Consider the following 72,089-nt stretch of genomic DNA (forward strand, 5'->3'; position numbering starts at 1 on the left):
ATTCCTTCATCTTCTTCCTTGCTCCAATTTTGCTCTCCCTCTCCTCTCTTGGCCGAACCATCCAAAGGTGCTAGCACACCTTGTTTTGGTCATCTCCACCTAGTGTGTTCGTGTGGATACATATAGAGAAGTATCTATCCTTGATACTTTCGAGATCCGACGAATCTTGGACGAGCGGGATACGAAAAAGGGCACGCATCGAAGGTAAAGTTCTTAACATGTAGATCTAGGAGTAGATCTAAAAGGTTTTTAAACTTGTACTCGTATTTATCGTTCGGTTTTCCTTGCACGGATCCGTTGGCCTTGGGTGATTCGGGGTTTCCGCGACGCGAAAAGCGATTTTCGCGGCCCGAAAAACCCAACAGTGGTATCAGAGCCATGTGCAAGGCTTGTACGAGTTTGAATTTTGGTTTTATGAAAACTAAAGTTTCTGTAATTTTCTGTAAAATTATGATTTTATAGTTTTTATGGGTAATTTTTCTGTAGAAGCGAAGCACAAGTGTCTCGGCACTTGTAGGCTTCGGCTACCGGAAAGATTTTTCCAAAACGGCTTCGTTTTGCCCGAAATCCGTTTGGGACAGCGGGCTTGGGTGCCATTAGATCGCAAAGGATCAACTCACGATGGTTAGATCGTGGGTAGGGGTACTGCCCCTAACCCCGCAAGGGGATTTGCTCCGCGATTGCACCCGAAATCGCTAAAAACGAACCCGCCGGGAAGATTTTTCCGAAACGGCAATGTCTCGGCCCAAATCGTTTTGGGACAGCGGGTTTAGGCGCTGTTGGATTGCAAAGGAACCCTCGAGATGGTTAGATCGCGGGTAGGGGCGCTGGCCCTGGGCCCCGCAAGGGGATCCGTTCCGCGATTGCGCCCGAAACTGCTAAACGGGACCGCCGGGAAATTTTACTCGTAAAAAATTGCAAAAATTAATTTTAAAATTATAGAAAATTATGAAAATATATAATTTTGAATTATATATAAATTTTGTGATAGTCATGGCCCAAAAACCCAATATGATTGGATTGTGTTGTAATTCATAATACGGCCTGCGTGCCGTTATGTGTTTGCGAGTGTTGTATTATATTCGCGACCTGCGCGTCGTGCCTCCTCTTATATTCTTGTTGTAAATTAGATTTAAACTCAAATGTAACTTGAGTTTCAAATTGTAATGTACAAATTGGATCGGTGGAGGGTCCACACGAGACGGAGTTCCGAGGCGGGCACGAGCAACACAAGGTGGTCAAAGGGAGGAGCTTGGAGAAGCTGTTGACCCTAGGTTGACCAATCGATCTTCTCATTGGCTTGAGAAGATCGTAGTAGGGCCATTACTAAATCACAAATAGATTAATTAATTGCTTGTGTATGTGATGCATATTTAATAAGTAGTTAATTAATTAGTGTCTTACGATTAGATTAGATCTAAGTCGTGCACATGATGCACCCTTGCGATTAGATTAGATCTAAGTCGTGCATAAGATGCATCCTTTTTGATTAGATTAGATCTTGATCGAACCAACTCTAAATGCCTAACCGTGCCGTGATACCTATCACTACCTCGATCACATGTATTGTTGAATCTGCCAAAGCAGAGCAATACATATTATCTTGGTAGGGTACGGAGGGACAATCTTGGTCCCGCCTATCAACGCATGGGTGAATACAAACTCAATTAGATTGAGTATTCCTAGTTACTCGGTTGGATCGAGTCAACTATAGGCATTATTCCAACGATTGAAAAAGATAGGTCAAAATCACATCTATATTAACTCTCGGGCGTATTAGCCAAAGCTAACTCGAGTTTTAATATAAATGCGGATATTGATTGTATAAACAAGAGTTGCATAGAGATGTAATTGGTAATCGTTACCTACCGATCATACTAAGACTTGGGCGTATTAGCCAAAGCTAACTCAAGGGTTAGTATGATGTGGATCTTGTCCCACAAGAATTATAGTATTCAGTGGGAGCATCATTTAATTAAAGGCCTAATTAAATGATTTTAAGAATATGATATTTATTTCTGCAAATTTTCTGTTGTAGATAACCATGACGTCGAACACGAATTCCTTCTCCCTGCGATCTGTCCTTGAGAAGGACAAGCTCAACGGAGCAAATTTCCTGGACTGGTACAGGAACTTGAGAATAGTTCTCACCCAGGAACGTAAACTGTACGTTCTGGAGCAGCCCATTCCGGAGGCTCCTCCTACCAATGCCCCACGAGCAGATAAAGATGCTTACAAGAAGCATCAAGACGACGCATTAGATGTGTCCTGTCTAATGCTCACGACCATGAACTCTGAGCTTCAGAAGCAACACGAGTTGATGGGCGCTTACGATATGGTTGAGCATCTTCGCCAACTATATCAGGGACAAGCGAGGCATGAGAGATTTGAGATCTCTAAGGCACTGTTTCAGTGCAAGATGTCAGACGGGGCTCCTGTAGGTCCTTATGTACTCAAGATGATTGGATACATAGAGAACCTACAAAGACTGGGGTTCCCACTTGGCCAAGAGCTGGCCACTGACTTGATTTTGCAGTCCTTGCCGGATAGCTATAGTCAATTCGTTCTCAACTATAACATGAACGAGATTGACAAGCCACTGCCCGAGCTACTTAGTATGTTACGAATTACTGAGATTAACCTTAAGAAGGTTAAGCCCATTCTGATGGTCCAGAAGCACAAGGGCAAGGGCAAGCCCAAAGGTAAGGGAAAGTCCCAAACCAAGGGCAAAGGCAAGGCACCGAAGCCTAAAGGAGGGGTCGCCAAGGATGCTACCTGCTGTCGACCGGGCACCGGAAGAGGAACTGCAAGGTATACTTGGAGGATCTTAAGAAGAAGCGAAGTGAGACTTCCACTTGGTATATATGTTATAGAAGTCAATCTATCTATTTCTACATCATGGGTATTAGATATCGGATATGCTTCTCACATTTGTACTGATGTGCAGGCGCTGAGAAATAGCGAGCATTGGCAAAGGGCGAGGTGGACCTACGAGTAGGCAATGGAGCACGGGTTGTTGCTGTTGTCAGCTATCTCTGCCCTCTGGGCTTGTACTAAATTTAGATGATTGTTGTTATGTGCCTGCTCTTACTAAGAACATAATTTCAGTTTCTTGTTTAGACAAGAAAGGATACTCTTTTATAATAAAAGACAAATGTTGTTCTGTTTATTTAAAAGATATGTTCTATTGTAGTGCACCACTAATAAACGGACTCTATATTCTAGACCTTGAGAGACCTATCTATAACATTAGTACCAAGAGGTTCAAGTCAAATGACATGAACCAAACTTATCTCTGGCACTATCGCTTAGGTCATATAAATGACAAGCGCTTATCCCAGCTCCATAAGGATGGTTTGCTGGACTCATTTGATTTTGAATCATATGAGATATGCGAGTCATGCCTACGAGGCAAAATGACCAAGACTCCTTTTAGTGGGCACAGCGAGAGAACGACTGATTTGTTAGGACTCATACATAGTGATGTATGTGGCCCTTTCAATGTCGCTGCTAGAGGCGGTTATAGATACTTCATCACATTTACTGATGACTTCAGTAGATATGGTTATGTGTACTTGATGACACATAAGTCCGAATCCTTTGAAAAGTTCAAAGAATTCAAGAATGAAGTACAGAACCAGCTTGGCAAGAGTATTAAAATACTTCGATCAGATCGAGGTGGTGAATACTTAAGCCATGAGTTCCGTGACTACTTAGCTAAGTGTGGGATTTTATCTCAACTCACTCCTCCTGGAACACCATAGTGGAATGGTGTATCCTTAAGGAGGAATCGTACCTTATTAGATATGGTACGATCTATGATGAGTCACACAGATCTTCCGACATATCTATGGGGATATGCTCTAGACACGGCAGCTTTCATTCTCAACCAAGTTCCATCCAAGGCCGTGATAAAGACACCATATAAGATATGGACTGGGAGAGATGCCCAGGTGTCTTTCATGAGGATTTGGGGCTGTGAGGCTTACGTACGAAGTCAAGTCTCAGACAAATTAGGACCCAAATCTGACAAGTGCTATTTCATCGGATATCCTAAGGAAACTAAGGGATATTACTTCTACATTCCCAGTCAGCACAAGGTAGTTGTGGAAAAGACTGGGGTCTTTCTAGAAAGGGACTTTGTTTCTAGAAAGACTAGTGGGAGCACATTCGATCTTAAAGAAGTTCAAGATGCGAATACTAGCACAGAAGCCTCGATGGAAGTTGAACTGCAACCACAAAGTATTGTGGATAATGTTCCACAAGGAGTTGAGGAACAACAACCAGTTCAAGTAGACATACCTCTTCGCAGGTCTGATAGGGTACGTCGTCAGCCTGAGAGATACTCATTTCTCTTGTCTGACCATGATGACATTGTGCTCATAGAGGATGAGCCTACCACCTATCAGGAAGCTGTGATGAGACCAGATTCCGAGAAATGGCTAGAGGCCATGAGATCCGAGATGGAATCCATGTACACCAACCAAGTATGGACTTTGGTTGATCCACCTGAAGGGGTAAAACCCATTGGGTGCAAGTGGGTCTTTAAGAGAAAGACTGACATGGATGGACTTATCTATAAGGGTCGCTTGGTAGCTAAAGGTTTCAAGCAGATTCATGGTATTGACTATGATGAAACCTTTTCTCCAGTAGCGATGTTTAAGTCCATTCGGATCATGCTTGCTATTGCAGCCTACCATGACTATGAGATATGGCAGATGGATGTCAAAATCGCGTTTCTGAATGGAAACCTACTCGAGGATGTGTACATGACACAACCTGAGGGTTTTGTCAATCCACAGCATACTAGCAGAGTATGCAAGCTGCATAGGTCCATTTATGGACTAAAGCAAGCTTCTCGGAGCTGGAATCTTCGATTCTATGATGCAATCAAACAGTTTGATTTCATCAAGAACGATGATGAACCTTGTGTCTACAAGAAGGTTGTAGGAGACATAGTTGTCTTCCTCATATTGTATGTGGATGACATACTACTCATTGGGAAGGACATCCCTATGCTTCAGTCTGTCAAGACCTGGCTAGGGAGTTGCTTCTCAATGAAGGACTTAGGTGAGGCATCCCGCATTCTAGGGATACAGATCTATAGAGATAGATCTAAGAGATTGCTTGGCCTAAGTCAGAGTACATACATTGACAAGGTACTCCTACGGTTTGCCATGCAGAACTCCAAGAAGGGATTTCTGCCAATGTCACATGGCGTGAGTCTTTCGAAGACTCAAAGTCCCTCTTCTAGAGAGGAGAGAGACCGCATGGATCAGATCCCTTATGCCTCAGCCATAGGATCGATCATGTACGCCATGCTATGTACTCGACATGTCTCGTATGCTTTGAGCATGACGAGCAGATACCATCGGATCCAATTGAAAGTCATCGGATAGCGGTCAAGAATATTCTTAAGTACTTAAGAAGGACTAAAGAATATTTCTTGATATATGGAGGCAATGATGAGCTAGGTAAAGGGTTACAGTGATGCTAGCTTCCGACCAGGATGACTATAGATCGCGATCGGGGTTAGTATTTTGCATTAATGGTGGCGTCTAGAAGAGTTCGAGCGGATACGATGGCTGATTCTACAAGAGTACATTCATCGGGCAAAGGAGGCGCTTTGGATCCGCAAGTTCATTCTTGAACTTGGGGTGGTTCCCATTATCGCCCAATGCGCTCTATTGTGACAACAATGGAGCTATAGCAAAGGCGAAGGAACCTCGCTCACACCGGACCAAGCATATACTACGGCGCTTCTCATTCGAGAGATTATCGATAGAGGAGATGTGAAGATTTGCAGAGTACCTACAGAGGCTAACATCGCAGATCCCTTGACCAAGGCTTTGGCACAGAGGAAGCATGATGGTCACACTAGGTCATTAGGCCTTAGAGCCTATACTGATTGGCACTAGTGCTAGTGGGAGATTGTTAGTTAGAGCCCTAGAGCCAATCATTTGATGATTGTATGGACTCATTGTATCATATTCTTGTATATTAATAAAGGCATTTGTTTGGTTATTATACTTATTTGTATTAGGGCCAAATAGACTAAGTATAATAGCGTCCTTGAGTAGAAGGTTCATACCTATATCAATAGATTAGTTGAATCGATAGTGAGATGATATAGGGAACACTACTCTAAATCATTCCTAGTTGAGTATTAACATTCAGGGACAATGTTAATACAATAAGACTAGCATGTAGGTCAGCTCGATGACTTGATCTCACAAGTCATGGATATAGAGATATCAAGCTGACACATGGGTATGCATTAGAGAATGTATACTGAATGACCCACCATGAGAAAGTATCATGGATCGTTATATGAGTGTCATATACTTTATCATGTGGCTATTAGTATGACTATTAGTCCTTTGACCTGAAGTCACCATGGATCCCTACTTAAGGAGTTATGTACTTTGGTTTCGTCAAACGTCACCCGTAACAGGGTAGACTATAAAGGCGATTACTGGGTATGTAACAAATTATGCAGAGGGATGTGAGTGATGTAGATGGGATCTATCCCTCCCATATGACGGGAGCGACATCAATATTATTGATAGAGTTAGACCACGAAGTGCATGGCCATGCCCAAATGAGTCAACATAAGATGTTGAGCTCATTTGATCGAGTGAGTCTACTTGGAGTTCAAGATTTAGATTGATTAGAGGATGACACGGTCTATGCCTCACATTGATCAATCTAGGTGTCTAGGATAGAAGGACAATACCACATATTGTGAGGAGTCACAATTAGTAGTCACAAGGTGATGTTGGATCTCAACATTCTTGTAACATTGGGTAGTAATGATGTGTTGCTAGATACCGCTCATTACTCATGCCTCTAAATGGGTTTAGGGGCATTGCTAACGTTACAAGAACCTATAGGGTCACACACTAAGGAAATTTAGATGGAGATTAGGTTCATATGATGAACCAAAAGGATTAGATTCATTTGATGAATCAAATTGGATTAAGAGTAATCCTAATTGGGCTAATTGAGTTAGACTCAAGTTGATTCATGTGTTTAATGAGTCTAATTTGGATTATGACTCATTAAATCAATTTAATTAAATGAATTAGATTCATTATATTAAATTGGCTTGAATTAAATGGTTGGATTAGATCAACCATGAGAGAGATTAAGTCAAGTTTGACTTGACTTGAGAGGAAGATGAAGAGTCAAGTTTGACTTGACTTTATGCCACCTCATTGGTGAGTGGGCAAGATGTGGACCAATGATAATGCTCCACATCATCATGGTTGCTTATGTGGAATGCCACCTCTTGGGAGTTACCAAGAGTTGTGACTCTTGGCATTCCATGGGAGTTACTCATGCTCTTCATGTGGCCGACCACATGAATGGGAGAGATAAGTTTCATTTTGGAATTAATCTCATTCATTCCTTCATCTTCTTCCTTGCTCCAATTTTGCTCTCCCTCTCCTCTCTTGGCCGAACCATCCAAAGGTGCTAGCACACTTTGTTTTGGTCATCTCCACCTAGTGTGTTCGTGTGGATACATATAGAGAAGTATCTATCCTTGATACTTTCGAGATCCGACGAATCTTGGACGAGCGGGATACGAAAAAGGGCACGCATCGAAGGTAAAGTTCTTAACATGTAGATCTAGGAGTAGATCTAAAAGGTTTTTAAACTCGTACTCGTATTTATCGTTCGGTTTTCCTTGCACGGATCCGTTGGCCTTGGGTGATTCGGGGTTTCCGCGACGCGAAAAGCGGTTTTCGCGGCCCGAAAAACCCAACACTACTGTCCTGATCTGATTGGAAATCTGAATCCGTGTAACCCACAGGGAGTAAATCGTCTGCTTGGTAAACTAGCATATAATCTCTAGTCCTTCTCAGGTACTTTAATATATGCTTTACCGCAGTCCAATGTCCTTGTCCAGGGTTACTCTGATATCTACTGACCATGCCAACGGCAAAGAAGATATCAGGTCTCGTACATAGCATTGTATACATAAGGCTTCCTACAGTCGAAGCATAAGGAACTGCTTTCATGTCTTCTATCTCCTTTGATGTCTTTGGAGACATCTCTTTAGATAGAGCTATTCCATGCCTAAAAGGTAAGAAACCTTTCTTGGAATCCTGCATGCTAAAACGAGCAAGGATTGTATCTATATATGAAGTTTGGGACAGACACAACATTCTTTTCTTGCGATCCCTTATAACTTTGATCCCAAGAATGTGTGCACATTCTCCTAAGTTCTTCATATCAAATTGTTTGGACAACCATACCCTTACGTCTGATAATACCTTGACATTGTTGCCAATTAAGAAAATATCATCTACGTATAGTACAAGAAATACCACCACGTTTCCGTTACACTTATTATATACACAAGACTCATCCGGACTTTGAATAAATCTATATGACTGGATTACTTCATTAAACCGGATGTTCCAAGATCTTGAAGCTTGCTTCAGTCCATAAATGGATCGATTGAGCTTGCACACTAGATGCTCTTTGCTTTTTTCAATGAACCCTTCTGGTTGCTTCATATGGATGTTTTCTTCAAGATTTCCATTAAGGAAAGCTGTCTTGACATCCATTTGCCAAATCTCATAATCCATATGAGCAGCAATGGATAAGAGTATCCGGATAGACTTAAGCATGGCTACCGGTGAAAAAGTTTCCTCATAATCGATTACCTCTTTCTGAGTATACCCTTTCGCAACAAGCCTAGCTTTGAAGGTTTCTACCTTCCCGTATGTCCCTCTTTCCCTTTTGTAGATCCACTTACATCCAACGGCTTTTACACCATCAGATGGTTCTACAAGCTCCCAGACCTTATTAGAGTACATAGACTCTATTTCAGAATTCATCGCCTTTTGCCAAGATGCTGCATCTATATCTTGGAGTGCTTCGTCATATGTTCGGGGATCAGGTTCATGTTTACCTGGGATCAAGTCCGAAGACTCTCCCAAAAACATGAATCTCTCAGGCTGCCTCACAACCCTCCCACTACGACGAGGTACTGTCTGTGGTTGTGTATCATGTGAGACACGTGTTGCAGTCTCTTGTGGTACTTCATCTTGTACTGTTGGTACTAAAGTAGACGTGCCCTCTCTTAGTTCTTATAAAACAACTTTACTACTGGCTTGTGATCCATTATATAGTCTTCTTCTAAAAATTGGGCATTGGTGCTAACAATGACCTTCTGGTCTTTAGGACTATAAAATAAACCACCTTTCGTTCCTTTGGGATATCCTACAAACACGCGAACTTCTGTACGAGATTCTAACTTATCAGCATCTGGTTTCAGCACATGTGCTGGACTACCCCAAATCCGAATATGTCTTAGATTGGGTTTTCGCCCATTCCACAATCCTATGGGAGTAGAAGAAACTGATTTAGAAGGTACTAAGTTCAAAACGTATACTGCTGTTTCCAGAGCATATCCCCAAAACGAATTTGGTAATTCTGAAAAACTCATCATCGATCTAACCATCTCCATAAGAGTCCTATTCCTTCGTTCTGCCACACCATTCTGTTGGGGTGTTCCAGGTGCAGACAATTGGGATTGGATCCCGGTCTCTGATAAGTAATTCCTAAACTCTCCTAAGAGGTATTCGCCACCACGATCAGATCGTAGTGTCTTGATACTTTTACCTAATCGTTTCTCCATATCAGCCTTGTATTCTTTGAACTTATCAAAGCACTCGGACTTGCGGCGCATTAGGTAAATATATCCGTATCTTGAATAATCATCTATAAAAGAGACAAAATATTCAAAACCACCTCTTGCTTGGACAGACATAGGACCACACAAATCAGAATGAACCAATTCTAACACTTCTTTGGCTCTATACCCCTTGGCCTTGAACGGCCTCTTGGTCATTTTTCCTTCCAAGCAAGATTCACAAGTTGGAAAATTTTCCAACTCTAAAGAACTCAAAAGTCCATCGGCTATAAGCTTCTGAATACTACTTAAGTTAATATGACCAAGCCTTAGATGCCAAAGATATGCTTGGTTGATTTCCGAAGGTTCTTTTCTCTTATTAGAGTTAGGAGATGAGTTATAAATTTCCATGTTTTGCTTTGTGGAAGAAATTGGATTTAAAGTATACAAATTGCCAACTAATGCACCAGAACAGATAATCACTTTATTTCTCTTAATAACTACATCGTTACTGAAAGAAACTAAATATCCATCTAAAAACAGTTTAGAAACTGAAATTAACTTCTTTCTAAAACTGGGTACATAAAGACAATTTCTTAAAACCAAATTTCTATTTCTACTAAAATATAAATAGACATCTCCCACTGCAATAGCTGCCAACTTAGTAGCATTGCCCATGTAGACGGTAATCTCTCCTTCAGATAGTCGTCGGGTTTCCTGGAACCCCTGCAAGGAGTTGCAGACATGATCAGTGGCTCCCGTATCTACACACCAGGTGCTGGTAGATAACACCGCTAAACATGTTTCAATAACTAGAGCATGAGATATACCTTTGTTTTGGTTCCTACGAGGACAGTCCGCCTTCCAATGTCCTGCCTGCTTGCAGATGAAGCATTTGCCCTTTGGCTTCTTCACTCCAGCTTTAAATCCCGTACTCTGAGATTTATTCACTTTCTTTGCTGAACCAGTTTGTTTCTTCTTCTTCTTTCCTCTCGGTTTAGAAGTAGAACCATTTTCAGCATAGTGAATTTGAGCATTGTGACGAAATAATCCTTCTGCTGCTTGAAGTTCTGTCAGTAGTTCCGCTAATGAATAAATCCTTTTATTCATATTATAGTTCAGGCGGAACTGCTCAAAACTTCTAGGTAGCATCTGGAGGATCATATCGATCTGGGTTTCCCCATCAATTTCTCCTCCAAGGATCTGTATTTCGTTCAGATAAGCCATCATCTTTAGGATATGATCCCTCACAGGAGTACCCTCTTGCATGGTGGCTGTCATTATCTTTCTCATGGCTTCTTGCCTAGAAGCCCTATCCTGATGACCAAAGAGTTCCTTGAGATTGTTCATAATATCATAAGCTGTTGGTAAATCTTGATGCTGATGTTGCAATACATTTGACATTGAAGCCAAAATGTAACACCGCGCCATCTCATCAGCTTTTACCCATTTCCTATGATATTCAATCTCCTCTTGAGTAGATTCACCAGTAGGTGCTTCAGGGCAAGGCTCAGTCAGTACAAATTTATAGCTTTCAGCAGTAAGAACAATGTCCAGGTTTCTTTTCCAATCTATGTAGTTTGGTCCAGTAAGTCTATTCTGTTGAAGTATGATGGACAGTGGGTTGAAAGTCATCCTAAGAATCACAAATAACTTTTGGTCAGAACTCTAAATTTAGAATAATATTGATTCCTCAAACAATACTATTTTAAATTAACCAACACCTCAAAACACCGTGAATTTTGTATGCCACGTTAGTGTGGACGTATACAAATTCAACATTTGTAAAAGGAGGGTTTTAACCCATTAATTTTATTATCTTGTCAACCTAACTTTTTGACAAATAAAATTAATAGTTGGTGTCTTTTGGTCACACAAATAATAGCAGTGACTCCGATGGGGAGGATACTATTAGATGTGTCTAAGTGTATACCATTACTTGACACTAAGTCCATTAATAAGATTATGCCCCTTCCGTTGGGGAAGATCACACGCTCTTAATTAACTTCCTATAGTCATCCAAAAATGGAAGTATGTTCTAGTGATCCGCAAACAAGCTCATCCGTTATAGAGGAAGGCACTCAGAGCCAACGCGCAAGCTTGTTTACATCACTTACAAACCAGTAATGGAGACCATGAGATTTACTTAAAAATCTCTCTCCCACTTAGTTATTTATAAATGAGGAATTTTAACTATGCTAGCCTACTAAACATGTAAACTAACATGCACACACAGCACAATATAAAAGCAATAAATAGAAAATATAATTTTCAACTATTATGGCTTTTATCTCTAGTTGTCCTCCGTGTGTTGTCATCCCAAGCTGCTGCCATATTTGGCCAACGCCACCGGGTCTAGCTGTCGCATCCATCTTGCTCCTAGTTCCGCTGCGCCTCTGGTCCTTAGAAAGTTCCACGCTTTGCAAGATTTGATCCGCGACATAAATAGAATTTTACATTTTTGATCCTATATTCCATAAAAGGAATGTACATGTATCTAGATCAAAAAATAAAATCCTAATAAAACTAAATACAGCTCCTGCTGTATTTTAATACAATCATGCACACACATATAAATGCCCTTGACATGTCCAAGGGTCCAATCACACACATAGTAACTAAAAGCCATAATAGTTGGATCTTGCATCCACAAAGTTAGCACATCCAACTATTATCCTGCCTAAATTATGTATGACATGTGCATAATTAAACTAATACCAAATACACAGAGGCAAAACCCTAGCTCTGATACCAATTGTTGGTTGCTAAGAAAAGGTTCAGACCTTTGTACAAAAATTTTGTACAAAGGTCTGAACCTTTTCCTAGCTACCATGTGTTCTTTTAAATTAAATTTTGGATCGCCTGCGGAACTTAACACGTTTGATCGAAAACTTAATCTATTCGTTCTTTTAGGTTTTGACTTGGGTCTCCTGCGGAACTTAACACGTTCGACCCAAATCACCTTAAGTTATTAATTCCATTAAATATTAATTTCCATAAATGGTTCCCAGTACTGATATGGCGAGGCACATGGCCTTCTTGGATATGGGAGCAACCACCACCGACTAGACAAAACCTTTTATAGAAAGCTAATATTTAATTTCCTAAAATAACTTTAGGTTAACCGAAAAGAACAATCAAATCACAAGGAAAAAATAAAACAAAAGAACACAATATCGAAAAACATATTCGAAATACTAGAATCGTAAACCTCTTGTATTTGGTATTATTTCCATAAATAACTAGCATGATGCGGAATAGGAAAAACTACTAGTTATACCTTCTAGAAAGACCTCTTGATCTTCTACCGTATTCCTCTTCTAACCTCGGACGTTGTGTGGGCAACGATCTTCCGAGATGAGAAATCACCAACCACCTTCTTCTCCTCCTAGCTAGGTTCGGCCACAAAAAGCTTTACCAAGGATGAAGAACAAAACACCAACCAAGCTCCAAGAGATGCTAGCTTTCTCTCCTTCTTCTTCTTCTTCTTCTCCAAATAGTATCCGGCCGCCACAAGAGCTCCAAGCCTTTGAGAGTTTCGGCCACCACAAAGAGGGAGAGAGGAAGAGGATGGTCGGCCACTCCAAGGAATAAAAGAGGGAGAGAAATAATAGAGGTTGTGTCTCATGAAGGCACCCTCACCCCTTCTTTTAAATTCCTTGGCCTAGGCAAATTAGGAAATTTATTTACAATAAAATTTTCTTAATTCCCTTGACATGATTTAATTGAGAAAAATAAAATAAAATTTCCCCAATTAATCTCTAATGGCCGGCCACATCAAAAGAGATAAATTAGACAAGTTTTAATCAACAAATTAAAACTTCCTAATTTGTTTCCAGAAATTTTAAAAATAAAATTTCTCTTCAAAAATCTCTTCATGGTTGATAAAAAGAAATTTCTATAATTTTAATTTTATCAACATGTGGATAATTTTTAAAGAGAAAATAAAATATCTCACCAATCTACAAATAAGGAAAGAGATCTAATCTCTTTCTTTAATCTTTTGTAGATCTTTTACAAGAGAGATATTTTAATTTTAATTCTCTTTAATAAATTATTTTTCCATATAATAAAAATAAAAATAATTTTTTTTTAATTTTATTTAGCCGACCCCCACTAGCTTGGGTTCAAGCTAGGGCCGGCCACCCCAATTTATACCTAGGCTGGCCCTAGCTTGGTTCCCAAGCTAGCTTGGCCGGCCCCCTATTGGTGGGTATAGAAGGTGGGCATAGGTGGGTATAGTACTCTATAAATAAGAGGCTACGATAGGGACCAAGAGGAGGAATTGGTTTTGGTCTCTCGATAAAATTAAGCATCCCGTGTTCGCCCCGAACACACAACTTAATTTTATCAATAATAATTCCTTCCACTAGAGAACTATTATTGAACTACCGCACCAATCCCAAATTACATTTTTGGGCTCCTTCTTATTATGAGTGTGTTAATCTCCCTGTATTTAAGATATCGAATGTCCACTAATTAAGTGAGTTACTGACAACTCATTTAATTAATATCTTAGTCCAAGAGTAGTACCACTCAACCTCATCATCATGTCGAACTAGGCCCACCTGCAGGGTTTAACATGACAATCCTTATGAGCTCCTCTTGAGGACATTATCAACCTAGTATCTCTGGGACACAGTTTCCTTCTATAATCAACAACACACACTATAAGTGATACCATTTCTCAACTTATCGGGCTTATTAATTTATCGAACTAAATCTCATCCATTGATAAATTAAAAAAATAAATATCAAATATATGTGCTTGTTATTATATTAGGATTAAGAGCACACACTTCTATAATAACCGAGGTCTTTGTTACTTTATAAAGTCAGTTTAAAAGAAACAACCTCAAATGGTTCTACTCAATACACTCTAAGTGTACTAGTGTAATTATACAGTCAAAATAAACTGATACCTAATTACACTACGACCTTCTAATGGTTTGTTCCTTTCCATTTTGGTCGTGAGCTACTGTTTATAATTTATAAGGTACTGATAACATTATCTTCTGCATGTGGCACCACATACTATGTTATCTACAGTATAAATTAATTGAACAACGACAACTAAATGTAGACAATTTGACCAAATGTGATTTTTTATTCATAATGAATGTTTACAAAGCTTAGGCTTTCAGTATACACTCCAACACCTGAAGGGGTAAAACCCATTGGGTGTAAGTGGGTCTTTAAGAGAAAGACTGACATGGATGGACTTATTTATAATGGTCGCTTGTTAGCTAAAGGTTTCAAGCAAATTCATGGTATTGACTATGATGAAAGCTTTTCTCCAGTAGCGATGTTTAAGTCCATTCGGATCATGCTTGCTATTGCAGCGTACCACGATTAATAGATCTGGAAGATGGATGTCAAAACCATGTTTCTGAATGGAAACCTGCTCGAGGATGTGTACATGACATAACCTGAGGGTTTTGTAGATCCACAATATACTAGCAGAGTATGCAAGCTGTATAGGTCCATTTATGGACTAAAGCAATCTTCTCGGAGCTGGAATCTTCGATTCAATGATGTAATCAAACAGTTTGGTTTCATCAAGAATGAAGATGAATCTTGTGTCTACAAGAAGGTTGTTGGAAGCACAGTTGTCTTCCTTATATTGTATGTGGATGACATACTACTCATTGGGAAAGACATCCCTTTGCTGCAGTCTGTCAAGACTTGGCTAGGGACTTGTTTCTCAATGAAGGACTTAGGTGAAGCATCCCACATTCTTGGCATACAGATCTATAGAGATAGATCTAAGAGATTGCTTGGCCTATGTCAGAGTACATACATTGATAAGGTACTACTTCGGTTTGCCATACAGAACTCCAAGAAGGGATTTCTGTTGATGTCACATGGTGTGAGTCTTTCTAAGACTCAAAGTCCTTCTTCTAGAGAGGAGAGAGACCGCATGGATCAGATCCCTTATACTTTAGCCATAGAATCTATCATGTACGCCATGCTATGTACTTGTCCTGATATCTCGTATGCTTTGAGCATGACGAGCAGATACCAGTCAGATCCAGGTAAAAGTCACTAGATAGCGGTCAAGAATATTCTAAAGTACTTGAGAAGGACTAAAGAATATTTCTTGATATATGGAGGTGATGACTCGCTAGCTATAAAGGGTTACAGTGATGCCAGATTCCAAACCGACCAGGATGATTATCAATCACAGTCAGGGTTCGTGTTTTGCATAAATGGTGGTGCTGTGAGCTGGAAGAGTTTGAAGCAGGACATAGTAGCTGATTCTACAACAGAGACCGAGTATATTGTTGCATCAGAAGCAGCAAAGGAGGCAGTTTGGATCCGCAAGTTCATCACTGAACTTGGGGTGGTTCCTAGCATCGCTGACCCTATTGAACTCTATTGTGACAACATTGGAGCAATTACGCAGGCTACGGAACCTCGCTCACACCAGCGGAACAAACACATACAACAACGCTTCCATCTCATTCTAGAGATTATCGAGAGAGAAGATGTGAAGATTTGCAAAGTATCCACTGAGGCTAACATCGCAGATACCTTGACCAAGGCTTTGGCACAAATAAAGCATGATGGTCACACTAGGTCATTAGGCCTTAGGGCCTATACTAATTAGCACTAGTGCTAGTGGGAGATTGTTAGTTAGAGCCCTAGAGCTAATCATTTGATGATTGTTGTATGGACTCATTGTATCATTTTCTTATATATATAAAAGGCATTTGTTTTTGGATATTATATTTACTTGTATTAGTGCCAAATAACTAAGTATAATAGTGTCCTTGAGTAGAAGGTTCTTACCTATATTAATCGATTAGTTGAATCGATAGTGAGATGATATAGGGAACACTACTCTTAATCATCCCTAGTCGAGTATTAACATTCAGGGACAATGTTAATGCGATGAGACTAGCATGTAGGTCAACTCGATGACTTGATCTCACAAGTCATGGATATAGGGATATCAAGTTGACACATGGGTATGCATTAGAGAATGTAAACTGAATGACCCGCCATGAGAAAGTATCATGGATCGTTATATGAGTGTTATATACTTTCTCATGTGGCTATTAGTATGACTACTAGTCCTTGGACCTAAAGTCACCATGGTTCCCTACATAAGGAGTTACGTACTTTGGCTTCGTCAAACATCACCCGTAACTGGGTGGACTATAAAGGCGATTACTGGGTATGTAACAAATTATGCGGAGGGATGTGAGTGATGTAGATGGGATCTATTCCTCCTATATGACGGGAGTGACATCGATATTCTTGATAGAGTGAGACCACTAAGTGGATGACCATGCCCAAATGTATCAATATGAGATATTGAGCTCATTTGATTGAGTGAGTCTACTTGGAGTTCAAGATTTAGATTGATTAGAGGATGACATGGTCTATGCCTCATATTGATCAATCTAGATGTCTAGGATAGAAGGACAATGCCATATATTGTGAGGAGTCACAATTAGTAGTCACAAGGTGATGTTGGATCTCAACATTCTTATAACTTGGGTAGTAATGATGTGTTGCTAGATACCGCTCATTACTTATGCTTCTAAATGGGTTTAGGAGCATTGCCAACATTATAAGAACCTATAGGGTCACACACAAAGGGCAATTAGATGGAGATTAGGTTCATTTGATGAACCTAAAGGATTAGATCCATGTGATGAACCAAATTGGATTAAGAGTAATCCAAATTAGGCTAATTGAGTTGGACTCAATTTGGTTCATGTGTTAGATGAGTCTAATTTGGACTTAGACTCATTGAATCAATTTAATTCAATGAATAGAGATTCATTAAATTATAATTGACTTGAACCAATGGTTAGATTAGATCAACCAAGGGAGAGAAGTGGTCAAGTTTGACTTGACTTGAAAGGAAGATGAAGAGTAAAGTTTGACTTGACCATTTGCCACCTCATTGGTGAGTTGACATTAAGTGGCTAATGGTGATGTGCCACATCATCAAGGCTAGCACATGTGTGTGCCACCTCATGAGGGAGATCAAGAGTTGTGACTCTTGAAATCCCATGGAGTATATAAACTCCCATGTATAGTGGCCGACCACTTAATGGGGTAAAAAGAAGTTTCATTTTGTATGGTAACTCCATCTTCTTCTTCCTCTCTAGGTTTCTTCTCTCCCTCTCTTCCTCCTTGCCGTGACCATCAATGGTGCTAGCACACCTTTTGTGTGGTTTTCTCCATCTCTTGCTTGTGTGGATACACATAGAGGAGTATCTACTTTGATACTCTCGAGATCCGACGTACCTTTGACGAGCAGGATTACGCGAAGGGCTTCGCATCAAGGGTAACCTCTTTATCTTGTAGATCTAAAGTAGATCTAGGCTTATAAAACTCGTACGTGTAAGTTTTACGAAATTTTATTTCTTCGCACGGATCCATGGCATGGGAATTTCGAGGTTTCCGCAACGCAAAAAGTGGTTTTTGTGGCCCGAAAAACCCAACAAGCCCTAGGACAGGTTGGCGGGGGTGCTGGGGGCGAGTGTATTCACCTTTTGCCACCGTGAACCAATTCAGTGCCAACCCCACGAGGTTATCCGACATGGTAAGTGGTTGATACATTTGCAGCTGAGAACGCGAGATCGAATCACAGGGATGTCGGGGCGTAAATATCCGGATCATGTGTACCTCACCCCACCCATCACTTACTCTCTCGATTACCGTGATTTACCTCCCTCATGATGACCTTGGGTTGGGTGTGGCGGAGGCACTGGGGGCGTGCGATTTTGCCTTTTAAAGCAGGTGAACCGGTTCGGTTCCTGGCCTCGTGGTGCCAATGGGAGGAGGCTTGATGAGATCACCCTAGAGGGAGGCCTTCTTCTCAGAGTGCTTGATGAGATCGCTGCACCCAGATTGGACCGGAGAGGGGAGAGAATTGGAGATCGGGAGACGAATCATAATTCGTCCCTGATTTAGCAAGAGTCACGACTAAATTAGCGAACAAAGATGAGCATTCATTAATTCGATAATAATTCTGCTTTTTACCACAAACAAAGAGCGGCCCACGTTTTTTTATTTACCCAAATAAACACCTTAATTTTAAAAATACTAAAAAGAGCACTAAAAATAATATTATGCTCTTCCTACCCCTCTCGCCAATCTCCTAAATCTCCTCCCTCCCTATGTCATTTTTCCAATGCATCCAAGCCACATTTGTTTATTTTTACATTTAAAATTAATAAAATGGTTTGGATGCATGCGGGACTCATTCACATCTTTCTTACCTTGTGAAAACGAGAGAAACCTTAGCTTGGTATGTCTCAGTGTCCAGGGTTTCCAACAAAAATCACACATCTAAGGCGACAGACGTTAAGGGTCTCCGATGAAATCCACACAGAGGTCTGTCCATTCAAGTATTTATTATTTTGTTCACCTTAAATACTCTTCTTTCATAATGAAACAAGAAGCTACGGCAGCAAAGGTAAGTATCATGATCTTGTTCACCTTAGAAACTCATAGGATATATCCATAAACCATAGGAAATATCCAGAAAGCGCCTAATATGGGATCATAACATTGGGTCTGATATGGTAAAATATCAGGCCTAACGTGGACTTGATATGGTAAAATATCAGGCTCAACGTGGGTCTGATATGATCTCATATCAAGCCCAACATGGACCTGATATGTTCCTATATTAGACCCTCCAGAACATTCCACCAATTTTAATTTTGTTGTTAATAAATTAAATTTGTAAAAATTATAGGTTGTAGTTGACTTTGGATAGAAATTACATTGGAATAGTATGTTAGGTCACGTTAACAGTTTTTTTCGACCATGCATAATTAAAGGAAGACATCATGGATCTATTATTTTATATGATCGACACATAACAATGATCAAACAATCTCCCTTTTGAGTTTTCTTGGACATAAAAGAAATTCAGCATATTCATGGTATACTAGACAATATATTTCAAAATTAGGATTTAACATCTCAAACATTTAGATTCTCAGGTACAATTCTCAATTTTTAATCTTACGCACCAAATAATTTTAGAAATTTAATATTTTATTTTTTTTTCATCTTGGTATGTAAAAATAAATCTTACAATATAACTATTAATTTATGATTTTCAGGTGTACCTGTTGCATTTACATGAAGAGGTGTATCTTTATTGCTTGGTATTGCAGACTGAGGTGCTTCGATTCCTATGAATTCAAATTAAGCATCGGGTGACCTCTTTCTTGCTCACTTCACAAATAACAAACTCATAAACAAATCAAGAATTCAGGAGTTGATGAAATTTTATTCTAATAGAGTTAAAGCACATACTGATGTTTTATTATTTTACAAATTCTACATTTTATATATATTTGTTTGTGTCTTATTTTCTTCTAGTATGTATAAACTTCCTTTAGATCATATAGATATATTAGATGCTTTTGAGAATCTTGGTAGATTCAATTGGAATGAAGCTGTCCATCAATTTATAGCTCCACAATAAGCTACGATTGGGGATTTATTTTTATCAACTCAAACATATGACCCTAAGACACCACACTCCCTTACCTAAAGGGATTTGCTAGTCTTTTGCCTGTGAGTATATTTTTTATGTTAAATTTGATAATATTTTGTAGACATTTATGATTATGTAACACTTATTATGATGAATCATGTATGATTTTTGGAGCATGTTCCAATCCAAAAACCATACAATATTGAATGAGTATGAATAAACAAGTGGAGGAATATTCCTTCACATATTAGTAAGGTGAGGATCTTGTTATACCAAGTATCACCTAAAGATGTAAATATTGAAAACTGTCATGTTAGAGTTTGAGGGATGTCTTAAGATAAATCGCCTTGTCACGCCCCCAAAGGAGTCCCTACCGAAAAATTTTGGCAGCATCTCCCTTGTACCAGTGACAATCTGAGGCATACATGCATACAAAATACATCAGCCACATACGGCTGGAATACACACACAACCACGCAGTTAATAATGCAGCCCACACGGCTAAAACATAGCATAACCACGCAGTAATAATACAATCCAATCGGCTGAAACATAGCACAACAAAAATCACAAAATAACGGACATGAAATGAACAAAACAACTAACTGCGAGCCAACTCGGCTTGACACAACATCACCAAACCAAATACAAGACACCGCAAGACAAAACTCCAAGTCCATATCAAACTATTACAATGCCAAGATCACAAATCCAAAACAAAATAGCGAAAGAAACCGAAACCAGAAGATCGTCCTCGAATATGACGTGGGACTGGCGAACAGGACCTCCAAGCTACTCCATAAATCCTTTACCTGCTACCTGACAAAATAAACCAGTTTATGGGGTGGTGAGTATTAAGACTCAGCAGATAATAGACAGACAGTGCATGAGTATAGAAAAGAACTAGAGATACAAAGGTATACAGTCTCGTAGGGAAAATAACATATACAACAGTGATATAATAATAAGTGTCCATACCCGAAACCATATCCTAGGCTAGTAATAGAAGGTCAAGTGTAGCAAAGACCTGCTACAGTAGTGCTCATAACTAAATTGGTAACATGTGAGGTATATACATATTACCAATAAGCAAACCAGTGTCTAAACCCATACTTCAGGTATATATCTCAACCTATGTGAGCATATCAGCATAAGTAAGCAACAGCAGTATAAGAAAGCAATAACAGCATAAGTAAGCAATAACATCATAAGTAAGCAATAACAGCATAAGTAAGCAACATCATCAAAAGATATAATAATAACAGTGTATGCACAGATGGTCACTCCCGCCCACCCCCTTGTACCATGACCCTTGTATGGTCGAGAGGTCTGGATAATGACAGATTGTACATCACTCCAGCTATCACTACTCTCGAGTAGCCGAGGGGACAGTTGCATAGTAGCTAACTAGCTACATCTACGACGGGGGGTCCCTACTGCTCGCAACTCCAGCAATGACCACCCATGAGTGAGTGAGTGGAACCACGTCAGGACAAGCGACACGCTCCAGCTACCACTACCCATGAGTGGCCGAGCGTGTGGCCCTGGCCAACGACCCTCTCAACAACAAGGGAGATATGATCGTCGACATTAATGCAATGACATGATGCGTAAAATGGAGCAGTCATCATATATATAAATAGAAATCAGATATGCTACATGAAGCCAGCATGCTCAATAAGAAATGTGAATAAATAGCAGTTAAAACAAGTAAGCATGGTATCTGATATCTATATATATCCAATATCTAATATCTAGTATCAGGTGTCTGGTATCTGCTAAATATCATATAGACAGCAACGTGAGACTGTATAGATATAGAAACGAATATCTCAAAGATTGAGTGGAAGTATCAAGCGCAGGAAAAATAAGAGTGGAGTCAAGGTAAAAACAGTTTCTATCCAAAGATAGCTCATGCACTAAGATTGATATATACTAAAGAGATTAACAAAGAAGTACCAGCCTTAATCAGTAATTCATATCGAAAACAAATCCCAGGTCGAGATGCTCGTCTCGAATCAACGTCCTGCAAATCACATGATATACAGTTTAGCTAATCACATATACGACAACTAGCTAAACCCAAAACTCAATCCTAGTTCGATTAGGTAATCTCATTTAATTTCACCTAATGATCCAAGTCCAATTAATAACGATCTATTCAAATACTCACCAAATTTATCCATTAATCAATCCAATGCTATTTAATCAACACAAAACAACTGAATTCACAACTTCTAATCAACTATCAAGCTAAGCATCATAAATCCAATACAACTTAAATCAATTTCTATTCCATAAATAAAATCCATCCCTTGCATTGATCTACATGTAACAATAAACCAATCTATCGAGATCGTTAACCAATCCAACAATTGATTTAATCACTGCATGAAGACTATCTACTCAACCTATCTCTTAACGATAGATTAACTAACTCCAAACCAATACACATCACACTAATCACATCCAATCTTAACAATTAAGCACAATTCATTATTTGTTCAGATTTAGTTTTATTACCTCAATTCCAGATCTACAGCAACTTCTCAGTGACGGAGCCAAATGCAACCAATGGCTGGTGGAGACTGCAACAGTGGCATGATCAGCATGGGCACAATCGTGTGCGTTGTTTGTCAAGTAAAGGGTGACATAACCTTGATCCGTGCGACCTTAGGCAGTGGCTGACGACTTGGTAGTAGAGGGGAGCCTACTGAGATCGGTTTCTCATGAGTACCACTGATCCAAGGTGGCGACGTCAGGTGGAGATACCCAGAGATGAGGCTACCTTGACATCAAGCCACTAAATCCATGATATCTTTCTTCATATCGTTCGACCTATCAGAACGTTTCAAGTCTCTATACATCGGGTGCCACCCGAATGTATCACAAATCCATATCAAGGTGTTTCCTGCAATAATTCCTCCCGGATAAGAAGTGACTCAGGAAGACACATAACCTTCCACAGAAATAAAGAATCTTATTCCCGTTACACGAGAATTCTATCTACTGGCATAAGGCTACTGTGCTTCATGCTACATCGGAACTACACCAAACCCCAGATACGATACATCTGTGTAGAGTACAAATCCATCTACACTAGAAAGTACAACTAAAACAGATGCAGTTATCAGCTTTTCGTTTCAACTCCTGTAACTGATCTCGTGAGCATCTATATAAATAAATTCCACTCTTGCCAGACAGTCCGGTCAACTGCATAATACTGGAGAAACCCTCAATCAGTCTCCATTAATATCCAGCCAGAACAAGGAAGCTACGAGTTTCCTGTATAGACTACGACTACTCCCAACTGGTAATAACCTATATCTTCTGTGGATCCACTGATATGCTCCCATTGGAAATAATGTGTTCCCAAAAATACCACAAAAGATAGCCCATCATACTTATTTGTTAAACTACGGTTAGAGATGTTCTCGAAGCATCTCTAGAACTATGTGAAGATAGCGTTTGTGATCCACCTCGGATCGGGCATAAATCACAATATTGTCACTAAAGATCATATCACCTGATCCAAATGCCCTAAGAATACCAATTCATCGAGTCCATGGAAATATCTAGGGTATTATATGCCTAAATGGTAAAACCAAGGACTCACAATATCCATACAACAGGCACACTCAAACCTAAGATCACTGGTAACAAGTCTACAATCTGATCACCAACTACAAATCACCAAATCTATAAATATCACATGTGACACTCCCTATGTCACCATCAACAACAAACACCAAATAATAGATCATCAATCAAATATCTACCAATAGATCATCAAAAGACAACATATCACCACATCTAATCCCACAATATCCACTAATCTCAAATCATCCTCAACATCAATCAAACTTGATAATTTTCCAGTAACCAATTCTCATTATGGTGTACTATCAAGATGTAGACATATATCATCATCCTACCTATGATGTATGACTACTGAAGTCCAAGAGATATCCCTTGACTTCCTGATCGGTAATCAACAACTCTCCAAGTGGCAGAGACACGATCAATCCAAAGGATATGAGTATAAAAACTCTACTAATCCTATCTAAAAATGGCCAAAGAGTATGTCAAATTCCATCCTTCAAATACTCAAATATCCACAGTAAAAGAAATAACAATGCAAAGTCCAAAGAATCACTCAACCTCCTACTGAAAATCTACCCATAAGAGAATATCATCTCAAATCTCATAATCATACTCGTAAATGTCTTTCGACAAATGTCGATAAAATATCGAACATCCTGTTCTAACATATAAACTTCAAGACCTTTAGTAACTGATCATGTGGTCAAGGTCTTGAGCTACTTATGGAGACAATGATAGTTGAGTCGACTACCCATTGTCTTGTAACACATCCTACTCTGATTGCTCCACCTGATGTTCAATAACCTCTAGTGAAGTGCACACCAGGGTAGAGAAGCACTATCAACAAAAAACTAACCAACATAACTATTGATCTCCTCTCTGTTCCTCGAACATCATCATCTGATATTCCCACTCGGTGACGGTGGAACTTCATAGGTGTTAATCAACTAACACCACCTCCTTCGCATCATTAAGGGTCGTAGATCTCTAGATACATCAAGGATATCTAACCATATCTGATCAGTCCATAAGTTAGGATCTCCCATGGAACAACGTTAGACAAGTCAACCGATCATCGCCTAATAATCCATCATGCTACAAAATGAGGTAGTGGAGTACTCCCTCTCTTAAAAATCCTCAAAATCATCACCCAGAGATGTTTTGTTCTCAAATTCATCTTTTGCATCTTCCTTCACGTGGTGCTTGGTCATGTAAAGGATACGCGACTAACATCATCTTTTCTGCACCAATACAAGTCATATATCTGAATGTACTCACCAATTTATACACCTATATAATAGATGTATCACGTAAGGGTTAAGCAGCTAGCTCTATACTTTCCCACATCAGTGGAGGTCATCTATCCAAATATACCTTCTAGGTTATCCTACCAGGTACATTCAATCCATGGTCCAAGTCCCCATGTAAAAGGATACACCGATCCTCTATAGACTAATCAAGCCGATAATGATATGCGGCTAATTCAATCCATTCTACGTCTATACAAGTCATGTACTCAAATGTGTTTTCTAGGTTATCTAACCAAACACAAATAGCCCAAAGGTCAGAATCTTCATGAAATAAAGTAAGTTGGTCTCCTACTGACCGAACTAATAGAAGTAACTCAGTACTCTATTAACTACACCGACAAGAATGGATCAATCTTCCACTGATCATGTCAACAAAGGTAAATCGGTCCTCTACTAACCAAAGCGAAAAAAGTAAATTGGTCCTCTACGAACCGAACCAACTAGGTTAAACCGATCCTCCACTACCCAAGTCAATAAGGGTAAATCGATTCTCTACTAACCAAAGCAACATGATATTTAGGAGATACTGTACACTACCAAACTAGTGATAATAGAGACTAATAATACTGATGGTATGGTAAAAGAAATCTCATGAGATTGTAATCCCTAATCTCTAGCAGTGTTTGATAGATCTAAATAATGACGGACATAACACAAGTCATACATAGTATAAACAACTAGTCAAGTAACAACGGAAGTGTATGATAACAATAAACCACATACCTCCTATATCTTGGAGATTCCTGTCACTGCCTGGTCCCAAAACTCGAAAAGTTACATTAAGAAATCAAATCACAAAAATCCAAAACACAGAAAATAGGCCTCATAAACTTGTGGCTCTAATACCAAAAAATTATCACGCCCCCAAAGGGGTCCCTACCGAAAAATATCGACAGCATCTCCCTTTTACCAGTGATAATCTGAGGCATACATACATATAAAATACATCAGCCACATACAACTAGAATATACACACACCCACACAGTTAATAATGCAACCCACACGGCTGAAACATAACATAACCACACAGTTAATAATGCAACCCACTTGGCTGAAACATAACACAGCAGAAATCACAAAATAACGGACATGAAATGAACAAAAAAAACTAACTATGAGCCGGCTTAGCTTGACACAACATCACCAAACCAAATACAAGACACCACAAGACAAAACTCCAAGTCCACATTAAATTATTACAATGCCAAGATCACATATCCAAAACAAAATAGTGTAAGAAACTAAAACCAGAAAATCATCCTCGAATGTGACGTGGGATTGGCGAACAGGACCTCCAAGCGACTCCATAAATCTTTTACCTATTACCTGGAGAAATAAACCTGTTTATGGGGTGGTGAGTACTAAGACTCAGCAGGTAATAGACAGATAGTGCATGAATATAGTAAAGAACTAGAGATACAAAGGTGTACAGTCTCGTAGGGAAAATAACAGATACAACAGTGATATCATAATAAGTGTCCATACCTGAAACCATATCCTAGGCTAGTAATAGAAAGTCAGGTGTAACAAAGACCTGCTACAGTAGTGCTCATAACTAAATGGGTAACATGTGAGGTATATACATATTACCAATAAGCAAACCAGTATCTAAACCCATACCTCAGGTATATATCTCAACCTATGTGAGCATATCAGCATAAGTAAGCAACAATAGCATAAGAAAGCAATAACAGCATAAGTAAGCAACAACATCAACAGGTATAATAAGAACAGCGTATGCACGGATGGTCACTCCCGCCCACCCCCTGTACCATGACCCCTGTATGGTCGAGAGGTCGGGACAATGACAGACTGTACACCACTCCAGCTACCACTACTCTCGAGTGGCCGAGGGGATAGTTGCATAGTAGCTAACTAGCTACATCTGCGACGGGGGTCCCTATAGCTCACAACTCCAGTAATCACCACCCATGAGTGAGCGAGTGGGAGCATGTCAGGACAAGCGACACGCTCTAGCTACCACTACCCATGAGTGACTGAGTGTGCGGCTCTGACCAACGACCCTCTCAACCACAAGGGAGACATGGTCGTCGGCATGAATGCAATGACATGATGCGTAAAATTGAGCAGGCATCATATATATAAACAGAAATCAGGTATGCTACATAAAGCCAGCATGCTCAATAAGAAACATGAATATATAGTAGTCAAAACAAGTAATCATGGTATCTGGTATCTATATATATCCAATATCTAATATCTAGTATTAGGTGTCTGGTATATGCTAAATATCATATAGATAGCAACGTGAAACTGTATAGATATAGAAACGAATATCTCAAAGATCGAGTGGAAGTATCAAGCGTAGGAAAAATAAGAGTGGAGTCAAGGTAAAAACAGTTTCTATCCAAAGATAGCTCATGCACTAAGATCAATATATACTAAAGAGATTAAGCAAGAAGTACCAGCCTTAATCAGTAGTTCGTATCTGAAACAAATCCCAGATCAAGATGCTCGTCTCGAATCAACGTCCTACAAATCACATGATATATAGTTTAGCTAATCACATATATGACAACTAGCTAAACCCAAAACTCAATCCTAATTTGATTAGGTAATCTCATTTAATTTCACCTGATGATCCAAGTCCAATTAATAACGATCAATTCAAATACTCACCAAATTTATCCATTAATCAATCCAATGCTATTTAATCAACACATCACAACTGAATTCACAACTTATAATCAACTATCAAGCTAAGCATCATAAATCCAATACAACTTAAATCAATTTCTATTCCATAAATAAAATCCATCCCTTGCGTTGATCTACATGTAACAATAAACCAATCTATCAAGATCATTAACCAATCCAACAATTGATTTAATCACTATATGAAGACTATCTACTCAACCTATCTCTTAACCATAGATTAACTAACTCCAAACCAATACACATCACACTAATCACATCCAAGCTTAACAATTACGGACAATTCATTATTTGTTCAGATTAAGTTTTGTTACCTCAATTCTAGATCTACAGCAGCTTCTCGGTGATGGAGCCTAATGCAACCAATGGCTGGTGGAGACTGCAATAGTGGCATGATCAGCATGGGCACAATCACGTGCATTGTGTGCTGAGGAAAGGGTGGCATAACCATGATCCGTGCAACCTCAGGTAGTGGCCGACGACTTGGTAGCAGAGGGGAGCCTACTGAGATCGATTTCTCACAAGTACCAATGATCCAAGGGCTACCCGTGGAGATGTAACCGATGAGGAATTGACGACACGAACAGAGAACAAGAGGAGCAATGAAATAGGTCTGCTCCTCCCACGTGACAATTAAGCAACATCGGGCATATCAGGGGCAGAGATGCGAGAGGAGAAGGAAGCATCGCTACCCCGACTGGGAGACCGATCGATCTGCTCATAGCCGAAGAGAGGTCGACGGTAGAGCAGTGATGGTCGGTTGAAGGGAAGATGATCAGGTGTCGGCGACTGAGCGTCGGCGCATGGTGGTCTGCGACAGTGCTGAAAGAAAGGAGAGGGTGAAGGAGATCGGGCGGTGAGGATGGCTAGGGCACGGGGTAGCGACAGGAACATGCCTATAGTGAGGGAGAAGGGAGAGGAGTGGAGTTCGAGCGACGTCAGCTCGGGTAGTGGCTCTCGACGCTGACGGTGGTGGATTGGCCGGAGATCGCTCGTGAAGGAGATGAGAAGAGGAAGAAGGGTTCTGGCACGAGAGAGAAGGAAGATCGAGCGGATGTGAGGAATCGGGAAAGAAAAGAAAGAAAATAGGATTATACACATAGGACTTAGGGTTAATTAATTAAACCCTAAACTAATTTTCAATCAACTCCTATTTAAATGGTCTTCCAAATAGGCTTCTACCTAACCCTACCGATTCATCTCCTCAAAACGAGTCATACGGACTCCATTTAAACCACGAAAAATTTCTAGAAATTCCTGAAAAATCTAGTAAGATTATTTCTCGAATAACCTTATTATTTAATTATTATTTGGCCACCGTAGTTTACATGCCTTACATCCTTTTCTATTTATTTAATAAGTATAGATTCACTATTTGAGTGCATATTATATGGTTGATTGTCTTAAACTCATTTATTGAATATCCATAATATAATTTATAACATGAGAGAATTTTTGATTGGATCACAACTAGTGATTATCTGTACATGTACAATTATGAATATATTGAAATTTTCCTCGTCGTCGAATTAATATATTCGGACACCATCAATTTTATAAGACTAGCACGGGTTATATTCTTTATTTGGCCAAGTAGCTATTTTCTCACTAGCTAGAGACGTTGGGATGTTGAGAGTTAAACGTAGATGCTAGTTATGGTAACTAGTTCATTGGAGTGACTCACTGTATCACTTCATATGGTTCTCTACATATATAGATATGTCTATAAAGTTCTTACTGCAGCACGAGTGCAAGTTTCCTTTAACTTGAGCTATACAAATTATCTTGGTCATGGAAACTTATACTTTGATATCTTAAGCAAGTATCTCATTGAGGTGTGGACCCAGGATGATTGGGTATAAGTTGAAGTGCCCAAAGGTGTTTGGATAGCCCACAGAGGATTCACCGCTTCTTGCGAGGAGACATATACCCTATGGCCACTCATTAGGATTATTACTCAAAATATTTGGGCAAAGCATCACATGTTAAGAGTGCAAGACTCTTGTACACATGTATGAGTAATTTGAATCTGTAGAACGAGGAAGTATTACTTGTGCTAGGTGTGACGTAGTCAGCCTAGTGGGCACAAGACACATAGACCATGTCCTGAACCAAGTGGGTATAAGATGAGTGAAAGGAACGAGACACGACTCACTTTAGCTGTTGAAGGATATAGAATTCATTCTAAGATCAACTATGATTTTTTGGCTAATTGGTGATTATGATAGACTACTAGGTGTCATTCATGATAGTTCTATAATTAAGTAGTTAATTATGGATGACCAAAATAAACCGGGAACCTATTGGGTCACACGCACTAACGAGTCTCTAAAAGATGTAAAACAAGTTAAAGAATATGATTCATAGATCAAGAGATAAATATTTGGTTGAACCATACATAAGACAAATATAGAAATATTTATTGTAATGGAAGCGCAGATGGGCCACATCTCTTATGGAAGAGTTGGACCATATTTGCTTTAATCATGAATTATTCATGAACCAACTTGGTTTAGTTGTGAACCAAACCAAGGGGTTAATGAGCTAATTTTTGGTTAAGGGATAATGGGTTGGATTTGGACTTTCTAATCTAACTCATTATTGAGGGCTATATATTGATATGGTTGAGAGAAAATTATACACATGAGATCATTAATTGGCTTGTAAAGTTTTTGGAAAACCTTAACCTCTCTTCTCCTCTCCCTCTCCCCTCTCTCTTTACTGCCGCCAATAAGGGGAAGCCTTTCCCCTTGTTGTCGTGACCACCACAAGGGAGAAAACTCTCCCTTGTGTGCTTCTCTTCCTCTTCCTCTTGATCCATCTTCTTCGCTCATGGCTAGTAACTTCCGAAGGAGAGGCTTGTATTCAAGGAATTGTCTTGAGGAGTTCGGCGTGGATACAAATAAAGGCGAGGTTCGACAACGTCGCTTCGGTTGATGCCCTTCTCATTACAGATCATCCATAAGGTACACCTAGTGTAAATTTACTTTTCGTAAAAATTTAATTATGCGATCATGTTTAACATGTTGTATCCTTGTATGCGTGTGGTGTGTGTGATGTAATAATTTAGGAATTATTATTATTTTATTTTCTGCTGTGCATATTTATGAGACGTGTTTTAGCACACATCGCATCGGATATAACCCAATATGCCACTTATTCAAAGTAAATATATAGTTTATTACATTTGTCTTTAGAATTATATTGGTTATGATTGAATTAATCCCTACCTAATTTGAAAAAATATTGGTTGAGGACCTTGATTTGGCTGATGATATTCCATGTCCAATGGAGACACCACAATTAGATGACATTAAAGCTGGATGGCAAGGTAATAAGGAATCTTGTAAATACATCATTCAAGCAAACCGAATCAAAGATCTAACATTCACTACAACAAAAACTGCAAACGACAACGGATATTATCCGTTGTCGTAGGGTGAAAAAACCGTTGTAACTGAGGGTGTTGTAGAATGTATGGCCCTACGACAACGGTTTTGAATCCGTTGTCTTTGTAGACATTTGACAACGGTTTTTATCCGTTGTTGTATATATGCTCAAATTTGTCTACGAAGGATACGACAACGTTTTAAAACTGTTGTAGTAGATAATTTCAACAACAGAAATAAATCGTTGTGGTAGACTTTTTTTACAATAGATATAAACTGTTGTGGTAGATAATATTTACTCGTTTTGCTTTTTTTACAATAGTTTTAATATATTTTACAACGGATAAAACCGTTGTCTTTTATCACTTTTTTTCAAAAAAAAATCGTTGTGGTTTACATAGTTTTTACAACATTTTTAACTATTGTCTTTAATGTTCATTAATACCAAACAACCAATCTTATTTTACTATAAGCAAACCACCAATACAAAACTAAATATTTACTACATTAAATCCAAAATAAACATTCATATATACAAAATGAGTTGTTACTCATCAAAATACACATGTTTTCCATTACTGTTCTCCATATACATTAAATCACATGTTTTCCATTTGTTGTTCTCCATATGGCGCGCTTTTAATTTACAAATTAGCAAGGCAAGCTACATCCTAACAAAGCTCACTTCTTGCATCAAAAAAACTCAAGCCTCACGAATTTTCCCACCTGCAAAAGTAAAATTCAACAAAACTTATAAAATTCTATAATTCCAGATTATAGTCTACATGACAACATGAATTCTTGGAAAATAAGAAATACAAGGAAACATGCCATTTTATACTCGAAGTTGCATGTTTGAGGTGGTTATAGTCAAAATTACTATAAATATGATTACCAAAGAATAAGAGCAACCAAAAAACTACTTTTATCCAGTTAGGGAAAAAAATAGACAATTGCAAATTTTCCTCCTTCTCTTACGTTTTCAACTAATGACTGGTTTAAAGAGGATTTTTTGCAACTTCATCAAGTTTTACATTGACTCAAACTTATGACTACCCTTGAACATAATCTTTGAGTATCTATTTGTACATGTTGCAGAAATGTTAGCCACTGCTAGAAGAAATGGAGAAACTCTTCCAACTAATGTACTCCATGTGACTCAAGGAGCCTTATCAAAATATGGTTCTAATAATGATAATAATAAATCCTCTCTCAATCAGCTGCATTCATGAGTAACACATTGGAAGAGGAATATCAAGGCTGTGTCTGAAAGGAAAAGAACTCTGGTATTCACAAAATATAATTTAACCGTCAGTCCTTGCATAATGCAGAAACAACTAAATAAGCGTCATGTAACATCAAATGTTAGAATGACGTATTGGGCAAAGGTATGTGTATAATTTATTTCATGGAACATCAAATGTAGAAATAGAGTTTTTTTTTCCTTCAAACAAACATTTAAAAAAAAATGGAAATTTCCAAAGCATGACATAACTGCCGAAATCTGCGTTGGATATAGATACTTGGATAATGACACTCAAATAGTGACACTAAGAGTGAACAATCACTAATCCTATTGAACACATGTACAATTTGTAAAAATAGCCATGTCATAGATTGCGATCATACTCATGTTGAACTATATCAAGTCCAGGTAACATAGACATGGAACAGTTGTAGCACTGACACCATATTCAACCACACAAGCATTATCATACTAGAGATTTGAATGAACATTAGTTATCAAATTTCGTAAACAAAAAGCAGTAGAGTACTAGCTTGTATGTTAAACTTGTTGAATGTACAATATCTCATAAGAAAGTTTACCTTTAATGTTATCACAATAATCACATCCAGAGAGAATACACAAATCAATGAACTGATCCATAGTGAGTCTTAGCTCTTCAAGAACCTGAAAAATAAGGATGAGAATAAATACAGTAATTCAATTAGCAAAAAGCAGAATAAATATACCTTTGAAACGTCAAATTCCATCACAGAGATTTTTTTGGAACTAGGATCCATTAAATGATGGAGAAACCTTGGTACCCCAAAAGTTAAAGTATCCATGTTTTCTGAGGCAACCGCAAACACCTAGAGATTGATAACAAACAAATATGTTTAGGATATTAAAGTTAAAAAAATAAAATAGAATGTGTTACATTGCATCATTTTACCTTGTCACTTTTGCAAAGAGCTGCGCATTGAGCGTCTGCTTCACAGGGTGCCTTTAGATCAGAAAGATGAGTTTAGCTTCTAAAACTAGAGATACAATACTTGTATATTAAGAAATTGCATGCAGCTTTAGGAAATGTTTACAAGAGAAAGTAAAATTGTGTCATTGTTAGTTCAAATTCTTGTAGCAAGGATAAAGAATTCAATAAGTGAAAGTGGACTAGTTTACCTCAATAGTAGGCACACCCATTAGTCTTAAGAGACGTTTACAATCTTCATTATGTTGCTTGGTTACCTGTGAAAAAACTCTACAGTCATCTACTGGAATCAAATTCTTCAAGAAAGTAATTTGAAAGTTCAAAATATATTTAAAGAAACTCTATGTTACATATGAAGAAAACAGATAATCAGCATGCTAACTTTATGTTGATTGCATCATAATCAATAAGATCCTCATGATAATTTCCAATAAAATAGCAATATCAAAGATTACCTTGATAGTCCTTTTGCTGTACTTTTCAATTCCCTCCAAATCACCAGTCTGCAAACAACAAATGTAACCAAGACAGCAAACGAAATTCTAGCACACTAAGGAGTCCCAATAAAGGTACTTGTTATGCACAAGCAATGACCTCAATTGTTGTGTTCAGATCATTAGTTGCATCTTTCCTCTTTAAATATCTAAAGAATAAAATAAGCTTAAAGATTATCATTATCTTGCAACAAAAAAAAAGGAGGGGGACAATGACAAACCTATAAAGACTAGCCTTTTGGCAAGTTCTTGTTTCTTCAACTCTGGAGGTTGACCGTCAAATACATATCTGGCATAAAAAAGATGATAATAAAATATGGTGGCTGAATGATAAACAAAATGATATTTAGACATGCAAATGGACTTACACTGGCTCGATACCTGCTTCTAATAATCTGATAGTTCGATTGAACATCCCTTGCAAATGACTTATCGACCATACAAAATGTCAAAAGTTAGAAGAAGAAATAAAAAAGTCCAACTCATGCATAGATTTTTCAATGAACTCTGTAAATTCTTTCCTAATTCCAGGAAGTCCTCGAGAATCACTATATGCACCTGATTGCTCGAAAGAAAGTTGAGATTCTTATCAGAATGACTAAAACAATATTTACTCATCAACATGAAAAAAATAACAAGGCCTGCAGATGATGTTTTGGGTTTGTTACATATAAAGATACAACTAAAAACTGGAATATGACACAAATGTTATGAAAAGGTCAACATAAAAATTGCTTGGGTTACAAATGCCCAAACAAGTATAGAATACATTTCTTTTCCAGATCACCATTAACAAGAGGAAACAAGTTGAAAAGCAGTTTAGCTTGAGAAACAGACTACATCAAAAAGGAAAAGGTTTAAGTAGACTGCAAGTTGAAAATTGTAGGAATATGTGAATACCTAAACCACCCGAATTCAATTAAAGATAATGTTTAGCTCTTGCAATGACATCTGCTGGGAATAAAAGCCCGACATTAGGGTCATCCAATAGAAATGGAGCTTGGCACAATGCTACCACCTGGAGAATAGTATAGGTAAAAAATTACACCATTAAAAAGAGAAATCTAATGGAAAATGTCTCTTTATCTCAGGGAGCACAGAGAAGGAGAAATTGCTCCATGTACAAGGAATTTTTGACTTGTGAAGATGATTTTTTCTCACTGAGTTCCTTAAGTCATGCAATAGAGAAGAATGATCAACACTTTGATACAAGTAGTTTTTAAGAAAGAATAAAGAGAAAATGGAAACCTGACGGGGAAATGTTAATGGCTTCTATCCAAGAGCATGAGGGTTCCCGACATTTGTGAAAATAATCTGCAAACAACAAAAAAAACCGATCTCATGGAAAGTAAGTCCAACTTGTATCTTGTTTCTTAAGAATAAATTGCAAGGGGAGTGCAGTATTATAACCTCAAATTTTAATCTCACAAGTGGCATCCCAACAAGCTAACAATAAAAAGAATCAAAGGCATATGTGCACTTCATATCTTGATACAAGCAATAAAGCAAACATATACAGTGCTAAATAACCCAAGAAGATATCTTCAACCAGATAACAAGAATGGAAAAAAAAACAATCAAAGTCAGATCTTTCAGGAATCGAAATAAGAGTCTCTTTCAATAAAATTTATTCTATTTAACTCAAATCATGTTGTGGCACAATCAACGAAAATTGTGTATGAGAAAGCATCATAACCTTCTTACCCTCCTTCTACAACTCCGAAGCCCGCAGGTAAAGCTCCCCTTTGACAGCATATGCAACTTTCTTCACATTCTCATTCAGCAACTCGTAGTCCAGCGGCTTCGGCGCCATCCTAATACTAATTAATGATTTAAAATTAGAACTTCTTATCTTAATACTGACTAAACAAAAAAAGGAGTATAGAAGAGGTCACATGCTAATTTTATAATGGAAAGCAGATCAAACTTACTTGGACATCAAAGATTCTGCTGTCTTCTCCAGGCATGGAAAAATTAGCCTATTTTGACTGAAACTTGTTGACTCTCTTTGTTAGAAAATGAGCAGTCTTCTTGGAGCTTATAATGTAGAAATATGCATCTCCGACTCTGCTGTAGTTCTATAGACATGAACAGAAACTACAATAAACAAGGATGCCATGGCTAAAATCCTGATGCCTTTGCAGTCTGCTATAGACCCTGCAGAAGAAGCTTGCTTACATGCGAAACAGACGTATGTCTTCATGTTCTTCTCTGATCTAAGAAGTCATTAAGAAAAACTAGAGGAACAAATCTCGTGGAAAATGATCGTCATATTCAATTAATGATACGATTAAGACGATTTGGTGAATTATTTTATAAAAAAATGACCCTAATTCGATTGAATCTGAAGCAGAAGAAACCCTAATCGAAGGAAAAAAAGATCGAGCGCAGACCTGGAACTCGGAGGTGTGGTACAAGCTCATAAACAAGCGGAGGGCACTGGCCTGGAGGAGTATGGGCTGCGGCTTCCCGCTGTCATCCTCCTCGCCTCTTCCCAGCGGTGCGAAGATGTCGTGTGTGTTGCTATATAAGGAAACAGGTTCGAAGAACCCTCTGCCAAGGCCAGACGACGAAGCAACGGCTTGCGTCCCGGAGAAGGTGATGAAGACCGCATCGTCGCTCCTGTCAATGACGAAGTTGGCGCTACCTGCATTGGCACGCAGGCAGCGGGTCCAGGCTTGTGCCAGAAGAGGGGAAGATGCAAGGAGCGCACCAAGGACATGGCTCATCTCGAACCTTTAGGAGGCAAAGGTAGACAAATCAAGAGTGAGGGTGAGAATGAGAGAAAGAGGAGAGCACACCGTTGTGGAGGAAGATCCAGTGGTCGACGGGATGGCGTGAAGAGATTGTATGAGGAGAGGGAAAGAAAATTGCCCTAGGTTTGGGAGCGCGAAGGAAAAACACGACGCCGAAAAGAAAACAGCGAGGGAAAGGAAAACAACGAGGGGGGAAAATGACCAAATTCAATTACAACGGTTTTTTTCAAAATTGTTGTCGTAGACGCTAAAAACGCGGATAAAAACAACGGTTTATAAAACCGTTGTAAAAAGTGTTGTCATTTTAAAAAAATATTGCTCAATGACAACAGTTTTGCCAAAACCGTTGTCTTTTATATTTAATGGGGAGTTCAAAGACAACGGTTTTGGCAAAAATCGTTGTCTTTGAGCAAATACGCAATGCTTTCTCTTAAAACCGTTGTTGTAGGAGTGTTGTCGTTTGCAGTTTTTGTTGTAGTGATTGGAGAACATGCATCTGAATGAAGGGTGAAAGAATTAATCAAAATAATAGAAAATAAAGGCATGCAAGGTCAATCAAGTGAGCGTGTAGTCGATCCACAAGACCCAGTTGCTTTTGGAACAAGGAGTAGGAGAATATGTGATCGTAGTGGGTATGATTATAGTATACTTCAAGTGATAGTCCATTATGGAGAAAACTTTTACCTAAGAGGAAGCTGAGCAAAATACAAATATGCAAGCCTATAGAGAACATCATAGTAATAGAAGAGACTGAAAAAATTGTAAAAGAAGGTGAAGCTAAAGATGTTATGGACAAGGGCAAAGGAAAACTTGATGGGGGTGATATGGAAGAAGAAACAGAGATTATCTCAATGTCGGATGGTAATTCTGTAGAAGAGGTGGAAAATGATGCACTTAGGATTGCACAACTCAACAAAATAAGAAAAAAAGCTATTGTCGTTGTTGGGATTTACAGGCCACGAAAATCGCTTTTTCGCGTCGCGGAAACCCCGAAACCCCCATGCAACCGGATCCGTGCGAAGTAAAACTTTTGAAAACATTACGAGTATGAGTTTTATGCTAGTTCTAAACTAGATTTACAAGGAGAAAAATCTTTTACCCTTGATGCGTGCCCTTTATGAATCCCGCTCGTCTAAGGAAGTGCCGGATCTCTAGATCGTCAAGCGTACGATCCTCTAGAAGTATCCACACGAACAAATGGGTGGAGAAAAACTAAACAAAGGTGTGCTAGCACCCTTGATCAGCCACCGCAAGAGGAGGAGAGGGAGAGCTTGAGGAGAGAGCTTGGAAGAAGATGATGTGAATGTGCCTTGAATGAAAAATGAATTTCTCATTCACCACAAAAGTGGTCGGCCACCTCAAGAAGTGTAACCCCCTTTTTTTTGCATTAAGTGGCCATTAAAAAGGGAATTTGTAACCTCCATGAGGTAGCACACACATGTGCCAACTATGATGATGTGGCACATCATCATTGGCCACTTAATGCCAAGTCACAAATGATGTGGCATAAAGTCAAGTCAAACTTGACTCTTCCTCTTCCTCTCAAGTCAAGTCAAACTTGACTTAATCTCTCTCATGGTTGATATAATCCAACCATTTAATTAAAGCCAATTTAATATAATGAATCTAATTCACTTAATTAAATTGATTTAATGAGTCATAATCTAAATTGGACTCATTGAACACATGAATCAACTTGAGTCCACCTCAATTAGCCCAATTAGGATTACTCTTAATCCAATTTGATTCATCACATGAATCTAATCCTCTTGGTTCATCATATGAACCTAATCTCCATCTAATTTTCCTTAGTGTGTGACCCTATAGGTTCTTGTAACGTTGGCAATACCCCTAAACCCATTTAGGAGAATAAGTAATGAGCGGTATCTAGCAACACATCATTACTACCCAAGTTACAAGAATGTTGAGATCCAACATCACCTTGTGACTACTAATTGTGACTCCTCACAATATATGACAAGTGTCCTTCTATCCTAGACTTCTAGATTGATCAATGTGATGTATAGACCGTGTCATCCTATGACCAATCTAAATCTTGAACTCCAAGTAGACTCACTAAATCAAATGAGCTCAATATCTCATATTGACTCATTTGGGCATGGCTATGCACTTCGTGGTCTCACTCTATCAAGAATATCGATGTCACTCCCGTCATATAGGAGGGATAGATACCATCTACAACACTCACATCCCTCCGCATAATTTGTTACATACCCAGTAATCGTCTTTATAGTCCACCCAGTTACGGGTGACGTTTGACGAAACCAAAGTACATAACTCCTTATGTAGGGAACCATGGTGACTTCAGGTCTAAGGACTAGTAGTCATACTAATAGCCACATGAGAAAGTATATGACACTCATATAACGATCCATGATACTTTCTCATGGCGGGCATTCAGTATACATTCTCCAATGCATACCCATGTGTCAACTTGATATCTCTATATCCATGACTTGTGAGATCAAGTCATCGAGTTGACCTACATGCTAGTCTTATTGCATTAACATTGTCCCTGAATGTTAATACTCGACTAGGAATGATTAAGAGTAGTGTTCCCTATATCATCTCACTATCGGTTCAACTAACCGATTGATATAGGTGAGAACCTTCTACTTAAGGACGCTATTATACTTATTTTATTTGGCACCAATACAAGTAAGTATAATAACCAAAAACAAATGCCTTTATATAAGAATATGATACAACAAGTCCATAATACAATCATCAAATGATTTGCTCTAGGGCTCTAACTATCAATCTCCCACTAGCACTAGTGCCAATCAGTGTAGGCTCTAAGCCCTAATGACCTAGTGTAACCATCATGCTTCCTCTGTGTGAAAGCCTTGGTCAAGGGATCTGCGATGTTAGCCTCTGTAGGTACTCTGTAAATCTTCACATCTCCTCTCTCGATAATCTAATAAATGAGATGGAAGTGCCGTAGTATGTGTTTGGTCCACTGGTGTGAGCGAGGTTCCTTCGCCTGTGCTATAGCTCCATTGTTGTCACAATAGAGCTCAATAGGGTCAGCGAGACTTGGAACCACCCCAAGTTCTGTGATGAACTTGCCGATCCAAACTGCCTCCTTTGCTGCCTCTGCTGTAGTAATGTACTCGGCCTCTGTCGTAGAATCAACGATTATGTCCTGCTTCGAACTCTTCCAGCTCACAACACCACCATTAATGCAAAATACGAATCCTCACTGCGATTGATAATCATCCTGATCGGCATGAAAGCTGGCATCACTGTAACCCTTTACAGCTAGGTCATCCTTGCCTCCATATATCAAGAAATATTCTTTAGTCCTTCTTAAGTACTTAAGAATATTCTTGACCGCTATCCAGTGAATTTCACCTGGATCTGACTGGTATCTGCTCGTTTCACCTGGATCTGACTGGTATCTGCTCGTCATGCTCAAAGCATACGAGACATCAGGACGAGTGCATAGCATGTCGTACATGATAGATCCTATAGCTGAGGCATAAGGGATCTGATCCATGCGGTCTCTCTCCTCTCTAGAAGAGGGACCTTGAGTCTTCGAAAGACTCACGCCATGTGACATCGGCAAAAATCCCTTCTTGGAGTCTTGCATGGCAAACCGAAGGAGTACCTTGTCAATATATGTACTCTGACTTAGGCCAAGCAATCTCTTAGATCTATCTCTATAGATCTGTATCCCTAGAATGCGGGATGCCTCACCTAAGTCCTTCATTGAGAAGCAACTCCCTAGCCAGGTCTTGACAGACTGAAGCATAGGGATGTCCTTCCCAATGAGTAGTATGTCATCCACATACAATATGAGGAAGACAACTATATTCCCTACAACCTTCTTAAAGACACAAGGCTCATCTTCGTTCTTGATGAAACCAAACTGTTTGATTGCATCATTGAATCGAAAATTCCAGCTCTGAGAAGCTTGTTTTAGTCCATAAATGGACCTATGCAGCTTGCATACTCTGCTAGTATGCCGTGGATCTACAAAACCCTCAGGTTGTGTCATGTACACATCCTCGAGCAGGTTTCCATTCAGAAACGCGGTTTTGACATCCATCTGCCATATCTCATAGTCATGGTATGCTGCAATAGCAAGCATGATCCGAATGGACTTAAACATCGCTACTGGAGAAAATGTTTCATCATAGTCAATACCATGAATCTGCTTGAAACCTTTAGCTACCAAGCGACCCTATAGATAAGTCCATCCATGTCAGTCTTTCTCTTAAAGACCCACTTACACCCAATGGGTTTTACCCCTTCAAGTGTATCAACCAAAGTCCATACTTGGTTGGTGTACATGGATTCCATCTCGGATCTCATGGCCTCTAGCCATTTCTCAGAATCTGGTCTCATCACAGCTTCCTGATAGGTGGTAGGCTCATCCTCTATAAGCACAACGTCATCATGGTCATACAAGAGAAATGAGTATCTCTCAAGCTGACGACGTACCCTATCAGACCTGCGAAGAGGTATGTCTACTTGAACTGGTTGTTGTTCCTCAACTCCTTGTTAAACAACATAATCCACAACACTTTGTGGTTCCAGTTCAACTTCCATCGAGACTTCAGTGCTATTGTTCGCATCTTGAACTTCTTCAAGATCAAAAGTGCTCCCACTAGTCTTTCTAGAAACAAAGTCCCTTTCTAGAAAGACCCAGTCTTTGCCACAACTACCTTGTGCTGACTGGGAATGTAGAAGTAATATCCTTTATTTTCCTTGAGATATCCAATAAAGTAGCACTTGTTAGATTTGGGTCCTAATTTGTCTGAGACTTGACGTCTAACGTAAGCCTCACAACCCAAAATCCTCATAAAAGACACCTGAGCATCTCTCCCAGTCCATATCCTATATGGTGTCTTTATCACAGCCTTGGATGGAACTCGGTTGAGTATAAAAGTTGTCGTATCTAGAGCATAGCCCCAAAGGAATGACGGAAGATCTGTGTGACTCATCATAGATCGTACCATATCTACTAGGGTACGATTCCTCCTTTCGGATATACCATTCCACTGTGGTGTTCCAGGAGGAGTGAGTTGGGATAGAATCCACACTCAGCTAGATAGTCACGAAACTCATGGCTAAGGTATTCTCCACCTCGATCTGATCGAAGTATCTTAATACTCTTGCCAAGCTGGTTCTGTACTTCATTCTTGAATTCTTTGAACTTTTCAAAGGATTCTGACTTTTGTGTCATCAAGTACACATAACCATATCTACTGAAGTCATCAGTAAATACGATGAAGTACCTATAACCGCCTCTAGCAGTGACATTGAAAGGGCCACATACATCACTATGTATAAGTCCTAACAAATCTGTCGCTCTTTCACTGTGCCCACTAAAGGGAGTCTTGGTCATCTTGCCTAGTAGGCATGACTCGCACGTCTCATAAGATTCAAAATCAAATGAGTCCAGCAAACCATCCTTATGGAGTTGGGATAAGCTCTTGTCATTTATATGACCTAAGCGACAGTGCCAGAGATAGGTTTGGTTCATGTCATTTGACTTGAACCTCTTGGTATTTATGTTATAGATAGGGCTTTCAAGGTTTTGAATGTAGAGTCCGTTCATCAGAGGTACACTACAATAGAACATATCTTTTAAATAAACTGAACAACATTTGTCCTTTATTATAAAAGAGAAACCTTTCTTGTCCAAACAAGAAACTGAAATTATGTTCTTAGTTAATGCAGGCACATAACAACATTCATCTAATTCTAATACAATCCCAGAGGGCAGAGATAGATGATAAGTCCCTACAGCAACAGCAGCAACCCATGCTCCATTGCCTACGCGTAGGTCCACCTCGCCCTTCGCCAATGCCCTGCTATTTCTCAGCGCCTGCACATTAGTACAAATGTGAGAAGCACATCCGGTATCTAATACCCATGATGAAGAAATAGATAGATTGATTTCTATAACATATATACCTGAAGTGGAAGTCTCACTTCGCTTCTTCTTAAGATCTTCCTGTTACCTTGATCCCTCTTGCTTGACCGCAGTGGAAGCAGGTAGCATCCTTGGCGACCCCTCCTTTAGGCTTCAGTGCCTTTCCTTTGCCCTTGGCTTGGGACTTTCCCTTGCCTTTGGGCTTGCCCTTGCGCTTGTGTTTCTGAACCATTAGAACAGAGTGGGGCTTAGCCTTCTTAAGGTTCAGCTCAATAGTTATTAACATGCTAAGCAGCTCGGGCAGTGGCTTGTCAATTTCGTTCATATTATAGTTTAGAATGAACTGACTATAGCTATCCGGCAAGGATTGCAAGATCAGGTCAGTGGCCAGCTCTTGGCCAAGCGAAAATCCCAACCTCTGTAGGTTTTCTATGTACCCAATCATTTTGAGTACATATGGGCCTACGGGAGCCCCATCTGACATCTTGCACTAAAATAGTGCCATTGAGATATCAAATCTCTCATGCCGCGCTTGCCCTTGATACAGTTGATGAAGATGTTCAACCATATCGTAAGCACCCATCAACTCGTGTTGCTTCTGAAGCTTAGAGTTCATGGTCGCGAGCATTAGACAGGACACATCTAATGCGTCATCTTGATGCTTCTTGTAAGCATCTTTGTCTGCTCACGTGGCATTGGCAGGAGGAGCCTCCGGAATAGGCTGCTCCAGAACGTACAGTTTACGTTCCTGGGTGAGAACTATTTTCAAGTTCCTGTACTAGTCTAGGAAATTTGCTCCGTTGAGCTTGTCCTTCTCAAGGACAGAACACAGGGAGAAAGTGTTCGTATTCGACGTCATGGTTATCTACAACAAAAAAATGCAGAAAATAAATATCATATTCTTTTAAATCATTTAATTAGGCCTTTAACTAAATGATGCTCCCATTGAATTCTATAATTCATGTGGGACAAGATCCACATCATACTAACCCTTGAGTTAGCTTTGGCTAATACGCCCATGATTTAGTATGATCGGTAGGTAACGATTTACCAATTACATCTCTATGCAACTTTTATTTATAGGATCATTATCAACAGTTATATTAAAACTTGAGTTAGCTTTGGCTAATACGCCCAAGAATTAATATAAATGTGATTTATGTCCTATCTTTCCAACCATTGGAAGAATGCCTATAGTTGTACTCGATCAAACCGAGTTAACTAGGAATAATCAATCTAATTGAGTTTGTACTCGCCCATGCGTTGATAAGCGGGACCAAGATTGTCCCTCTGTACCCTACCAAGATAATATGTGTTGCTCTGCTTTGGCAGATTCAACAACACATGTGATCAAGGTAGTAATAGGTATCATGGCACGGTAGGCATTAGAGTTGATGCGATTGAGATCTAATCTAATCGAGAGGGTGCATCTTGTACATGATTTAGATCTAATCTAATCGTTAGGCACTAATTAATTACTAATCATGCATCACATACACACAAGCAATTAATTAAATTTATTTGTGATTAGTCATGGCCCTACTACGATCTTCTCAAGCCAATGAGAAGATCGGATGGTCAACCTAAGGTCAACAGCTTCTCAAGCTCCTCCCTTTGACCACCTTGTGTTGCTCGCGCCCTCCTCGTAACTTCGTCTCGAGTGGACCTTCTACGGCTCCAATTTTGTACATTACAATTTTGAAACTTGAGTTACATTCGAGTCTAAACTTATTTACAACAAGAATAAATGGAGAAAAGGCACGACGCGCAGGTCGCGTATCAAATATACAACACACACAACACAAATGACAGCGCGCAGGCCGTAATATGAATTATAACACATATCCAATCAGATTGGGTCGTTTTGGGCCATGACCATCACAAATTATACATAATTCTAAATTATGTAATTTCCATAATTTTCTGTAATGTTAATACCAATTTTTACAATTTTTATGAGTAAAAATTCCCGGCGGTCCCGTTTAGCGATTTTCAGGCGCAATCGCGGAACGAATCCCCTTGCGGGGCCAGGGGCAGCGCCCCTACCTGCGATCTAACCATCGCGAGTGTCCCTAAGCAATCCTACAGTGCCTTAGTCCATTATCCCAAAAAGTTTTGGGGTGAAACTTTGCCGTTTCGGAAAAAACTTGTCGGTAGTCGAAGCCTACAAGTGTCGAAACACTTGTGTTTCGCTTCTACGAGAAAAATACCCATAAAAACTCTAGAAATCATAAAATTACAGAATGTTACAGAATCTATATTTTTCATAAAAATACAAACTAAACTCGTACAAGTCTTCGCATGTGGCTCTGATACAATTGTTGGGATTTTCGGGCCGCGAAAATCGATTTTTCGCGTCGCGAAAACCCCGAAATCCCCATGCGACCAGATCCGTGCAAAGTAAAACATTCAAAAACATTACGAGTACGAGTTTTATGCTAGTTCTAAACTAGATTTACAAGGAGAAAAATCTTTTACCCTTAATGCGTGCCCTTTATGAATCTCGCTCGTCTAAGGAAGTGCCGGATCTCGAGATCGTCAAGCGTACAATCCTCTAGAAGTATCCACACGAACAAATGGGTGGAGAAAAACTAAACAAAGGTGTGCTAGCACCCTTGGTCAGCCACGACAAGAGGAGGAGAGGGAGAGCTTGAGGACAGAGCTTGGAAGAAGATGATGTGAATGTGCCTTGAATGAAAAATGAATTTCTCATTCACCACAAAAGTGGCCGGCCACCTCAAGAAGTGCAACCCCCTTTTTTGCATTAAGTGGCCATTAAAGAGGGAATTTGTAACCTCCATGAGGTGGCACACACATGTGCCAACTATGATGATGTGGCACATCATCATTGGCCACTTAATGCCAAGTCACAAATGATGTGGCATAAAGTCATGTCAAACTTGACTCTTCCTCTTCCTCTCAAATCAAGTCAAACTTGACTTAATCTCTCTCATGGTTGATCTAATCCAACCATTTAATTTAAGCCAATTTAATATAATGAATCTAATTCACTTAATTAAATTGATTCATTGAGTCATAATCTAATTTAGACTCATTGAACACATGAATCAACTTGAGTCCAACTCAATTAGCCCAATTAGGATTACTCTTAATCCAATTTGATTCATCACATGAATCTAATCCTCTTGGTTCATCATATGAACCTAATCTCCATCTAATTATCCTTAGTGTGTGACCCTATAGGTTCTTGTAATATTGGCAATGCCCCTAAACCCATTTAGGAGCATAAGTAATGAGCGGTATCTAGCAACACATCATTACTATCCAAGTTACAAGAATGTTGAGATCCAACATCACCTTGTGACTACTAATTGTGACTCCTCACAATATATGACAAGTGTCCTTCTATCCTAGACTTCTAGATTGATCAATGTGATGTATAGACCGTGTCATCCTATGAGCAATCTAAATCTTGAACTCCAAGTAGACTCACTAAATCAAATGAGCTCAATATCTCATATTGACTCATTTGGGCAAGGTCATGCACTTCGTGGTCTCACTCTATCAAGAATATCGATGTCACTCCCGTCATATAAGAGGGATAGATCCCATCTACAACACTCACATACCTCCACATAATTTGTTACATACCCAGTAATCGTCTTTATAGTCCACTCAGTTACGGGTGACGTTTGACGAAACCAAAGTACATAACTCCTTATGTAGGAAACCATGGTGACTTCAGGTCTAAGGACTAGTAGTCATACTAATAGCCACATGAGAAAGTATATGACACTCATATAACGATCCATGATACTTTCTCATGGCGGGTCATTCAGTATACATTCTCCAATGCATACCCATGTGTCAACTTGATATCTCTATATCCATGACTTGTGAGATCAAGTCATTGAGTTGACCTACATGCTAGTCTTATTGCATTAACATTGTCCCTGAATGTTAATACTCGACTAGGAATAATTAAGAGTAGTGTTCCCTATATCATCTCACTATCGGTTCAACTAACTGATTGATATAGGTGAGAACCTTCTACTCAAGGACGCTATTATACTTTGTTTATTTGGCACCAATACAAGTAAATATAATAACCAAAAACAAATGTCTTTATAAAAGAATATGATACAACAAGTCCATAATACAATCATCAAATGATTGACTCTAGGGCTCTAACTAACAGTCGTAAGTGCGTATATACATATTAATTAGTTTTAGATGTTAGATTTAAATTATTAATTAAATGTGTTTAATGTTCATGGTTGTTGTATGTGAAGAAGCAATTTAAGACTTCGAACAAGAAAAAACAAGAGAAAGATGTGGCCTACCTGTTAAAACAATTGGAAAACCTAAAGTATGGTAGTGTGAATTCTAAAATATATAGTCTATTTAATTCAGTGAAAAATTATAAAAATTATCTGGTTCCTTCCTTAATTTATTATAGTAATTGATTTAATTTCTAGGTGTACAACAACTTTTTTTTGGGAGGAACCACCCTTTGGTTTAACTGTGGCTTCCTTCTTATCTGGTGTGAATGGAGAGGTGTTTATAAAAGGGGAGTTAATTGACACATATTGTAAAATTTTATTTAGAGGGGCATCCTTGTAACAAGTCTATATATTATTCTACCTTCTTCACTATAAGAAATTTAAATGATTTGATAATATATAATATCTTATAATATTTTATTATTTTCTTAAGTAAATATACCTTTGCATATTTGTAGTTGGCAAAAAAGTCCACAATGAAGTTTGTCATGCAACAACAAGTGATAAAGACATATATTGAAATGAAGGGGTTAGGTATAATTTTATACCTTTGTCCACTGATAGTGCACACTTTCACTTGATGGCGGTGGACACCAAAGCAATGACTTTCAATCATTGTAATTCTCTTACAAGTAGCTCTAAATCAAAATATGAGTTTGAATTAGCGGTGAACATCCAATATTAATGTGTATATTAGTATTGTAGTATAAATTAAAAATTATAGGTAATGTTTATTTGATAAATTGTTTGTCCATTCTTATAGGTGTCGGAGATAAAATAATATACTCATGAGCAACTTGCTATTATTCATCCATATTTAAAAAGTCATCATCAATATGACAAATGAGTTTGTCTCACAATAGAATGCATACAACAAGAAGCCAGGTAAGTAAATGAGAAATAGTATGAATATAACAATTGTATATTAAATGTCAAATATTAAATTGTTGATGTTATTTACAGCGTTGATTGTAACTTCTTTGTGATGCAATACATTTGATGTCTGCTATATGATTTAGAGATGAATTTCAAATAAGGAGACATGAAAAAATTTAGAATTGATGTACTAGCATCAATCTTGAGGGACAGGTTCTGCATAAAATTAGATTAATTATCCAGTGTTGTAAGAAAAATTGTTGGATAGGGAATGTAAAGCTACAATTTTCTAAAGTGATGTTAGTTTGATCATCTTTGTATGTATTATTTGTAGCACATCTAGTGTTGTAACGTAAATTTATATTTTTGTATAGTGTTGTTACTTGGATTATGTTTGTATGTATTACATCCATCGTTGTATGAGAAAAAGTTTGGTAGGGAATGTAAAACTATAATTGTCTAGATATTACAAAGTGGATGCTTGTAAATTGGGTTTTACCTGTAAGTTATGACTAAATTATGATAAGTTTCAGTTAGAACATGTCAGGCCCATGATGGGCCTGATATGGGATCATATCAGGTCCACAATGGGCCTGATATGGGATCATATCAAGCCTAAAGGTGGGCTTGATATGGTAAAATATCAAGCCCACAATTATTCCTGATATGAGAATTGTATAGTTGAATAATTTACTGAATAAAAAATAGGATTTAAATTGATTTTCAACTCTAAGTTTTGACTTAAAAAATAGGGTTTTATTATGCTTGTAAGTTAAAACTTGAAAGTATGTGATGTTCATTAAATTCCAACAAGTGCATTATTCCGTGCCAAATGGTATGACACAATAACTACTTTGACAATAGTTAGAACCTAGCTTTGACACCATATTTACCTTCTCCTCGCTCAACCTTTCCCATTGATTTATATTTTAGTGAAATCTGACTACCCTAGGTCCATTAGTGGGTTTTAGACAAAACCTATTGATGGCCCTAGATAGGTCAGATTGTTCCCAAATTAATTCCTATGACTTTCTAATGCATCAAGGATTCTAAACAGTGTCGTCTATTGTTGATTTAGATCTCTCTAGAGGCGATCTAATCTTACGATACATTTCAGTCAGAACGTAGGTTGGTGGGCCTGATATGGTGGCATATTAGGCCCATGGTAGGCCTGATATGGGACCATATTAGGCCTAATGGAGGGCCTAATATAGGAAAATATCGGTCCCACGGTTATTCCTGATGTGATAATTGTATAGTTGAATAATTTCCTGAATAACAAATAGGATTGTAAATTGAGTTTCAACTCTAAGTTACGACTTAAAAAATAGGATTTTGTTGTACTTGTAAGTTAAAACTCGAAAGTATGTGTCGTTCATTGAATTCCAGCAAGTGAACCATTCCGTGCCAAATGGCACGACACAATAACTTCATTGACAGTGGTTAGAACCTAGTTTTGATACCATATCTACCTTCTCCTCACTCAACCTTTCCTATTGATTGATATTTTGGTGAAATCTGACTACCCTATGTCCATTAGTGGGTTTTGATTAACACCCACTGATGGACCTAGAGAGGTCATATTGCACCCAAATTAATTCCTGTGGCTTTCTCATACATCATGCACTATAATGGTGTCATCTATTGTTGATTTAGATCTCTTCGAAGGTTATCTAATCTTACAATACATTTTAGTCAGAACGTGGGCCTAATATGGAAACATATCAGGTCCATCAAATGACATGACACAATAACTTCATTGACAATGGTTAGACTCTAGATTTGACACTATATCTACCTTCTCCTCGCTCAACCCTTCCCATTGATTAATATTTTGATGAAATCTGACTACCCTAGGTCCATCAATGGGTTTTGGTCAAAATGCACTGATGGACCTAGAAATGTCAGATTGCACCCAAAATCAATTCCTGTGACTTTCTCATGCATTAAAGACTCCAACAGTGCGGTCTATTATTGATTTAGATCTCTCCATGATGATCTAATCTTACGATACATTTTAGACAAAATGTGGGCCTGATATGGAAACACAATAATTGGGATTTGGAGTCCTTAATGCATGAGAAAGACACAAGAATTGATTTGGGTGCAATCTGACCTCTCTAGGTCCATCAGTGGATTTTGACCAAAACCAATTGAAGGACTTAGGGTAGTCAGATTTCACCAAAATATCAATCAAAGGAAAGAGTTGAGCTAGGAGAAGGCAGATATGGTGTCAAACCTAGGTTCTAACCAATGTCAATAAAGTTATTGTATCGTGCCATTTGGCACAGAATAATGCACTTGCTAGAATTCAATGAACAACACATACTTTCGAGTTTTAATTTACAAGAACAACAAAATCTTATTTTTTTAAAGTCATAACTTAGAGTTGAAACTTAATTTACAACCCTATTTGTTATTCAAGAAATTATTCCACTATACAATTCTCAGATTAGGAATAACTATGGACCTAATATTTTCCCATATCAGGCCCACCATTGGGCTTGATATGGTCTCATATCAAGCTCATTGTAGGCCTGATAGTTTTCATATCAAGCTCAGCGTGGGCTTGATATGCCACCATATCAGGCCCACCATTGGGCTTGATATATTTCCATATATGGCCCATGTTCTGGATGAAATGTATTATAAAATTAGATCACCTATGGAGAGATCTAAATCAATAATAGACAACATTGTTAGAGTCCTTAATGCATCAGAAAGCCATAGGAATTGATTTGGGTGCAATCTGACCTCTCTAGGTCCATCATTGGGTTTTGACCAAAATCTATTGATGGGCCTAGGGTAGTCAGATTTCACCAAAATATCAATCAATGGGAAGGGTTGAGTGAGGAGAAGGTAGTTATGGTATCAAACCTAGGTTCTAACCACTGTCAATGAAGTTATTGTGTCACGCCATTTGTCACGGAATAGTGCACTTACTGGAATTCAATGAACAACACACACTTTTGAGTTTTAACTTATGATATGGGTTAGGTTTTGTGGGTCTTCAGATGAGGAAAGAAAAGGAAGAAAAGAGTCAAAGGAGGAAGGCCAATAACGGCCGAAACATACTTTCAGAACAAAGGTAGGCCAATATCGGTCGATACATGCCTGCTGAACGAAGGTAGGCCAATATCGATCGATAAATGCTTGCCGAACGAAGGTAAGACAATATCGGTCGATACATGCTTGCCGTATGAAGGTAAGTTAATAATGACCGATGCACACTCCAAAGCAAAGATAGACCAATATCGGTCGATACATGCCTGCCGAACGAAGGTAGGCCAATATCGGTCGATAAATGCTTACCGACAGAAGGTAGGCCAATATCGGTCGATACATGCTTGCCGTATGAAGGTAAGTTAATAACGACCAATGCACACTCCAAAGCAAAGATAGACCAATATCGGTCGATACATGCCTGCCGAATGAAGATAGGCCAATATCGGTCGATACCTGCTTGCCGAGCGAAGGTAGGCCAATATCGGTCGATACATGCTTGCCGTATGAAGGTAAGTTAATAACGACCGATGCACACTCCAAAGCAAAGATAGACCAATATCGGTCGATACATGCCTGTCGAACGAAGGTAGGCCAATATCGGTCGATACATGCATGCCGAACGAAGATAGGCCAATATCGGTTGACACATGCTTGCCGTATAAAGGTAAGCCAATAACGACCGCTACATACTCAGAAGCAAAGATAGACCAATATCGGTCAAGAGGGTTCTTTCGAGCAAAGAACCCGCATAGTTCCTTCAATGAATACCTTAGAAACATGTTGAATAAAATGTTATTTTTTAACATAACAAAAATACAAACAGAAGGCACATGAAGGAGAATCATACATGAATATACCAAATAGAATAATTCATGATAGAGAATATATATTTTGACGGGAAATATGCTTTCAGCTTGTCTTGTAGGCGCTAAACGACAAAGAAGGTACATCTGGGGTACAAAAAAGATTCCTTAAAAATCATCTTCCCCAAGTACGCAGCTGATGTCATAACGAACTATAACAAACCGGGGTCCACTTCATGACTACGGAGGTTATATGAAGTGGTATAAAAGGGGGAATCCTCTCCGTTGGCTAGGTAAGTGGACATCCCTAAATTTCTTGCTACTGTTCATCTTCTTTCTTCTTCTTTCCTCGACATCAAGGGAGATCACTAACTTGAGCGTCGGAGGGCCTAGCCAGGGATTCCCACCCCGGTCTTAGGTCACTGACGATAGTGTTGGTTGGTCTCTTGTGCGCAGAGAGCTTCAGGAGCTTGAAAATTCGGTTTTCTCCTATTCGGACGGGGATTTCCTCCTATTTATCAGATTTCCTACGGTGATTCTGGTTTTCTTCTGATCCGTTTTGGGTTTCTCGGGTCGAGGTTTCACCGGCATTATTCCTCGTCATTACAGTGGGTTTCCTTCTTCCGGATCTCCTTCACGGTCAGCTTCTCAGACAGGATCAAATTTGGCGCCGTCTGTGGGAAACTTCACCTGAATCTGAGACTACGTGATGGAAGAAGCTGGGAAGTCGAACCTACTTACTATCAGTCGCGAGGATTTGGAGCTCCTCAATAATTCTCATGTTCAAAAAGCCCTGCAACAACAACAACAACCATTGCAAGCTCATACTGGGGCCACTCTGCCGACGGCTCATCATCCGGCGATATCAACTACTGAGCATCGGAAAGGCAAGGAAATGGAAGAAGAAGAACCTTTGTATTTTCCTCCAGTTATTGTTTCTCCAACCAGGCGTCCACGAGCTTTCCTTCGCACTCCCTTTGATCCAGGGGGTAAGAGGCCTGTGTTTCAAGAGTCCTCTGGTGAGGTGCCAGACAGAGAGAAGCGTAAGATTAAAATGATAACTAGTGATAGTTCACCAGAAAAGGTCATCTCTCTATTCTCACAAAGTGTATTAGATGACCCAATGAGGCTGTAAATGAAGCTCTAATAGCTGGCTTACAGGTTGCTCGGCATGTAGGAGCAGCTCGAGTCCTTATATATTCTGATTCTCAGCTAGCAGCCCAACAATTATCAGGTAATTTTGAAATCAATAATGACAGGCTTAAGTTATATGCCGAGGCATTCGATAAGTTGAAATCTCAATTTCAAGATGTGAGCATACAAAAAATTCCTCGATCGGAGAATCAGGTGGCAGATGAATTAGCTAAATTAGCCTCTGCTGTAATACCATGGAGTCTTGATCGACCAGTGGAACAGACCCTGTTAATTTCTTGTATTGAAAGACAGACTGATATAGAAATTCAGGGTGATTGACGAGCTCAAATTATATTATATTTACAGCAAGGTCTTCTTCCGAGAGATACAGAACAAGCCAGGGTATTTAAGAAGCGAGCTACTCAATATACTATGGTGGGGGAATAATTATATAAAAGGGCTTTTTCCAGACCTTTGCTCAAGTGTGTAGGTACAGAAGACACACAATTTATTTTACAGGAGGTGCATCAGGGTTCTTGTGGTAATCATATAGGAGGAAGATCTTTGGCTCGTAAAATCCTCTTAGCGGGATATTTCTGGCCCACTCTACATGAAGTTGTCGCTAAACTGGTGAGAACTTGTATTTCTTGTCAAAAGCATCAGAATATATTACATCACCCTACCCAGTTATTAAGAACCTCTATAGTCTCGTGTCCCTTTGATCAGTGGGGAATGGACATAGTAGGTCCATTTCCTATGGCTGCTTCACAGAGGAGGTTCTTGTTGGTGGCTGTGGATTATTTCTCTAAATGGGTGGAAGCAGAACCGTTTGCTAGAATCACAGAGGACGCGGTCATTAAATTCTTATGGAAAAATATAACCTGCCGGTTTGGCATTCCTCATAAGTTGGTGGCTGATAATGGAAGGTAGTTTCAAGGCGATAGAATCCTAGACTGGTGTCAGAGTTATGGGATTACTCAGGCCTTCACCTCTGTAGCTTACCCGCAGAGCAATGGGTAAGCAGAAGTAACTAATAGGGAGACTATCAGAGGACTGAAAACTAAGTTAGATCATGTCGGAGGTAGCTGGGTAGACGAGTTACCCAGTGTTCTCTGGGCATATCGTACTACGCCTCGTGAAGCTACAGGAATCACTCCCTTCCAGTTAGTCTATGGAGGAGAAGCAGTAATCCCCATTGAGGTAGGAGTAGAGTCTGACAGAAGACAATTGTATGATGAGGATAATAGAGACAGACGACTTATGGAGCTGGACTTGATCGAGGAAATAAGGGATAAAGCTGCTACTCGTCTTATATCATATCGACAGAGGATGAGATAGAATTATAACAAAAGGGTCATTCCCAGATTCTTCAAAGTAGGTGATTTGGTATGGAAACGAGTAAAGCCTGTGGGAGATGTCAGCAAGTTAGCACCATAATGGGGAGGGCCTTATAAAGTAATAGAAAAGCTCGCGTCAGGCTCATACTATCTCCAAGATGCCGAAGGAAGAATGTTGGAACGCCCTTGGAGCGCTAATCATTTGCAACCCTATCGAGCCTGATTGGATCATATTACTTTAAATACATTCATAGTTATTGGAATTCCCAGGCGAATTGAGATACTTGCAGTTTATGTACTTTGTTTCTTTGATGAAAGTCAAGCAAGATAAATATTGACACGGAAGATAAATATGGTTCATGTGAATTGATAAGTATCAGGGGAAGCCTCCTTTTTATTTTTCCAGCAGTAAAATAGGGGGAAATCCTAAAGGCCTATTCAGCTCCCCTCAAGGAATTACAAGCCAACACGAGGTTAGCCCAAGTATTATACTTTCGTATAAACCAAAGTCGATCGAGAAAAGCCTATGAAGTAACCTGGTCGGGCCTTCATAGGAAAACTCGGAGACTATAAACCAAAGTCGATCAGGAAGATTCTATGAAGTAACCCAGCAAGCCTTCATAGGAAAAACCGGAAACTATAAACCAAGACAGATCAAAGTCGATCGAGAAAAGCCTATGAAGTAACCCGGTCGGGCCTTCATAGGAAAACTCGGAGACTATAAACCAAAGTCGATCGGGAAGATTCTATGAAGTAACCCAGCGGGCCTTCATAGGAAAAACCGGAGACTATAAACCAAGACAGATCAAAGTCGATCGAGAAAAGCCTATGAAGTAACCCGGTCGGGCCTTCATAGGAAAACTCGGAGACTATAAACCAAAGTCGATCGGCAAAATCCTATGAAACAACCCGGACGGGCCTTCATAGGAGAAGCCGGAGAATATAAACCAATATGAAGCAGAACCATCGAGAAATTATATGAAATACATCAGATGAGTCTTCACAAAAGAGATCAAAGATTCTGAACCCGTGCAAGATATAAATAATCAGAGAATCTTCTGGTTTCGAAGCCTAATTTCGAAAGGGGATTCCATAGAGGAGCCCAGATATGTGAAAATGAAAATATTTACTCAAAAGTCGTCCAGGATATTATATTCAGCTTGGAGGCCAATAGTTTATACAATTTCATATCCAGTCTCGACCAAGACTATTCATCCTCGGGGAAATACAAAGCACACGGGAGGTTACTGGAAAAAAGAACCCATCAAGATAAGGCTCCGCTTTGAAGGATAAACAAGGAATTTCTTATTAGAGTTTATACTCAGCAAGCAATAACATTCCAAAAGGGGTATTCTCAAACTAAGTATGAAGAATAAGCAAGTAAGTGTTAGAATTTCCTTATACCTTGCAAATACTTAGTTACTCAGTACCAACTGCACCTTTTTTGCTCATTATCAATTCTTACTTTACAAGTTTTTATGAATACCTTCTTTAAACATCCAGGAAAGGGCCTTTCAAATCTGAGGGTAGTTCTTCATTAAGCCTGCGACGATTTATGAAGGAAAGGGGAGGTTCCCTGGGTAAATATCCACCCTCTTTTAGCTGTTGAAGAACCCCCGATACGGAATGATTTAGCGCACCCACTATCCTACGAACAAATTCCCAGGAAAATGCTGGCGACTTTAAGTAAGCTTGCCGCCACTCTTCCCATCGACTCTTTTCCTGCTCCTTATAACGCTGGAAATCAGCTTGCAGTTTTGAGTTTTGTTCTTTTAAAACATCCTTCTCCGATCTTAGCTGTTCCAATTCCTTTTGGAGCAGTGATAATTCGTCATCTTGAGCTTTCCTCAGCTCTTGTTCCTGTAGAATAGTGAAATCATGAGAAGCCAGGTCCTGAGCTTGGTCAGAAAGACAAGCATTATGAAGCTTCTCTACTTTCTCTAAGATAAGACTTTTCTGAGAAACATCTAAGAGAGCTTTCTCTTTTAAAGCGATCTCCAATCGAAGATCTGAATGCAGTCTCTCCATCTGTAATTCTAACGTCTTCCTAGCAAGCTCTTTGTCTTTCAGCAGTTGTTGACATTCCTCCAATGCTTGCTTCAGGGTTCCCAATTGTTGATTTTGCAAGACCACCTGCTCTTGCAACTGAGCCCCATCACTACTAGAAGAAGGTGAGGCAGCCTTCAATGTCTCTAGTTGAGCTTTCAACTTAGTGTTCTCATGATCTTTAGCTGTGAGCAGCTGATCGATATGCAGACTTGTGGCTAGAAACTAAATAAAAGGATAACGTGGGTTAAAGATACAGTTACAAAGCTAATAAACACATAACTAGGAATACTTACAGCCACTGCCTGACGACTATGGTGATCCGTTAGATGTGGGAGACTAAGGCCTCGCAATTGTTCATTACCTTGTGATCAAGATTCAGCCAATAAACCTTGCAATTGCAAAGTACCATAGCCAGGAGGACTAGAAGGTTTTCCCAATTGAGAAGGCAAGCCCGCAGCCACTCTAAATAAAGGAGGGGGATGAGAGGAAGCCGGAGATGGAGAAGAAGAGGAGGCAATCTGAGGAAAAGGGATAGTAAAAGCAGGAGGAGCAGAGTAGGAGCTAGAGGGAACAGAAGGTAGTAGTGCAGGAGGGGTTGTTATAATTGTGGAAACACTAACGGTTGAAGGGCTGATAATGGGAGAAGATCTCCGGCAAGGTGTTCGTTTCGCTCGAGGCCTATAAGCCAAGGGAGGCAAGGCCAATGCCGAGGATGTAGAAGGCACAGGAGAGATAGCGGCCATCTCAGAAGCAGGAGCAGGAGAAGCTGAAACAGTAGAAGAAGAAGAGATAAGCAGACCAGGCCTCATCATTCGAAGAGCAGGATTGGAGATGATATTGGTGGGAGTCATCGGTGCCTTACCTCTTTCAAAAGAAATAGGCGCCGGAACAAGAGGAGTTTGTACAAAGGTACCAAAGAAATCACCAAAGGGAGAATCCTTGGTAAGATTTGGCTTTTTAACTAAAGTGACAAAAGGCTCTTCTTCTTCCTCTTCCATGAGTGCGACACCCTCTGCTTGTTGTTCTTCTTTAGAAAGCATGCCCAGGGTAGAGGTATGGGGATCAGATTGGCGAGCCAGTAACCATTGTTCTCCAAGATTATTGATAAAGGACTTGGTCATAGCAGAATTCCTGTACATAAGAGCCGGAAGAATAGCATCGGCTGAAAAACAGAGTATAAACATCATGGTTATAGAGATATACTAATCAGCAAAGGCGAAGTACAATAATTATACTCACCAAAGGAACTATCCAAAGGAGTGTTAATGTTGCCTATCCCAAAGGGAAACATTAAGCCCTCTTCAATTAGATGCGGTAAACTGAATTTCGCTCCCTGCAGTTTAGGCAAGGCAGAGGCCACAGAAGGATCATCGAGAAGACCTTGAGTGTCAGGAAGCGAGGGAAGATCATGTATCCATTGAATAGGAAAAGGAGGGGGAGAAGGTAGACGCATATAGAAAATTTTTTTATACCATTCACCTTGAGGGGGAATACGATTAAATAGAATGGCTTTGGGACGAGACTGAAACTTAAAAATACAAACATCTACCCGACGAGGGATAAAGAAATGATGGAAAAGACGAGGAGACAGTGGGAAATCTAACAGTTTGGATACTCCAATGAAGCCCACTAGAATGGAAAAGGATTGAGGGACGAACTGGTTTAGCGGGATAGCAAAATAATGGCTAACCTCACAAAAAAAGGAGTGAAGAGGAAATCTGAAACCTTGCAGGACTTGGTCCCTGAAGATGGAGATACAGTCTAAGGGAGGAAGGTGAGGACCCTCATGGGGAGCAGGGCGGACAATGTAAGAGGGAAAACCATAGGTTGCCTGTAAGTCCACTTCTTCTGTATCTGTGAGGTCGGAAGAGCAAGAGAGGAACCATGCCGGAGAATAAACCGCCATGAAGAGAGAAGGTCAAAAGAAGAGGAATTGAGAAGCGAAAAGATGGACTGAGGGAAGCAGAATAAGATTCCATAAACCCTTGTCCCTTTTCTAGTCCTATGCTAAAACCTCTAAACATAAGATACGAAAGGGAAATACAAGGTGCTCAGAATGTCAAACGTCATAAAAGGTAATAATATCATAGAATAAAGGGGAAGAGATGAAGTCAAATAAACTACCTCGGAAAAGCGTAAAATTTCACTAGAAATAATTTTTGAAGAAACTTGATGAGACAAAACAAAAATTAATAGGTTTAAAGTACGGGTCAAGCCTCGAATATTGATTAATGAAAACAACCTGGTTAAATTTAACCATCCTAATAAATCGATCGATAATTGGGGGTATCTTCGAAATATCAAACGATACCTACCAATGATTATACCTAAGTCGACCGGGTCAGTAAAGAATGAGGATAATTGGGGGTATCTTCGAAATATCGGACGGTACTTACCAATGTTTATACATATATCGACCGGGTCAGTGAAGAATGGGTCATAGGGAAAAAATTGGACACTAACAAGCTAAGTAGCATTTAGTACACGTACATGAAACCAACAAATTATCCAAAAATTTGAATAAGATCAGCAATCAAAAGAGACTATTCAGATTCACTTAAGTTTGTAAAACCTTAATTCCCCTTCTCTACAACCACTGGAGAATGAGTTAGAACTAGTTTGGGGTACAAATAAGGAGGTCTTTCTTCAATGAGTCTGCGACGGTTCAGGAAATTGAGAGGAGGAACGCGCGCTAAGTAGCCCTCCTCTTCCAACTGTCGAATTGCTCCTTTGGCTCCTTCAGTAAAAGCGGATAGAATGGACCTCACGATCGATCTGTTGAACTCGGGAGATTCAATCATGACTGTGGCTCGCTCCTTATAACGAGCATCCTCACCCCCTTTATAGACTACCAGCGCCATCTGAGAGGTTTTTAATTCATCTTTTCTGGCAGAAGTCTCGGCTTTACCCAAATCAAGGGAGGTGGTCAAAGAGGCTACCTCGTCCTCTTTCAGCTGTAAGGCTTTGAGTTTCTCAGTCAATTCTGCTTCATAATTCTCTTTTAGTTCGCCAAGTTTTGAGGTCAGCTCTTGATTGAGGTCCGTAACCAATTTGAATTGGGCTTCAAGGCTCTCAATTTGAGTTTCAAATTGCTTCTTGGCGGCAGCGGAAAACTCGGCAGAAGACAATTCGATAACCTGCTGTCGCAACCCCTTGTTCTCCGATTTCAATTTCTCGTTCTCAGTGTACAGATTATGCAATAGTCGGGAGAAACCCATGTTCTCTAGCCACCGCTGGGAGCATATTCAAAACCATAAGACGATACTTCATAAACAGAAAGCAGGAGTATGTAAACATACCTTATTCTCTTTATTAGAAAAGCGGTCAATTGCTTCAGGAATGGAAAGCCCCTCAAAGAGGGGACGCACCTCATCCCAGGAACTAGCGAAAGAACCCCCCAGTAATATGGGGAGAACAGGAATGGTAGAAGAGCCAGTTGAGAAGGAAGAAGTAGGGATAGATGGTGGAGCAAAAACCAAGTAAGAAGAAGGCGAAGAGGGTAGAGATCCTGAAGTCGGAATAGACAGAGGAAAAGTAAAAGAAACATCACCAGAAGTACTAGTTTTAGGAAAAGGAGAGCCAGGAAAATTCAAGGAAGGATAAAGTTCTGCTAATGTGGGCTCATCGGAAAGAAGGTCAGTTGACACAAAATCTTCTGAAGCAAGCTCATCAGCAGTAAGAATGAGCCTCCTTTTTGGAGGAGCCCTGATCAGCTTGCGTCCCGGACGCTTGCCCGCAGAAATCTTAGTTAGGGGTTTATCAGAACTACCAGGGGATGTAAGCTCAATAAGAGGAATAGAGGCAGATGGGGAGACAGTGACAGCTGCGGGAGACGTAATAGCGGGAGCAGGATCAGGGAGGATCTGCGCAGCAGGATCCCTAGAAGAGCCTCCTGGAGTCTCATGAAGCCCAGAAGAGCTAGGTATTTCGGCTAAGGGAGCCGGCTCTTCAATTGACGGTGCAGGGGCGATAGCGGCCAGAAATTTGGCCTCCTTGGCGCGAAGCAATTCTTCTTCCACGCGTATTTCTTCATCAATCAAAGCATCATAGAAACTCTCCACTGTATAGAACAGAGAAACAATTTAGGCAGTTATAAGCAAAAAGAAAAGAACAAGACGTTACCTAAGGAAATGTGAGTATCGGGTTTGACGGGGCTTAAACCAAATAAGTATAAAAGCTCGACCTTCAACCATTTCGGGATCGAGAGCCGGTGACCTAATAACTTCTCACAATAAATAGGAAAAGCAGGAAGGAGATGAAACTCTCTAACATCGGGTAAGGGAGGCAAGAAAGATTTCCAAGCATGAGACCAAGGAATAGGTCCCGGAAACTTTAAAAAGAAAAAACGAGACTTCCAGGCTTTGAGAGACGATGGCATATCTCCAAAAAGGACCATTTTAGTTCTCGACTGGAATAAGAAGACACCAGGTTCCGAGAGCTTGGTGTAGGAAAACATGAAGAAATTTTGAGGAGTAGGAGGAATATCTCGTAGACGAAACAACATATAAGTACCACATAGATAACGAAATGCATTAGGAGCAAATTGTTGCAAAGGAATATCAAAATATCGACTTATTTCAATTAAGAAAGGAGGAATGGGGAACCTTAAGCCCCCTATCAACTCGTCCCTGAAAAAAGTCACGCAGTTATCAGGGGGATGATGAGGTCGAGCATTCGGTGCTGGGAGTATGATTTTATATTCCTTAGGAATTTCATATTGGCGACGGATGGATAGTCTAGCATTCTTATCAAAGATAGAAGACATATGGACATACCAAGGAGCGATTGCTTCTTCAGCCATGGACAAAGGTATGGGCTAGAGCAGTAATGGATTACTTACTGAAGACAAGAAAGGGGATCGTCGTGAAACGGCGAGCACGAGGACTGGTTGAAGACAGCAACAGGAAAAAAGCTCTAGAGAAGGAAAAAGGAAGGACGAGGTTTAAAGAGGAGACGAAAGGTTTATGGTTTGAAAAACGCAAGACGGTCGTCAGATTAGGACGTTGGTAGCTCAGCAGACGCTGAGGATCGCAAAAGAAAGGTGAAAGGCCTATGTGACGTGGTGATCAGAAAAGGCATGTGTCAGAGGGACGTTTATATCAGACGTGACGAATCGGATCGCGATGGGGTTTGTAGTGCCTCAAACATTCTCTCACCCGAAGGAGAGCCAATCACCAGTTCAGAAACCTCGAAAGGAAACGTGATCGACTGGGCCTAATGAAATAGAAAGGGGCAGAACTTTTTGACCGTACTTAGGCTAAAGACAAAAATATTTTAAGGGCAATATTTCAGGAAGAAGGATAAATTTTAATTTGGGCGTACGAAATATAAAGTTAGTATTTGTTGAAATAACTTTATGTTTACAGAGATAATTGCGGGTATGAATGTTTCAGTCTAAGGAATAGCATCTGTTGATGTAGAAATACCGAACCATGCCAACAGGTAAGATAGTGTTAGCCATGATGAATAGCACATAAAATACCCGAAGTAATGATGAGTGCAACACAACATCTGGTAAATAATAGAAGATTTAGTAACAAGAACAAAGCATCTGAGACAAAAGTTGGTCTTTACATGTATGATCAGATCAGATACACAATATTACATTCCCCTCAGGAACAACAAACCTCAATTAGAAAACAAATATTACAAGCATACACTCTTGGAGCACGCAGAAAATTTCAATCACCACTGGATTCAAACTTACTATGGAGCGGAGATGGAAATAGCCCACTTCGTTCGAGCTTGTCAAGGCTCATAAGAGACAATATTTTGCCCGAGACGAAGAAAGCAACAAAAAACAAAAGCTCAAGGGCAACGAGACAGGGAAACATTGATTCATTCCATGATGGAAAAGTAAATGTGAAAACCACTTCCCCTCTCAAGCCGTATGAGCTCAACAAGTGAAGCAACCAATTTTAGCCCAAGGGTGACATATGCTGTGCCCTTCACACAACACCCCTGGGTCATTTGGCTGCCCCTCAATAAGTAGAAAAAATTTCTCTGAAGTTTCTTGGGTCCTTCAGAGCACCTGCATCTTTGGATAGAAGATTTGAACTATGAAGTTTCCTCTCTTAAGACATCCCTTGAACCTCTGAAGTAGCCAAAGCAAAAATCCCGATAAACTCATATATAGATCTCACCTGGTCCAACAAAAGTTGCCTCCAAAAAGGAGGATCCACGACCATGGCCTTAGCAACAAAAAGTGGCAAGGAAGAAAAAGAACTGAGAGAGGTTGTGGGTGAAGAGAAGGTTGTAGCCCTATTTAAAGGAGAAAAGGCTTACAGTATGGCCACACTTAATCTATTAAGACAGTGGTACACAAAATCTGTGAGGTCATTTCAAAATCTGGAGCAGAGTCACGGGTAGGAAAAAACAAGATCATACTTCTGTCTAGTCAGTCGTCTACACCTCCTTCGACTAGACTTGAAGGGAAGGCTAGTGATATGGGTTAGGTTTTGTGGGTCTTCAGATGAGGAAAGAAAAGGAAGAAAAGAGTCAAAGGAGGAAGGCCAATAACGGTCGAAACATACTTTCAGAACAAAGGTAGGCCAATATCGGTTGATACATGCCTGCCGAATGAAGGTAGGCCAATATCGGTCGATAAATGCTTGCCGAACGAAGGTAAGCCAATATCGGTCGATACATGCTTGCCGTATGAAGGTAAGTTAATAACGACCGATGCACACTCCAAAGTAAAGATAGACCAATATCGGTCGATACATGCCTGCCGAACGAAGGTAGGCCAATATCGGTCGATAAATGCTTACCGACCGAAGGTAGGCCAATATCGGTCGATACATGCTTGCCGTATGAAGGTAAGTTAATAACGACCAATGCACACTCCAAAGCAAAGATAGACCAATATCGGTCGATACATGCCTGCCGAACGAAGATAGGCCAATATCGGTCGATACCTGCTTGCCGAGCGAATGTAGGCCAATATCGGTCGATACATGCTTGCCGTATGAAGGTAAGTTAATAACGACCGATGCACACTCCAAAGCAAAGATAGACCAATATCGGTCGATACATGCCTGCCGAACGATGGTAGGCCAATATCGGTCGATACATGCATGCTGAACGAAGATAGGCCAATATCGATCGACACATGCTTGCCGTATGAAGGTAAGCCAATAACGACCGCTACATACTCTGAAGCAAAGATAGACCAGTATCGGTCAAGAGGGTTCTTTCGAGCAAAGAATGCGCATAGTTCCTTCAATGAATACCTTAGAAACATGTTGAATAAAATGTTATTTTTTAACATAACAAAGATACAAACAGAAGGCACATGAAGGAGAATCATACATGAATATACCGAATAGAATAATTCATGATAGAGAATATATATTTTGGCCGGAAATATGCTTTCAGCTTGTCTTGCAGGCGCTAAACGACAAAGAAGGTACATCTGGGGTACAAAAAAGATTCCTTAAAAATCATCTTCCCCAAGTACGCAGCTGATGTCATAACGAAATCTAACAAACCGGGGTCCACTTCATGATTACGGAGGTTATATGAAGTGGTATAAAAGGGGGAATCCTCTCCGTTGGCTAGGTAAGTGGACATCCCTAATTTTCTGGCTACTGTTCATCTTCTTTCTTCTTCTTTCCTAGACATCAAGGGAGATCACTAACTTGAGCGTCGGAGGGCCTAGCCAGGGATTCCCACCCCAGTCTTAGGTCACTGACGATAGTGTTGGTTGGTCTCTTGTGCGCAGAGAGCTTCAGGAGCTTGAAAATTCGGTTTTCTCCTATTCGGACGGGGATTTCCTCCTATTTATCAGATTTCCTACGGTGATTCTGGTTTTCTTCCGATCCGCTTTGGGTTTCTCGGGTCGAGGTTTCACCGGCATTATTCCTCGTCATTACAGTGGGTTTCCTTCTTCCGGATCTCCTTCACGGTCAGCTTCTCAGACAGGATCAACTTACAAGCACAACAAGACCCTATTTTTTAAGTTGTAACTTAGAGTTGAAACTCAATTTACTACCCTATTTGTTATTTAGAAAATTATTCAACTATATAATTCTTACATCAAGAATAACCATGGGCCTGATATTTTCCTATATCAGGCCCATCGTAGGCCTAATAGTTTCCATATCAGACCTAGTGTGGGCTTGATATGTTTCCATATCCGGTCCACGTTCTGGCAGAAATATATCATAAGTTTAGGGCTCCTATGAAGGGATCTAAATCAATAATAGATGGTAACGTTAGAGTCCTTGATGCATGAGAAAGCCACAAAAATTGATTTGAGTGTAATTTGACCTCTCTAAGTCCATTAGTGGTTTTGATCAAAATCCACTGATGGACCTAGGGTAGTCAAATTTCACCAAAAATCAATCAATGGAAAGAGTTGAGTGAGGAGAAGATAGATATGGTGTCAAAACTAGGTTCTAACCACTATCAATAAAGTTATTGTGTCATGCCATTTGACATGAAACAATGCTCTTGCTAGAATTTAATGAATAGAACACACTTTTGAGTCTTAACTTACAAGAACAACTAAATCCTTTTTTTAAGTCATAATTTAGAGTTGGAACTCAATTTACAACCCTATTTATTATTCAGGAAATTATTCAATTATATAATCCTCACATCAGGAATAACCATGGGCATGATATTTTCCCATATCAGGCCCACCTTTGGGCCTGATATGGTCCCATATCAGGCCCACCTTTGGGCCTTATATGGTCCCAAATCAAGCCCACCGTGGGCCTAACACGTTTTAGCTGAAACTTATCATAATTTAGTCATAACTTGCAGATGAAACTCAATTTACAAGCACCCACTTTAAAATGTCTAGACACTTGACACCTCATATTAGAGATATAAAATTTATAAAACTCAACACAATTGTTTATCTTCAAATTCATGCAAACATATACCAGTAAAAAAAAATATATGAATGTACTACATATAAAATTTTCTAGGACATACTATATACAAAAGATATGGATCCATTCTACCTTTATACAAAATATATAAATCAAGCATAATATTCCTGCTTACAAAATATTCTTGTATACATATACTTGTAAATCAATTAGCAGGGACTGGCGGCATTCTACAAGTCCTTCGATTATGGCCAAGTTGTTTATAGCAGTTGTATTTGATTTTTACCTTCCCATTATGTTTTGACTCGATTCGTGCCTTCTTTCTCCTACCAGGCTGCACAAGGCTATGGGAACATAGAACTATAAAGTTATTTACACCACAAGGACAAAATTCCTTGCTTCGATAAGGATAATTACGATCCATGTAAACAACCTTCTAATTTCGCGAATGAAAATAATGTTGACAATACGGGAGTGTATCAATGTTCCGATGAATGATTACAACAATAACATTTGAGCAAGGAAATCCAAAATTTTGAAACTCTCCGTAGTTGCAATATTTTCTTTCCAAATCAATAATGTATGAAGCACTCCGAGTCTCTACTTCCATTTCAAATTGAGAGTAGGGGTGGACTCTCTTTGAATCCATTTCTATAGTAGCATTAGGTGTTAAAGCACCCTCGCATTTCAAGCTTTCCTCCCTCTGGTTATAGAACTATTGAGCTACTTTTCTTCTAGTATTATCAATTAACATGTTTATGGGAAGTTCACGTGTATACTTGAACAAAGCATTTAAACTCTCTACACAATTAGTAGCTAGCATTGTGTACCTTCTCTACAACAATAAAATGTAAAAATAAGTATCATATTTTGATCATTTAACTAAGCCTTTAATTAAATAATTCTCCCACTAAATTGTAAAGCTTTGGTAGGAGCAAGTCATGGATGTGGTTTTACCCACACTACTAGCTCCAAATCCAATCGCGATAATATTCATGTGGGACAAGGTCTATATTATACCACATCTTGAGTTAGCTTTGACTAATCGCCCAAGACTTAGTATAATTTAGGTAGACAACATTTACCAGTTACATCATATGTAACTCTTGTATCATTGTGTAAACAAGACTATTTGTTCATTTGCCCATCTTATAAAATTTGCATTATAACTCATCTTGAGTTAGCTTTGGCTAATCGGCCAAGACTAGTATAATTTGAATTTCATCATATGAGATATGCCTCTAAGTTCTCAACTTAGCTAAGTCACACCCAAAGTCCAATAGTCGGACATCACTATTGTCTTGTCGCACTCTACCAAGATAAAATGAGTCACTTTATTTTGACAAACCTGACTACAAATGATCGAGATAGTAGTGAGTATCGAACTTTTGTAGGCATATTTAAAAGACCTAATCATGATTAAACTACACATGCATCGCATAAAATCATAGCATATCATGGCATACATCACATATATGCATAAATAAATGTGACATGGTTATGAGCCCATTTTCTATAATCCTCTCAATCCAATGAGAAGATCGTAAGGTCAACCTAGGTTAAAACATCTTCTCCAAGTGCTTCCTCGGTCGTCATGTGTTGTTGTCCTCCTCCCTTTTCACAGTCGTCAAGTAGACTTATTCTTCTCTAATTTGTACATTACAAAATCTAAAGAAAACTCAAGCTACATTTGAGTGTAGTATAAATTTACAACAAGAATGAAAAAGGAGAGGCACAACACACAGACCGTATTATGAATTACAACACACACATCTAATCATATCGAAATTTAAGGACCATAGCCATGCACCATGTCATATAACATTCTCAATCTATTATGATATAAAATTTACTATGATTTAAACAACTAATTATGAGCCGCAACACCACAATGGTCTCGCTAAAACCTGTTGGCCGAAACTTGCTCATAATCATGCAAATCATAATAAACATGTCATGCAATTTCTATATTACATATGAAATTCTACTACAACTTAGCATATACCTTCGCAAGTGGCTCTGATACTACTGTAAGAAACTAGGATGCTAAACAAGTGAAAGTACATCGGAAGACATCTAGTTCCTCCCAAAAGATCTATGTGAAGGAAAACCACATACTAAGTTTCTACATGAAAAAGGAGTTATACCTTTATTGCATGCCCTTCACAATCCTGACCGCAACGTTTCTTTAGGTGTAGATCTTAGCACGATCAAGTGACTACACCTCTATGGTATCAACATGAACAAGCCTCGCTTGTCTCACAAACTCACAAAGTGGAGAATGAAACAACCAAAGGTTGTGCTAGCAACCCTTCTTAGAAGTTTTAGCCAAGTAAAGAGAGGAGGAGGAAGAAGAGCAAGAACACCAAAAACTCATCATGAAAATGAATCCAAAAACCCCTTTTTATAGATTCATGGAATTGCCTTATACCTTAATATCAATTGCCTTAATTGACATTAATATGTGTCTTCATCCAATGAATCCAATGCATCCAATGCATGAATAATTCAAATTGTTCACTCTTTATCCAATGCATGAGTAATTCAAGTTGTACACACCTCTTTCTTCATGAATTCAAATTCATGAAATCACTTAATGAGTCCAACTCATTAATCATCAATCCAATTGACTCAATGAGTCTAATTCAAATTAGACTCAATCCAATAGTTAGATTTAATTGAGTCTAACTCAATGAGTCTAATTTGAATTAGATTTAATCTAATGATCCATCATATGAATCTATCTCCATTGATTTGTTCTTTGTGTGTAACCTAATAGGTTCTCGTAATGTTGGTAATGTATCCAAATCAACATTTAGATACATAAACAATGAGTAGCATCTAGCAAGGCATAATTTCTACCCAAGTGACGAAAATGTCGAGATCCGACTTAACCTTTCCGTGGCTATTATCTTGTATAACTCAATCCTTCTATCCTTGATATATAGATTGATCAATGAGGTATATACTATGTCATTCTCTTATCAATCTTTGTGTTTCTTGATCTCTAAGTAGACACACTCAATCAAATAAGCTCAATATCCCATATTGATTCATTTAAGCATGACCATGCATTCTTGTGTCCTACTAATCAAGGGGCTCACAGATATCACTTTTGTTATATGGAAGTGATAGATCTCATCTATATCACTCACATCCCTCCGCATAACATATTGCATACCCAGTGATTGACTTTATGGTCCACCCTATTACGGGTGACATTTGTCGATACCAAAGTATACAACTCCTTATGTAGGGAATAGTAGTGACTTCAGGTCTAAGGACAATTCATACTAATAGTCACATGAAAATATTTATGACACTCATATAATGATCCATGAAACATTCTTATGGTGGGTCATTCAGCATGTATTCTCTAATATACACTCATGTGTCAATCTAATATCTCATATCTCATATCTATGACTTGTGAGATTAAGTCATCTGTTGACCTACATGCTAGTCCCAACACATTAATATTGTCCTTACATATTAATGCTTGACTAGGAATAGTTAGAGTAGTGTTCTATGTATATCTATAATATCTCACTATCAATTCAACCAATTGATATGCTGTAGATTAGAACCTCCTACTCTAGGGCATTATTATACTTATTCATTCGACACTGAATTGAAGTAAATATAATAACCAACTTTGCCTTTATTAATAATGAAATATGATACAAAAGGAGCTCTTTACAATCATCTCATAATTAGTACTAGGGCCAATACTAACATAACCAAAGATAGCATGTGATTTTTAACATCAATCACAACTCCTGTAGTAGCAAGGAATGGTTATCCCAATATGATTGGGATTTTTGGATCTTCCTCCATATCAAGCACCACCAAATCAGTAGGTATGATGCACCCACTCACCTCTATTGGCATGTCTTCAATTATACCCTTAGGGTACCTGCATGAATGATCGGCTAATTACAATGCCATAGTGGTGAGCTTTAAGTTTTTCAAAGCTATCTTATTACAAATAGAATAGGGAAAGCGGCTAACACTTACCCCAAAATTATAGAAAGCATTTTCAAAAATAGTGGTCCCTATCTTAGAAGGGATGGAGAAGCTTCCAGGGTCTTGTAGCTTGGGTGTTAACACGTTCAGGATTAGTGCACTACATTCCTCAGTTAATGTTATGGTCTCATGTTCTTCTTTCTTTCTTTGGGTAGTTGTTATCTCTTTTAAAAACTTAGCAAACTTAGGCATTTGATAAATTGCATCTATCAATGGTACCTCGATGCAAAGCTATTTAATTCTATCTAAACATTTGATGAATTTTTCATCCTTCTTTATCATAGCTAATCTTTGTGGGAAAGGGACTGTTTGACTTTGAGGTGGTGGTGGAAGAGTCTCTTCAACCTTTTTGATAATCTCCTTATCATCTTGGGTCTTAGATAGGTCAGGTGAGGGAGGAGAGAGCTCTTCTAAATTAGCAATCCTTTTAGGAGCAATCACTTGGGAGTCTCCCAAGGTCCGTCTGCTCCATAGCTCAATTTTGTTACAACATTCAATTGGGTTCACATATGCTTTTCCTGGAAAACCACCGAGTGCTTTTGTAGATGAAGAAGCAATTTGAACAATTTGGCTATCTTGAATCTTCTAGTGTTTTTCGGTGTTTTCCATTCTTTGAGTGAGCTACTTGATATCATTTTTTATTTCCATTTGAGTTGCATGAACCTCTTCAAGCAACTTTTTGATTCTTGACTATTGATAGCCTTGTGGTGGATGTTATTATTGAAAATACCCTTGTGACTATCTCGGTTGGTACCATTGCCTTTGATTTATGGGTTGGCCTTGATTTTGATTGTTTTTGTAGGAAAAATTTGGGTGATTTCTCCATCCCATATTATAGGTGTTAGACTACAGATTTCCTTGCTTGGTGTTGAAGCTTGCTATGACATCGCATTGCTCGAACTTTTCAAGTTGAGAATATAAAACTCCAAGTGGGCAAGCTTCTTGGTCATGCTCTATACTTCCACATGCATCACACTCCTACATTCGTGTTTACTATGTCAGTTCCCATTAATTCCAACTTCTTTGTTAGGGCATCGATCTTTACGGGCATATGTTGGTATCAAAGCCACTTGCGAAAGGGTTATGCTAAGTTATTTGAAATTTTATATATGATATAGAAATTGCATGATAGGGTTTACTGTGATTTGTAAAATCTTATGAGTTTCGGCCACACAAGACTCTTGGCCAGATTTTGTGTCTTGGCCAAATCTTGAGTCTTGACCCAAATGGGTGTTTTGTTGGGAACAAAACGTAGTTGGTTTGTGACCAACAAGGTCTCGGCTAGAGATGTTTTGTTTAAAACAAGTATGCAAAATAAATTTTGTTTCGTAGCAGGACCGCCGTGGTATTGTGGCTCATAATTTATTTACTGAAATCATAGTAAATTTATGTCATAAAATATTATGAATAGATATGACATGGTGCATGGTTATGGTCATTTAACCCCAATGTGATTGGATGTGTGTAATGTTGTAATTCATAATACGGCCTGTGCGTCATGCCTTCATCCCTTTTATTCTTTTTGTAATTAGATTACACTTGAATGTAACTCGAGTTTCTTTGGATTTTGTAATGTACAAAATTAGAAAGAGTTAGTCTTCTAGAAGACGGGTGAAAAGGAAGGAAGGACAATAACACACGACAACCAAGGAAGCGCTTGGAGAAGCGGCTTAGACCTAGATTGACTTATCGCTCTTCTCATTGGCTTGAGAAGATCGTAGTTTATAGGGGCCATAACCATGTCATGTTTAAACTTGTGTATATGTTGATATATGCCATGATATGCCATGATGTATGTGATACATGTGTAGCTATCATAATTAGGTCATTTACATATGCCTACCAAAGTTTGGTACTGATCACTACTACCTCGATCATCTGTAGTCAGGTTTGCCAAAGCAAAGTGACTTGTTTTATCTTGGTAGAGTGTGACTGAACAATTGTGATGTTCGACTATTGACCTTTGGATATGACTTAATTAAGTTACCTCAATTGGATTGAGAATTTAAAGGCATACCCCATAAGATGTAAATCATATTATACAAGTCTTAGGCGATTACCCAAAGCTAACTCAAGATGAATTATAATATGGATTTCATAAGATGGGAAAATGAACAAACAATGTTGTTCACCTAAGGATACAAGAGTTACATAGGATGTAATCGGTAAACGTTGTCTACCTAAGTTATACTAAGTGTTGGGTGATTATCCAAAGCTAACTCAAGATAAGGTATAATGTGGATCTTGTCCAATTGGTACACATTGCCTACCTAATTTATACAAGTCTTGGGCGATTAGCCAAAGCTAACTTAAGATGAAGTATAATATGGATCTTGTCCCACTAGGATGTCTTTGCTTTTGGGTTTAGAGCTAGTAGTGACTTGCTTCTATCAAGTTTTAGAATTCAGTGGGAGAATCATTTAATTAAAGGTCTAATTAAATGATCGATATATGATACTAAGTTCTGCATTATTCTATTGTAGATTATCATGTCGTCAAGTACAACGAATACCCTCTCTTTGTGATCTGTCCTTGAAAAGGACAAGCTCAATGGAGCTAATTTCTTGGACTGGTATAGAAACTTGAGGATAGTTCTCAAGCAAGAATGGAAACTGTACGTCCTAGAGCAGCCTATTCCTGAAGCACCCCTTGCTACTACCACTAGAGCTGATAAGGATGCTTATAAGAAGCATCAAGATGACGCATTAGATGTGTCATGCCTAATGCTCACCACCATGAACCCTGAGCTTCAGAAGCAACATGAGAAGATGGATGCTTATGATATGGTTGAACATATTAGACAATTGTATCAAGGACAAGCAAGGCATGAGTGATTTGAAATTTCCAAAGCATTGTTTCAAAGCAGAATGCAAGAAGGAAGTCCCGTTGGGCTATATGTGCTCCAAATGATCGGGTATGTGGAGAATCTACAAAGGTTGGGATTTCCACGAGGCCAAGAATTGGCCACTGATCTTATCTTATAGTCGTTGCCCGATAGTTATAGTCAATTCGTCATGAACTACAACATGAATAAAATTGAGAAACCACTGCCTGAAATGTTGAGCATGTTGAGAACTGCTGAACTCAACCTTAAGAAGGCAAAGCCTGGTTCCATTTTTATGGTGTCTAAAGGCAAAGGCAAGTGGAAGCCTAAAGGTAAGGGTAAGACCCAAGCCAAAGGTAAGGGCAAGGCTCATGCACTAAAACCCAAAGGTGGGGTTGCTAAGGAAGGGACCTGCTTCCACTGCAGTGAGACTGGACACTGGAAGAGGAACTGCAAGGGATACCTAGAGGAACTGAAAAG

At 39.2% G+C, this 72,089-nt stretch overlaps 2 long non-coding RNA genes across 2 annotated transcripts; both read right to left on the reverse strand.

Annotated features, from left to right (window-relative positions):
- Positions 1–33,313: 33,313 nt before the first annotated feature.
- LOC122005915 lies at positions 33,314–33,805 on the reverse strand. Its single transcript, XR_006118578.1, has 3 exons — positions 33,771–33,805; positions 33,507–33,572; positions 33,314–33,330 (listed from the first exon to the last, which is right to left on the reverse strand). It is a non-coding gene; the product is annotated as an uncharacterized LOC122005915 (long non-coding RNA).
- A 518-nt stretch (positions 33,806–34,323) lies between these two features.
- LOC122005922 lies at positions 34,324–35,087 on the reverse strand. Its single transcript, XR_006118579.1, has 3 exons — positions 35,058–35,087; positions 34,710–34,827; positions 34,324–34,367 (listed from the first exon to the last, which is right to left on the reverse strand). It is a non-coding gene; the product is annotated as an uncharacterized LOC122005922 (long non-coding RNA).
- Positions 35,088–72,089: the final 37,002 nt, after the last annotated feature.

This window comes from Zingiber officinale, chromosome 1A (assembly GCF_018446385.1).
Source record: "Zingiber officinale cultivar Zhangliang chromosome 1A, Zo_v1.1, whole genome shotgun sequence".
Taxonomy (NCBI): Eukaryota; Viridiplantae; Streptophyta; class Magnoliopsida; order Zingiberales; family Zingiberaceae; genus Zingiber; species Zingiber officinale.